The sequence below is a fragment of the Lactuca saligna genome, chromosome 7 (assembly GCF_052625555.1).
Source record: "Lactuca saligna cultivar CGN05327 chromosome 7, ASM5262555v1, whole genome shotgun sequence".
Taxonomy (NCBI): Eukaryota; Viridiplantae; Streptophyta; class Magnoliopsida; order Asterales; family Asteraceae; genus Lactuca; species Lactuca saligna.
This window is the reverse complement of record NC_136423.1, coordinates 60,319,711-60,391,799: the sequence shown is the minus strand read 5'-3', so window position 1 is coordinate 60,391,799 and position 72,089 is coordinate 60,319,711. Positions and strand designations below refer to the sequence as shown.

The 72,089-nt window shown below is 37.0% G+C and overlaps 1 protein-coding gene and 1 non-coding gene across 5 annotated transcripts; both read right to left on the bottom strand.

Moving 5' to 3' along the window:
• Positions 1–188: 188 nt before the first annotated feature.
• On the bottom strand, positions 189–295 carry LOC145007791 (small nucleolar RNA R71). Its single transcript, XR_013663156.1, has one exon. It is a non-coding gene; the product is annotated as a small nucleolar RNA R71 (small nucleolar RNA).
• A 17,700-nt stretch (positions 296–17,995) lies between these two features.
• On the bottom strand, positions 17,996–46,465 carry LOC145006185 (putative disease resistance protein At5g66910). Of its 4 annotated transcripts, none has more exons than XR_013662827.1 (3): positions 45,754–46,465; positions 18,475–18,863; positions 17,996–18,217 (listed from the first exon to the last, which is right to left on the bottom strand). XR_013662827.1 is itself a non-coding variant. In XM_078965283.1 (2 exons), the coding sequence occupies exons 1-2, from the start codon at positions 46,355–46,357 to the stop codon at positions 35,280–35,282; spliced, it is 612 nt and encodes a 203-aa protein (XP_078821409.1). In that variant the 5' UTR covers positions 46,358–46,465; the 3' UTR covers positions 35,198–35,279. The 4 variants fall into 4 exon arrangements, 2 of the variants coding, with proteins under 2 accessions (XP_078821409.1, XP_078821407.1); XR_013662828.1 differs by having other exon boundaries at positions 45,788–46,465; XM_078965283.1 differs by lacking the exons at positions 17,996–18,217; positions 18,475–18,863 and adding an exon at positions 35,198–35,287.
• Positions 46,466–72,089: the final 25,624 nt, after the last annotated feature.

The window sequence follows — 72,089 nt, the reverse complement described above, 5'->3', positions numbered from 1 at the left end:
ATGATGTAGCTGATTACTTTAATGTTCCAAATGTGCCTCGCGAGAGTCAGCTACTTCGCATGCTTCCAGTGACATTCAAAGGTGCTGCAAATGATTGGCTCAAGTCACTTCTCCCCGGATCAGTCACCACATGGGCCAAGATGAATGAAGAATTCATTGATCACTTTTTCCCGCCTTCCAAGATAGCCAAGTTGAAGAAGGTCATTGCTAACTTTGAACTACAAGTTGGAGAGTCGCTATATGAAGCTTGGGAGAGGTACAAGAGCTTGCTAGGAAACTGCCCACACCGTGACGTTAATAGCCAGCAAGAAGTCTCCATTTTCTATGATGGAGTCAATGTCACAACCAGGCAATTACTTGACTCGAAAGGCCCGCTCACAAAGAATCCTCCCCCGGTGATCAAGGAATTCATTGAAGAATTCTCTAAGCACTCTAGAGAATACCACAATCCAAGAAATGATGTTACTAGGGGATTCACATATGCAACTACTGAAAGCGGTCATGGCTATGCTAAAAACCATGGATAGGAGGATGGATAATATGGATCAAATGATCCATGCTATTTGGGTGGGTTGTGAAAATTGTAATGGACCTCATCTTACTAAAGACTACGACTTGGATGAAAATGGAAACAAAAAGGTGCAAGTATGTTACTCAAGTGGGGACCGATATGATGAAGACTGGCGAAAACCAAAGAAAGAGTAGCTCCCGTATGAAGAGTACAAGAAGGCTAAGGAGGAGAAGTACAAGCAGAAAGGAAGAGGTTTTTACCAAAAGGAGGTGTCGGCACAAGAAAGAAAACGAAGTTTGGAAGAGATGCTTACCAAATTTGTTGTTGCTTCAGAGAAGAGACATAGTGATCATGATGCTGCAATTCAAGAAACAAGAACTATCCTTAGAAACCAGCAAGCATCTATCCACAACATAGAAACGCAGCTAGGACAACTTGCTCAACAAATAAACCAAAGATCACCGGGCGAACTTCCTAGTAAAACCGAAAGTAACCCACGAGGCGCGCACATAAATATAGTTACAACAAGAAGTAGGAAAATAATCACTCCTCTGGCCCCTATTCAGAATGAAGCACCCAAAGAATCACAAAAGGAGGAAACAGGAAATCAAGAAAAAAAATCAAAATCTTCAAGATACAGAGCCTACTCGCCGAGTACAGAAGATGCACTCGGCGAGTCCACTACCAAATCCTAAGGATCAGACCCCTGAAAAGCTTTACCAGCCTCCATTGCCATACCCAGCCCGAGCTAAGAAAGAGAAGCAGGAAGAGGAGTACCAGAAGTTTCTAGATCATATCAAGGCTCTTCAAATCAACATACCCTTCATCGAAGCTATCGTACAAATGCCCAAATATGCAAAGTTCCTTAAGAAACTTCTCACTAATAGAAGGAAGATGGAGGAAGTGAAGAAGGTAGTCCTCAATGAAAACTGCTCAGCTGCTATCCTAAATAAGCTACCAAAGAAGAAGGGTAACCCGGGAGCTTAACTTTACATTGCCAATTTGGCAACTTGGCTACCATTCATGCTTTGGACGATTCGAGAGCAACTGTAAACCTCATGCCATATTCATTCTTCAAGAAGCTGGATCTCCCGGAACCAAGACCAATTCACATGGCGATTCACTTAGCAAACAAGACAATCACTTTTCCAAGAGGCATATGTGAAGACTTACTGGTCAAGGTGGACAAATTCGTATTTCCCACTTATTTCATAACTCTAGATATGGAGTCGGATCCTCAAGTCCCGATCATCCTCGGAAGACCCTTCCTCAACACTGCGAGTGTTATAGTAGACATGAGGGATTCGAAGCTTACTTTGCGGGTAGGTGATGATTTAGTAACTTTTGGGGTTGATCAAGCCATGAAGTATGCAAGGAACAGTGACGACACGGTATTCTCAATTGACATGGTTCATGAATTATTGGAGGAATGAATAAGTGAAGATTCCAGCAAGTCCACAATTTTTGATGAAGAATTTGATGCAGAAAAAGACTTCATGGAGATCGAGAAGCTGCTGGAGGAAGCTGGGTTTGAAGAATTAGTGAAGAAATTTGACAGCTCTACTCGCCGAGTAGGTCCGAGCTACTTGCCGAGTCCATCCTTAGAAAAATCAGAATTCATAAATGTAGCTACCAACTCGCCGAGTCCCTTACCTGCACTCGGTGAGTACAACAATCAAAACCCAAAAACTGAGCTCAAAAAGTTACCAGAACATTTGGAGTATGATTTCCTTGAAGATGGCAATCAAAAGCCAGTAATCAAAGCCTCTGACCTGTCCAAAATCTGAAAAGGAAGAGCTAGTGCAAGTTTTGAAGAAGCGAAAGCGGGTTATAGCATGGAGTATCACCGACATCAAAAGAATAATCCCTTCTTATTGTTCTCACAAGATTAATCTGCAAGAAGGAGCAAAGTCGGTTGTACAGCACCAAAGAAGATTAAACCCAAATATGCAAAAGGTGGTCAAGAAGGAAGTGGTCAAACTTTTAGATGCGGGGATTATATATTCCATTTCCGACAGTCCGTGGGTGAGCCCGGTCCAAGTGGTGCCCAAGAAAGGAGGGATGACGGTCATAACCAACAAAAAGAATGAGCTTATCCCGACACGAATGGTAACCACTTGGAGAGTGTGCATCGATTATCGAAAGCTAAACAATATCACTCGTAAAGACCATTTTCCCTTTCCTTTTATTAATGAAATGTTAGAAAGATTATCAGGCCATTGTTATTATTGCTTTCTAGATGGATTCTCGGGTTATTTCCAAATACCCATAGACCCAATGGACCAAGAAAAGACCACATTTACTTGCCCATGAAACAACCCAAAATACGACCCAAAAATTTTTGTTTAATAATTACTAAAAACACTATGATAATATCATAAAAAAAACTCGAACGTCAATATCTCAAAACAGCAGCAAAGTGTTATGAAGAAACTATATCAAAACTGTATCAAATCACATTTATGAAAAACTAAAAACATCTCCCAGGACAACTGAAGTTTTGGTGTATGCGATGCCATCAACCCGAGCTCTTCCCTTTTCTTGCGGAAGTAGCTGAAACCAAAACTGAAACTGTAAGCACGAAGCTTAGTGAGCTCCCCCAAACTACCACATACCATACAATACATATAAACACATACTGGGCCTTGCCTACTGCATCGGACCGAAGTCCGGAAACTGCATCGGACCGAAATCCGAAACTAACCAGGGCCTTGCCCTCTACATCGGACCTCCTGCATCGGACCGAAGTCCAGAACTACTTAGGCCTTGCCTCCTACATCGGACCGAAGTCCGGAACTAACTGCATCGGACCAAAGTCCGGAACTGCTGAACATAGCATAGCATAAATATATCAATTAGCATAAACACGTAAACTGCATACTGCATCGGGCTGTAACCCAGAACAGATAAGACATAAAATCCCGTCTGAGCCACGAAGGCATCAAACATACTAAAATCTGCATCGGACCAAAGTCCGGAAACTACTACTAGCTAAACGGGTCGGCATTGTGGCCTTAGACCCGTTCCTACTGGAAGGAAACTCACCTCGTGATCTGGCTGCTGAGTGTATGGCTCTGGAAGCTATCTGCTGCTGCTCCGGAATCTCCCTGGCTACAATTCCACAAATACACTCAATCAAATACTAATAACTGCATTGGGGTAAAATAACTCTTTTACCCCTGGCTAAAGTCAACTCTCCTGGTCAAAGTCAACTTACAGTTGACCTGACTCGCCGAGTTGGGCCGCCAACTCGCCGAGTCCCTACTCTCATTTCTCAACCCTACTCGCTGCTACTCGTCGAGTATGGCATAAACTCGACGAGTTCCAATTCGATTCTAAAACTCAGGCTATCTGCCTCCGACTCGCCGAGTTGTATGAGCAACTCGACGAGTTGTTCTTGAATCTAAGAAGATTGTCTTAGACTCGCCGAGTTGTATGAACAACTCGTCGAGTCCCTCCATTACTGAGTCTAACCTCCGACTCACTGAGTCCATTCTACTACTCACTGGTCCCCACTCACAATCACTCAAAGAGGAAAGATCGGGGACTCGCGACTCGACTCGATGAGTCTGAAGAACGACTCGCCGAGTCACATGCATGCAGTTACTAAAAACTCGATTCTGCTCAAAACCACTGCATACAATTTATAGATCTGAGTTTCTAAGGCTGGTTTACCATGTAAAGTTTCCAACTTTACGTGTACATATGCATGAAAAAGGATATAAAGGCTAAAAAGGCACTTAGAAGAGTAGATCTAGGGCTATCATGCAAAATGGCTCCATAAAGGTGATAGATCTACGTTTTTGGAACTGAAACATGGCTAGATCCGAAGGCTAATCAATCTAATGTAATCTCTCTACTATGAACAAGCTAAGGAATGGATAAAATGGGCTAAATATGCTTATAAAGGAGAATCAATCATAAAACAGAAGGAATCCGATTACTACCTCAATAAACTCTGAAATGGGTGCAAGACCTTGGATCTTCTTCTTCTCCTTTGGATCTAGCTTCCTTCTTCTCTTCAAAACTTCAATATTCACACAAGAAATGCTCAACTACTCAAGGGAATGGTTAGGGTTTGCTAAATGATGCTCTGAGGGTGAAGGAGACGAGTTTGGGGGCTCATAAGGTGGTTTAAATAGGGTGCAAACCCGGGGATTTAGGGTTTCTACCTGGCAGGCAGACTCGCTGAGTCCCGAACATGGACTCGTCGAGTCGTTGATCTAAGCGCTGCTCAAGATCCCGTCTCTACTCGACGAGTCGGGCAATAGACTCGTCGAGTCCCTCTACAAACTTCTAAATAAATAATATAAAATCAACATACCATAGACGGGTCGTTACAGCCCAAGTGGTACTTTTGCTTATCGACGCATGCCCTTTGGTCTATTCAATGCACCTGTGACTTTTCAAAGGTGTATGACAGCCATATTCCACGATATGGTGGAAAAATTCATGGAAGTTTTTATGGACGATGTTTCTGTTTTTGGATCTTCCTTCCATGATTGTCTCACAAATCTGGACTTAATGCTTCCTAGGTGTGAAAAAACCTACTTGGTCCTCAACTGGGAGAAATGTCACTTTATGGTCAAGGAGGGTATAGTGTTAGGCCACAAGGTTTCCAAAATGGGAATTGAAGTGGATCGGGCAAAGATTGACACCATTTCCAAATTAACCCCACCAACTAATGTGAAAGGCATTAGAAGTTTTCTAGGTCACGCGGGTTTTTACCGGCGTTTTATAAAAGATTTTTCTAAAATAACTAGACCTCTAACACAATTACTCTTAAAATATGCACCATTTAATTTTACTAAAGAGTGTTTAGAGGCATTTAAATTTTTTAAGGAAAAATTAACTAATGCCCCGATCATTATTGCACCAAATTAGAATTTACCATTTGAAATCATGTGTGATGCTAGTGACTTTGCATTAGGAGTTGTCCTTAGTCAAAGGGTCGATAAGCACTTTCGACCCATCTATTATGCTAGCAAGACTTTAAATCCAGCCCAAGAAAATTACACCACCACGGAAAAAGAATTATTAGCTGTGGTGTATGCTTTTGATAAATTCCATCCTTATTTAGTTTTATCTAAAACAACAGTTTTTATTGACCACTCTGCTATCAAGTATTTGTCTGCCAAACAGGGTGCCAAGCCAAGATTGATACGATGGGTGCTACTTCTTCAAGACTTTGACATAGAGATACGATACTAAAAGGGAATGGAGAATGTAGCAGCTGACCACTTGTCAAGACTTGAAAACCCGTGATTGCAAGAAGATAGAGTTGGAGATGATTTTTCGGACGAGTATATTATGGTGACCATGGGAGACAACCATGGTTTGCAAATATAGCTAATTACTTAGCTAGCAAATACATCCCAAAATATCTCACAAGTCAACAAAAGAAGAAATTCTTTTCCGAGATAAAATATTACTTTTGGGATGAACCATATCTTTTCCGAAGCTGCACGGATGGAATCATACGAAGATGCATGTTCGGGAATGAAAGTCGGAAAATATTGGAGCATTGTCATAGCGGGCCCACGGGTGGACATCATGGAGCACATTACACTGCTAAGAAGATCTTTGACATTGGGTTTCACTGTCCCATGATTTTTAAAGATGCAGCCCAATTTGTAAAAGAATGTGATGCTTGTCAAAGAGTGGGAAACATTTCATCTCGAAATGAAATGCCACAACATAGTATACAAGTGTGTGAAGTATTTGATGTGTGGGGGATCGATTTCATGGGACCATTTCCCATGTCTAAAGACAACAAATACATATTGGTGGCGGTGGATTATGTATCCAAGTGGGCAGAGGCACAAGCTTTGCCAACTAATGATGGTCGGGTGGTCGTGCGGTTTTTAAAGAGGTTATTTTCAAGATTTGGAGTCCCGAAAGCTCTTATAAGTGACAGAGACACTCATTTTGCCAATGATCAACTAGAGAAGGTGCTAAGGAAATATGGGGTAACCCATAAATTTTCTACATCCTACCATCCACAAACTAGTGGACAAACCAAAGTGAAAAATCGAGCTTTAAAGAGAATTTTGGAGAAATCGGTGGGGAGCAATCGAAAATAATGGTCGGATAAGCTAGACGATGCACTTTGGGCCTTCCGTACAGCTTGAAAAATGCCTATTGGTACTACACCATATAGGTTAGTTTATGGAAAGCAATGTCATTTGCCGGTGGAGATAGAGCATAAAGCTTTTTGGGCATTAAAGATGTGCAACTTCAACATGGAGGAGCTCAAGAGCAACCGGTTAATGCAAATGAATGCTCTTGAGGAACTTAGAAATGATGCATACACTAGTTCTTTGATCTATAAAGAAAAGACCAAGATGTGGCATGACAAGAGGATAAAAGAAAATAAAGAATTTCATGAAGGCCAAAAGGTGTTGCTCTTTAATTCAAGGCTAAAACTGTTCTCGGGAAAACTCAAGTCAAGATGGGATGGTCCTTTTTTGGTGAAGACGGTGTTTCCACATGGTGCTATAGTGCTATTGTAAAAAGATGGAACACCTTTCAAGGTCAATGGACATAAGGTCAAAAAGTATGAAGAAGGAGTCCCAAGGAATGAAGGCATGGAAGAGTTGATGTTGCTGGAAGGGATTGCAGCCACGTAGAAGGGGAGGAGTCCAGCTAATGACTCCTTAAAAAGAAGCGCTTCCGGGAGGCAACTCGTGTTTAGAGTTTGCATTTTCTTACCTTTACTTTTAATTATTTTAGGATATTTTTCATTCGTCTTCTTCTGAAAATATAATTGCTTGAGGGCAAGCAATGGCTAGAGTATGGGGTGGAGGGTTAAAAATGAGGAAATAAATCAATTTTTTTCAAACTGCAAGGTTTACTCGCCGAGTAGGTACGTGTACTCGGTGAGTACTTGCCAAAATAACCAGAAAACGCGTAAATGCAGTTCTACTCGGCGAGTAGCCAACTTACACAGACGGATTATAGTCTGTAAAATAAGGGTTTTCACCCATTTTACCCATACACTCGCCGTGCACAGCCTCCCTCAAGCGATTTTTGTGATTTCTGTGATTTTTGGCTCAATCTTCAACTTTCCAAGGAAAAGGTATGATTTTTACACTTAAAACTCATCAAAGGTTCAAGCTTTATCACTGATTTCCCCATATTTTGTCTAAATTTAAGATTTGGGGGTCCTCAAATTCTAGGGTTTTAATTTTACCATGAATTAGAATATGTTAGGAGAAATTTCTTTTGGATTAGTGGTTATTGGACTTAGTACAGCAAACCCATGTGCAAAATTGGGTGTTTTGGACAACCCATATGTGTTCGACAGGATTCTGGTCTCAATGTTCATCCTACTCGTCAAGTAGGACATGAACTCGGCAAGTAGGAGGCTATACAGATCCGATTTTAATTGTTGGGTGTTGCTTGTTTGTGCTTTCTTAATGTTGTTATGCAGGTACCATGTCCAGAAGAGGTCATTCTTCAAGAGGGGGAAGCCAAGGGGACATCCCGTGGCTCTCGTTCCACCAAATCAGATCCAAATCGTCTCAAGCTTGGGCCAAAAACAATTTGGAGGCTTTGAAACATAAAGAGATTCATTTACCCAATGCAGTGGACTGGGATTGGCTGGGGAAAGTTGGTTTGGAAGAAGAGCTGACACCATATTTGGTGAAGGAATGCAATTTGGGGGATTCAACCATCATATGTGATGGTTGGTTACAATTATTCAAAATACAGGAACCGGTCTATGTTGAATTATGTTGGGAGTTTTTTGCTACCATCTCATTCCGAGGTGGTAGTGAATACTATAATCCCAATGTAATTTACTTTTCTCTTGGTGGGGAGCTGCGACAATGCAGCATGGCTGAATTTTCATGGAGGTTTGGAATTTATGAGCAAAGCACTCTGTTGACTGAGGACTTTGAAGCTTTCTTGGATAATTGCCACAAAGATCTCCCTGAGGCAGTGGTTGCTTCTACCTAGTGGAATACTATTGCTAACCGGGTGTATATCCCGTCTACCACTCAAGAGGGTCACATTCGTTCGCCAATCCACCATCTCATTCATCGTTGCGTGGCTAGCACAATTAATATGCGGAAGGATTGGGACAAGGTTCCAACCCTTGACATCTTCTATCTTTGGAGTATTATTACTCCCGATGTTTTCTGCAATCTCCCCTACTGCATAGCCAAGTATCTGGCGGAAGGGGCGGTTAAGGAGAATGTGAACTCCAAGATTAATGGAGGGATGTTTGTGACAAGGCTTGCCAGGTCGTTTGGGATATTAGATTTGCAAGAGGCAAGGGTGCTGACGGTCATTTATCCCCCTCCGTTCAACACCGCATTATATAGGATGGCAAGGATCGTGGAGAAGTTTGGTGACTCTTTTTCTATTCCACATGCGGATGAGCCGGCAATCCCCGAGGAGCCGGGAAGGCGAGTAAGGCAACGAGGCGAGCGGGTACGAGAAGACCCACCAGTTATTCTGGTGGAGGAAGAGAATGATGGATGGAATAAATTGGAGTACCAAAGCTATTTGGATGATATTGGATGAAAGGTCAATTATAACAATCAATCATTTGAATACCTCTTCGAGGAAATGAACATCGCACCGAGACCCGGTCCGGGATATCCCTACATTATGAGTTGGGAGGAAAGAATGATGAGGGGTAATGAAGGAGGAGGAAGCGGAGCCGGAGGAGCTGACATGGAGGAAGAGGATTGAAGACTTTATGTTTTATGTTTTGTGTTTTTATTTATGGTGTTTTGATTTGAACAAATGTTAAACTTGGATGATTTGTTTTTTTTAGGACTTTTATTGCTTTCACTTTTGGTTGCTTAGTTTTAAGGAATGGAAGGTTAGGAAGCCTAATAAAGTGTTAAGGGTCAAGTAAGGAAGTGAGGGATGTTCAAGAAAGAGTGTGAAGTTTTGTCCTTAGGATTGAGTCTGTTAGAGTTGAGAGTAATGGAGGGTGTTGCTGCTGAAAGGTTTAGAGAAAGGGTCAGTGAAATATTCAAATTCAAAACCTGAGCCAAGAAGAACACAAGTTGGATCAGTTTTGGCAATACAGCGCCTACTCGTCAAGTGCAAAAATTCTACTCGGCAAGTACATGGGGCATTACACGTAATAATTGCAAGTTAAGAGCTACTCGTCGAGTACATGACACTACTCACCGAGTAGATTGACAATTTTCGAGTTCCAGATCTGTTTTGGGCACTTTCATTGCAGTACTTGTCCATTTTTCGTGAAGAGTTGTTACTGGAGATTTCTATGAAGTTTTTTCCTTGATATTTTCGAGTTGTCAACCACACGAGATGAATGACACCCAAGACATGGATGAGCTGTTCCCATGTCTAAAGTCAATTGAAGATGGAGCTGAGGAAAAGAGTTATCAACCTATCAACTGCTACCCCAGGGGAGTTTTTTCCAATTCTCTCTATAGTTTGCATTTTTATTTTTTGCATGATATGCAATGAGGGCATTGCATAAAAGAAGTGTGGGTTAGGGGGTTGGTCACATATTAGAAAATTTAGAATCTTAATTTAGGATAATTTTAAAAAATTGTTGCATACCAAAAATATTACTTAGGAATTAATTTAGAAAATTTTGGTAAAAGCAATTAGGGTTCCATGTTAGAATTGTGTTGATAATTGCATGAAAACCCAAATGTTTAGTTGAGCCTATATACGTTATAGTACATTTGTGGCTTCCTTATTCCAGTGAAATCATGGAACAAAAACACGACCTCGCTCAGCATGAGGGATGCAATATGTTTAGCATCATATACCAGATATGTATCCAGGAAAATTATTATCGTTAACCAATAAAGGTTGAAGTTGAGCGCCCCTGCTTAAGCATGTAGGGTTTTGAGTGGAAAAAGTGAGGTACATGTAAAAAAAAGAGAGAGAAAGTTACAAGAAAAGTTGAAGAATTTTTGGAGCATCGTCAAATATGAAATTAGAAGATCAAAAATTCCAAAGAAATTCAAAAAGTTGAAGATACCAAAAACCAAACAACAAGGTGGTGAATTCATAGAGATCAAAGATCAAATGTCAAAGAAATAAAGAATTCCAAAGAGATCCAATGCGGTATCATAAATTGTAATTACCTAGATTATGTATGCTTGCGTTGCTCAACCAAAAATACCTTGAGGTTAAGAGGTTTTCTGAGAATGGATTCGAAGGGATGCATAAAATGAGCATAGTTCGGGGTGAGTGGGAGAATGTTTATGAGGATTGTGAGTATTTAGAGTATGGGGGTATTTAGGATAATTTTAGACACATATGCATGTGTTTCGGTCTTGGCATAATGGTTGGGTTAGATTGGAGTTGTCATATGTGATTCTAATATGTTAAAATTCAGTTTTGCTTGGGGGCAAGCAAAAGTCAAGTGTGGGGTATTTTGATATGTGCATAATTAGTCAATTATTTAGCATACATTTTTATTCATTTTTAACTAATTATGTGTATAATGTGAACAAAAGGTACTTAATAATGCTTAAATTTTGTTTTCAGTCCAAAAGACATGCTTGGGAGTAAAAGGAAACAAGGGGAAGCAATTAGAGACCAAAGAATGAAGAATGAGCGACAAAAGCATAGCTACTCGGCGAGTTCTCAAGGCTACTCGGCGAGTAAGAAAGAATATTCCAGAAGATAAGTCAAGACTCATGGTATAAGACGGATAACAAGCATCTACTCGGCGAGTTGGGTCTCCTACTCGCCGAGTACACCCTGTTTTGTGATAATTCTAAATATCAAACCATTATCTGAATGGAAAGGACTTTTGGCAATTTGGAGAGTTGAACCTGCGAAAAAGAACCCTTTGAGGAGCTGAGGAACCCTAACCTTCAATCCTTTGAAGAATCAAGGCAATTAGGTTATTCATTGCACTTAGCTTTAGGAATTAAGTATGTTTAGCTTAGTTAAATTTGTTTTTGCTATGACTATGAACTAAATTCATTTTGTTTCAGTTGGGGAAGACCAATTTACTCCTATGGTTTAAAACATACTTTTTGATTGATTGTTATTTGGTGATTTTATTAAATTAAGTTTGTTAAAGAACCTTATGCATTAATGCCAACTATTTTCTGTTAATTGGAAGGTAATTAAGCTGCATGAACATCTCTTAATTATTAACCTCATATGTTATGTGAACACTTTATCATTTGCCAAGGAATAATGAATATGAAACTAGGATTAATTAGAGAATGGGTAAATTAATGTGTGAGCTTGTTTGAGAAACCAACAAACAAGAGGTTAATTGAAACACCAACTTGATTAACCAATTACAAATCTTATTTAATCCAAACAATTGAACTAGGGAATTAATTAGTTTAAACAATTGGCCACTAGTTGAATTGATTAATTGTCTAAGGGTTAGGAGTAATGAACATGAACCTAACCACTATAGTTGGTAACCAATAATAATTAATTTATCATTTAAATAACCATAGGAGTGAATTGGTTTAACCTAATCAGAAACCCTTTATTAAATATGGTGAATTCGTCATTTGCTTTAATTGTTTAGTTAGTTAAGTGTGTAAGTGCTTTGTTTAAGTTTCTAGTCTTGTAAAACTAGAGAAAAAACCCTTTTACTTTTATTACTTGCTTAGTTAAAATTAGTTATTAGATTAATTTCCATTCCCTGAGTTCGACACCCTATCCAACTATACCACTAAAAGACAGGTTCAGTGCCTTTGTGTGCTTAATTTATTAACTAAAAGTAGTATTAAAACTAGCTCGTTTCACACACATCATTCACAGACCATAAGAGCCTCCAACACATTCTGAATAAAAAAGAACTGAACATGAGACAACGACGATGGGTCGAGCTGCTAAACGACTATGAATTCAAGATCAAGTACCACCTATGCAAGGCTAATGTGGTAGCCGATTCCTTAATCCGAAAGGATTACTCGAGTCGCCGCACTGACAATGACCATCCATTCCCATCTGTCCTCACAAATCAAGGAGGCTCGGCAGGAAGCCTTGAAACTAGAAAATTTCGCAAATGAGGCATTGCGTGGAATGGAAAAGAATATGATCGTCAAAGAAGACAGTGCCTATTGTCTTATGGACCAGATCTGGACACCGAGGTTCGGAGGATTCCGGGACGTGATAAAGAATGAAGCTAATAAAACGAGGTACTGTGTCCATTCGAGTTCCAATAAGATGTACCAAGACAGAAAACAACATTATTGGTGGCCGAATATGAAAGCAGAGATTGCCACTTACATGGGTACGTGTCTTACTTGTTCCAAAGTTAAATTGGAATATCAGATGCCCCCAGGGTCTTCTACAACAACCCAAAATACCCGAGTGGAAATGGGAGAGAATAACAATGTATTTAATAACCAAATTACCTAAAAAGGCAGACGGTCTGGATGCTATATCTATCATGGAGTTTCCATATCTATCATTTCTAATCGAGATAGTAGATTCACCTCCTGCTTTTGGCAGTCGCTGTAGAAAGCTTTGGGAACCCAACTAGATATGAGCACTGCTTTTGGCAGTCACTCTAGAAGAAATGCTCCGGGCATGTGTAATAGATTTTGGCAATGCTTGGAATACCCACCTGCCCCTAATCGAATTCTCATATAACATAAGTTACCACATGTGCATAAGAGTCGCTCCCTTTGAGGCCTTGTACGACCGGAAGTGCAAATCACCCCTTTGCTGGACTGAGGTGGGAGACACCCAGATTGTAAAAGGGAAAACACCCAACAACACCCTCACTGGACTCGAGATTATTCAAGAAACAACAGAAAAGATAGTCCAAATCAGAGCACGACTCCAAGCATCGCGAGACCGAGAAATGAGCTATGCAGATAAAAGACGATAGCCTCTAGAGTTCCAAGTGAGAGATCAGGTGTTATTAAAAGTCTCCCCTTCGAAAGGGATGATACGATTTGGAAAGAGAGGGATGTTAAATCCTCGATACATCGGACCACTCAAGATCCTTGCCCGGATCGGTCCAGTAGCCTACAAAATACAACTACCCTCAGAACTTAGCAATTTACACCATGTATTCCATGTGTCAAACCTAAATAAGTGTCTATTGTATGAAACACTCACATTTCCACTAGACGAAATTAAAGTGAACGAGAACCTTCTATACGTTGAGCAGCCTATCGAGATTATGGATACAGAAGTTAAGCGCATGAAACAAAGTTGCATCCCCATTGTGAAGGTTAGATGGAATGCCAAGTGCAAATCTGAACTCATATGGGAACGCGAGGATCAGACGATGCAAAAATATCCTCACCTTTTCGCCGGTTCGTAATAATAGCTTCTAAAGAATTTCACGACAAAACTCCCTCTAACGGGGGCATGATGTCACAACTAGAAATTCTCTAATCTAAAAACCAAGTCAAAAGGGATCTTGTATATGTAAAGATTATATCTATATTTGTATTATGTTATGGTAAGGTAATAAGTGGGAATTATACTCTCTTAAACTCTCATGAGAAATACAAGAAAATATGATCTTGGATTTACATCAAAGTAATTAGGACACAAAAAATAACACCAACACATTAGAATTAATATACTTTAGACCATGAACACATTTCTAGGTACTGGTTTGGGTTTAAACACCTTAAGTAATCCAAAATTTTGACCATGAACACTTCCCTAGAAACCAATAAAACCGTGAACAACTTCCAAGGTCTCTTGTGGCCGTGAACTACCTCAAACCACCAAAGGTAGACCGTGAACACCTTTAAGGGGCAAAGTTTGGTCGTAAACTCAATAGTGGACCACCATTTAGACTGTAAACCACCTTTGGTGGATCTTCTTTGGTCGTAAACCTTAGTTTAAGGCCCATTTAGACCGTTAACCCCTTTCCAATTCAAGGGTGTTTACGGATTGTGAGTTGTAATAAGTAAGTTTCTAATGCAAATCTCAGTAATCTATGCATTAACCTCTAGTGATAAGGCTTTACCCATTAGTAATCCAAGTAAATATGCCATCAATTTCCTATTCCCATATGAGGAGCGTAAACTCCCTTTTTCATTTCACATTCTGAGAACCTTCGTAAACTCTCTCAAGAATTCAACCAAGAAATCCAGAAGTCATTTTCTTCACTATTCCTCCTGATTTCTTCTAAGTAATTGGTGACTAGCTTGATACTTCATACTTTAGTTGTTAAAACTCTTCTTAATCACACATAACTTAATGTGTTAACAACATTAGGATATCAAAAATCTCCAAGGGATTCATCCAACACTTCAAGTGTTCTAGACTCCAATTTCTCACATCATTTCTTCAACCACACCTTTCCTCTACCCAAGATGAGCTTCATACCTCTATTTTTAAGTTTTCATTATTTTGGGTAAGGATACAAGTTAAAAAGTCTTGTGAAATATTGATATAATTGCTTGTCTATACATGTATGTTATGTTGCATGTGTTTGAGGTTATACAACTCCATATGAGTAGTCTAAAAACTCGAGGTTTTGGTTAAGTCTCAAGAGTTTGTACTATATTTCACACATTGTGTTGTTAGAAACAAAAACTATCATTTATATGAAATATGATTCATAAAATCTCATGTCCAGAACCACAAGAATTTGCTTCAAGAAATTGTTTAAACAAAGTTGTTGGACATAATATTTTGAAGATGTTAAATTATGAAAATATTATTATTTTTGGACCATTTTCAGCCATATATATATATATATATATATATATATATATATATATATATATATATATATATATATATATATATATATATATATATATATATATATATAAGGTCATTTTGAAATATAGGATAAAATTGATTTATTAACGAATATTTCAATTAAAATGGACCAAAAATGGAATTATTTATAAAAGAAGTGCCACTTTTGCCAACATCAATAATATTGAGTCATTTTTGATAAATATGATTCAAGCTGGATTATTTTCAATAAACGCAACAAAACGAAGCGCCCAGTCAACTAGCACAACTAATGTTACGAAACAAAAACGAAATATCTATTCAACGAGTACAACTTTGTTAATTATCAAATACATAACGGAATTCAACCATTAGCGTAAATATATGTTAGGATTCTAGTGAGACGCATCTTCACCGTACCTATACAATAGTGTACCTCGAAAGTCTTGTAAGAATTATAACCAGAGTCTCCTAGAAGGAGAGTGAGAATATGTGTATAGGTCTATATGGGGTTAACACCCCGCACCTTCGATGTTTGCTATAGCTAGACCGGCCAGTTTAGGGTGACAAATGTCTTCAATAAAATGAACGCCTGAAGAACGTTAATACAGACACTCTGTCGTATTAGTATGGTTATAACGATTCACTTAGAATATAACAATATTATTTAGAAATTTACGCAAGTTACACCTTTTGATTATAAACAACTATTGTTTTGATACCTCAACGAAATTTTACCACACAAGTCTTAAGGTTTTAAGGCTACTACCTTGCACATCAGAAAATATAGGATTCTGGGGAAAACGATTTTAATTGATTTCGAAAATGATAAACTAAAACACGCATGTAACTATACTTGATTGGAAACAAGACTTAAAACTATTACAACAGAAAATATTAGATTTTCTGGGTTTTTAAACTATCTCAAATTTTTATATAAAAATGTGTATGAACTCACCAACATATTATATGTTGACGCTTTTCATATGACTTGTATTCTCAGGGATTCAGTAAGGAAGTTTGTGGATCGCGGATTCTAGATTTTTGGTTGTAGTTTGGAATTTACTTACTAATGTCTCTTTTGTGTAATTTGAGAACAAATACATGCTATAAAAACAATGTAAGTTTGTTATCTTAATTTATGATGTTTGGATTTGCTATGTTTCATTTATATTCAAATGTTATGATACTACACAATGACGTCACCCGCCTCCGCACGTTTCCACCGTCCTGGTCCGGGGGTGTGACAAATGTGTTTACTATGCTTATGCATTGTATAAAATATAATTTTTCAAAATTATTTTATTCACTTAGAATTTTTATTGATTTGAAAGCGATTTGGCATCCTATTTGTGCATTCACACAGAGCATGAGACATTGGGTGTCATTCACTACATCTACAATATTAGTAGAACATGAGACTTTGGGTGTCCTTCACTACATCTACAAGATTTGAATTTATTTGAAATTATTAGATTTCTAAATAATTATCACTACGCTTTCTAAATAATTATCACTATCCCTTGTGTAGTTCTTGATGATGGTTTACAAGTCACCTAGTTTGTGATTGAACGACAATAAAAGTGTATTGAGTAGAATGATTCTTCCATAGAGTAGAGTAATTCTACCACGTATAGAGTAATTATACCATGTTTGTGCATATCTAACCATCTTTGTGAGCTTTGGAATATGGGACTTGGCATTGGGATAGATTCATATTGCATTATTTATTATTTGTTAGATTGAGTGACATCATTTTCGAATATTGAACTATTAGAAACTGTTTGATCTTATTAAACTAACCTTTTCTTGGTTTATTGTTTTGTTGAAACTTTTACTTTGGATTATGGGTTTATATATTCTTTGACTTACAACATTCATCCATCCTCTTTTTCCAACAAAATCATTTCCCATACCATAATGCAAGAGTGCAAACACTTACCTCAATAGTCATTGATTTCTCCATGAAAAAAAAAAATAATAACCTTTACAAAAGTTTTTCTTTTTTATGTCATGTATAATTTTATTTTAAACAAGCAACTCCATTTTTTGTTTCTAATAGCAAAACCTTGGATTATGGTAATACTTCATAGTTCATAAAACTGAACATAAATCTAATTTCTTTTTCCCCTAAACTTTAATTTATCGTCTTAGTTTCCATTTATTTTCCTTCCAAGTTTGGCCATGCTGAACATCAAGGGCCCTTTAATTAATTTTTTTAATGACTCTTAATTTAAACCTAAACTAGACAAATGTCTAAGCGAAACTTTTACGCGCACTACAAATAATAGGAATTAGCAGCGATGCTTTTAGCGGCGACACATAATTTTCGCGTTATGTGTCGCCGCTAAAGGTGGATGTCACCGCTAACTGCGTCACCGCTAATTCCCATCGACCATGATCCGCGTCGAAATATGAGGTGAAACCTTAATCGTTGATTTTCTCCCTAATCCAATGATTGAAAATCGATAATGTACATACCAATAGCGGCGACAGCAATAGCAGCGAAGGTGTCGCCGCTAATACTCGAAAATTTTGACAGCCAAAGTTTCCCCCAAAGATGTCGCCGATAATACTCAAAAAATTTGACCATCAAAATTCTCCCCAAAGGTATCGCCGCTAATACTCTATATGTCGCTGCTAATACTCAACGTGTCGCGACCTTTAACGGCGACGCTTGTCTTCACTAATAGTCCTTTTTCTTGTAGTGGCGAGACTATATGCCTCTTGGTCTTTTTGATTTTAATAACTATATTTTTTTCATAATAAAACACACTCTTATTTCCATTTTATTTACTCAATCCAGTTTATAAGTACCACAAACATTTCTCCAGTTAGGCACCATTTACAAAAGTAACATGTATTAAAATAAATCCAAGTAAAAATTATTGACTAAATTTTTTTCTTCGAAGTTCAAACACATTTAAACTCCGTGCTCAATGACATTTGGGCACATCATGCAGAGTGCCTTTTCAACTCGTGAACCCATCTTTCCACGCCTTTGTTTACTAGAAAATGAGCAGCCACTCGAAGGGTCAGTGGATGTCCCTTGCAACGTGTCACCATCTACGGAAAGCTAATACTGATTAGTAAAAATTTCTTAAAACTTTAATAAAAAGGGGAAAAACGACTTATAATAGAAAAGAGACCAAGATTAGCAATAACAATCATGTATTAGCTTAAATTAATTTAGCACACCATAAATTCCAGTTAATGTGAATGCTATGCTGTAAATGGGTATTTAGTTGATGTTGACCTGTACTAATGTCACATAATTATCAATCCTACAAAGTTCAGTTATTTTAGAAGAAGTTTCATTCTACCTCTTCAACAAGAGCGTCAGGTATATTCGCAGTTTCACTTTCAAGTTCAGGAAATGCAAAGTGACAAAACAGATCGATAGCATCTTGGTGTTTCAGAAGTTGTAAATGATATGTACTGAATTGTTGAAAGGTTGTCCTAGATGTAACCACAATCTTGATTCCTGGGGACCTGAACCTGAAGACCTTAACAATGGAATCAGACCATACATCATCCAAAATTAACAGTATTCATCTTGAACGAACAATGCTCCGCCATTGTTTTATTGAATCTTCATCATTAATAAAATCAAACTTCTGACTGGGATGGCTCTGCTGAAGTAAACATTCTATGATGGACTTTAAGTTTTGTTCTGGATGAATATTAGCATAGTAGATGTTGTGAAATTGAGCTGTTCAAATGAGAGCACTATCATCAAGGGAAAAAATTTATAAAAAGATACATTAAAAACATTCACATCAAAATGTCAAACAGCTATTAAGTTAGGGAACAAAGTTTTGATAATCATAAATTTATATCTTAGACATAACTAAACCCTAAGTTGGACCAACCAATTTGATCTACGATTAGATCAAACATATTTTGTTTGCAAACTCAATCCATCATGCATAAGTAAAATATGATAAAATAAAGAAATCCGCCAAAAGTTGGAAAAATGTACTCTTTGACTTCTATCGTCAAATGAATTACTTCCTCCAATCCAAGTGTCGTCTATTTAAAGTTTAATACAATCATAACATGTAGTTTTTAATTATTACAAATGGAAAAATTATAGTTGTTAGTATTTGGTTGTTCATTTATAGAGTGATATATAGACTAAACAATTTTGTTTTGTTTAATGGAACATTTTTACTACTTTTTTTTCTGCTTCCATAGGGATAACCAAGTGCAATTTTATGGTGGCTATAAAGAGTCCACTCTATAATTGATGCTTGCCTCTTATTATTCTATGTGTGTGTGGTGTTTGCTAAGGAGATTCCTATTAAATGTATTAATGTCTAAGGCTTTTGTATTAGCCAAGACATCTCTAGACCTACCATCATGTTGGGGATGGTTGATGACGGAATGCAAGGTTTCGAGTCAAAGATACCCAATATCATTGACAGAACGACGTAAGGTTGCGAGTCAACTATTTGTTATGTTTGTAGGGTTGATGACAGAAGAACGACGTAAGGCTTCAAGTCAAAGATACCCAAGGCATTGACGGAACTATGCAAAGTTACGAATCAACTGTTTATGGCGAAACAATGCTAGGTTACGAGCCACTTTCTTGTTTGAATTGTATTTATATTGTCGTATGTGGTATTTTAGAGAACTCACTAAGTTTTGTTTTTATAGTTGTAGATTGAATGTTTTCAGGTAGTTCCTGTCAGGATAAAGATTCCATTGTAGATTGAATGTTTTTCAGGTAGTTCCTATTAGGAGAAATGTCCCAACTTGACTGTACCGCACATGCATCGTTGTTGATTTATGAATTTGACTTTTTTTGTTTCCATGATACTACTATGTTTTGGAATCTATATTTACAATGTTTGACAAATGAGTTTTCGTATTACCTTTGGGAATAAATGTTTACACTATAATCTATTCTGAAAATGAAAGTTTTGGTTTGAAAAATGGGATGTTACAAGTTGGTATCATAGCCCTGGTTTGAGGGATTTGGATGAACACTTGTGTGATTCCAAACTCAAACTAGGATCCGAAATATATTTACAAACCTTTTTAGAAAATAAAAGAATTTTATACAAACTGTTTTAGAAAATAATTTTATACAAAGGTTAAAATTAAGATGCAATGCGTACAATCATTCAGAGCTTGGAAAGGAAAGTGGTTCCCAAAATATCCATACTTGCTATATATTTGTTGATATGTGAATTAGTAGAAATGCATGCTAGTAAGCAGGCTAAGGATTTTCAGGAATTGCATTGTAGAATTGCTTGATATTTAAGATGCCTTCTAGTCTAGGAATTGTTTGTTATGTGCTAATTGAAGTTTGATTGGTTGACTACTAATTTATTTGTGCTACATGAAAATTATATTGATATTGGTTAACTGTTAGGCTAATACATTAGGATTGTATGCCCTGGAATTAGATTTTATGCCCTGGAATTAGATAGTCTCGGATTTCTTGGTTTAGCACTATTATAGGTCTTTTTTACTCTAACCGTTGTAGAGTATGATCTCTCAGTCAAAGGACCACTTAATTCTAGTTGAATGTAGTTAGTATTTGTAAGCCAGTTAATTGACATTGATAGAAGTTTCTTTCGTAATGGAATAGCATGGTGAGGTGGAGTTCCTAGTAACCTAGGAAAAGTGTCAAAATATGCTAGTGTGGGCATATGTGTAAGAAGAATTCTAGAAGAAGAGTCTAAGAAGATTGGTAGTGTATGCTTATGTGAGCACGTGTATACATGGTTAGAACATTTAGTAATGGAAGTCAGCAGTGACATGTGAAATTTAAGGTAATTCTTGGGACGAGTATGGATAGATGTGGAAGGTAGTACCAGCTTGTACTACCGGAAGCACATGATCCATACAGGGGATCAGGAAGGTTCGGAGAGGTTACTAAGACACTGGTAGATGGTAGATAGTGTCGTTTGACACTATGATTCATTTGTAGACTACTTCCATCTCTATCAATTTTATGGTTATGGTTGGTCTGGATAAGGATGATTTTGGTGATTGTTCGGGCCTAAGTGGCCATTGTGGTTTGGGTATGAATGGTGCAAACATGCAAGAGTTGGTTGACTAGAAGGTCTTGAGGGCCTTGTTCGAGGTAGTATCGGGTTGTGTCACGGGATTCAATAAGGAAGCGATTATGACGATCGACATGTGGATTGCCACCTTTGCCACGATGGTTAGTCGATGTATTGCGTTTTCGTTTGATAGAATTAGATTATATTCTTCCAAGTCTCTCGATTTCGAGGGAGAATAGATCGGATCCTTATATCGATAGATAGAAGAATCCTGGTAACTAATAATAGTCTAGTTCCTCACGAATCCCAATTTCTACATCAAGATCTATCAAGTAAGGATCAGCCAGGAAGGACAGTTGAGAGGCAGGATCAGTTCAACATATAGCTTTTCTGAAATTCAACAACCAAGCCAACGTGACCATTCTAGACACCTCTCCCGTAATTAGATTAATCATTTCGGCATATAGGTTTTCTCATAAATCTTATTTATAGGTTCATAATAACGGATTATAACTATATATATAAGTTACACCGAAACACTAGGTTGTAGCTTAACTTACAAATGTCCCTTTTGACCAAAAGTCCGGAAATCACACTTTTAAGGATCCTAGTTGATGTCTCCTACTTGGATGGATACCCCAACGGTTGCAAGGCTTCGTTGGAACACAAAAACTGGCCTAAAAGTGAAGAATACTCGAGAGGAAAGCTGTGTAGAGGTGAATGGTTATACGAAGCCGACTATTAATAGGCCAGAAAAGTTATACGCGCCGCTCATCTATGGGAATGTGCCGCACACTATATCCCTTATGGATAAAAATTGATTTATTAAAAATTCACTTTTTATGATACGTAGAGCATTGCCGGTTTAATTGTGAAATTTTGAAGAAGCATAACTTCTTCATACGAAGTCGGATTTCAGCAATCTTTGTATGTACACAATCCTTGTTACATATACTATGAATTTGTTTAATATTATTTATCTTAAATAATCTTCTCTTAAAAAGTCATTTTTAGCGCTTATTATCCTAAATAATTTTCTATTAATCACGAATCTACGGGCATTACAAGTATATTATAGAAGTTTGTCTCTAACTATCCGAAGGAATAGTGTGAGATTCAACACCTGTAATGGTGGCATGTATATTCCTCCATATTTTGGTATTTTGTTATGAATCTGTTGTTGCTCAGTTTTTGGTGATACAATTTGATTAACTCTGATCCAGTCTTAGTTTGTCGATTCATGTGAAAGTTGTGTGAATAGATTGTTTTTTGATTGGCAAGAGTTTCATGTTATGATGGGAGCATTGAATTATTTGAATCATTCAAGAGTTCTTTAAGTTGTTAGACGACCACAAAAACTGAGTTACATAGGCTTAGAATGTTTGGCTTAGCCCTATTGCATGTTCTTCTCTAATAGGGTTCTAGGGTGGAGCTAATTATTTGATTGACTATATGATTCTATATAAGGTAAACTCTTTAAGAATCAAGGATTATAACTTTTGGTTGAGCCAGTTTAAGACTTTGATTTTGTGGACAAGAACTGGTGGTAGTTAGAACAATAAGTAGGGGAGAACTAAGTATTCAGATTAGGGATTAGAATAACGGTATGGCTTTTGGTTTTAGTATTGTAGGTTAGAAGAGGCTATGGTTCAAGTATCCAAGGTTATTATGTTTAGTTTTATAGATATGGGAAAGGAGGGAAAGAATTATATCACGGGAATGCCATGGTTATAGGACTTGCCGATGTGCTTCTCAAGGAATTTTCGAACTTTTCTTCTAGGTGTCAAGTAAGATTTTAGATTTGACTAGATCTCGGGTGTGGCATGGGTTGCCAAGGTACTATCTACGTATTTTTCTCTTTCATGGATGCATGAGTTGTACTTGCAGCATAAGAGCTACTGAACAAAAAATTTGTCGGGTTTGGTGATTCGTCATATGGAGTGTCAAGTGGTTTTTTAAGAAGAAGAATGGACCAATCAGGGTCTGTATTAGTTTTAGAGGAGTTGGATTAACTCACTGTAAGGATGTAATTGTCCTATGCCATGGGATTTCCAACTGTATGTGCAAGTTTCAAGGGAAGCATGTTTTCTTCACATTATCTTTACGTATTATTGTCTGAATTATGTGTAAGTGGAATAAACGATGCTTATAAGATGGTTTTCAGGATGGACTATGTCAATTAAAAGATGTGGTAATGCCATTCAATATTTTCTAATGTATCAGCAACATACATTGGGTTAATGGATCGACTCATTGATCAATGTTTGATCAGTCAGTCATGATGTTGTCGCCAGCAGCTGAGGTTAGGTTACTTAGGGGTCTTTAGTATGAAGTATTAAAGGTTCAGAAAAAGAGTGACTTCTTGTTAAGATCTACATGAGTGGTTGTGGTAGTAGGAGATTCAACATTGGGGATGTCGTGTTAGTTAAAATGGTATTATGGTGATATCATCCAGGGTTCAACCTGCAGTGTAGTTATAGGATCGAAAGACTCCCTCTAGGATTAGGAACTTTAGTGGGACATCAGGATTTTTTAAGATATCCCTTCAAATTTTTTAAGGTTTTGGGTGTACTTATTTAAGTTAGGTTGGTTAACGACACATGGAATCGGAGGTGACTAGTGTATCTCTTCGAGGATTTTTTTTATCTATAACATCATCAATTGATCTTGTCTTAGGAGTACTAGAGAAGACTCAAGTCGATGTTGTGATCAGTTGTGTTTTGGTTTAGGGTCTCTTTTTTGGTACTTGTGTATTTGTGGGTTGACGTAAGATTATGGTTTCCCAATAGCATTCATATGTTGATGCTAGTCTAAGGTTTGTCTATAATTTGCATAGGTTAATGTAGGGTTATAGTTAGACTATAGCTACCATTGAGATATGGATCTTATGCCTCTTTTTATTTATAGTCTCAAGAGGCTAAGTGGTGGGTACATGTTGTGATTAGTAATTGTCAAGGGGGATGATGATTGTGTTCCTTTAGGTGGGTAGGATGACGGCTGTGTACCTATAAGCCTACAAAGTTGTTGGTTATGATTCTTCAAGCCCGATGAAGGATGATGAAAACAACGATGATACGACATAAGCCTATAGTCCTGGTAGTTGAATGGTGTCACAACATATAATGAACTAGCATGTGTATAGCTTTTCGATGTCACTATGTGTTTTGATGCATTTTGGATAGTTAGACCATTGTAAGAAGGTTGTTGCTGAACTAATGTTCGGCGAGATATGATCAGACATTTTGTGAAGTGATTAGATTGTTGTAAAGGTCATGGTTGTGATCCAGAAATTATATGTCAAGCTTTAGCACTCCTATTGATAAATAAGGAACTTTATCATGAGTTGGTTAGTAGTTTTGGGTATTAGATCTAGGGGTTTTGAACCAATGAGTTCGTTGTTGTACCCTTGGTTGATCGATCAGGTGGTTGGACATCTAAACTAGGAGAAGACACCAGATGCAATATGAGGTTGTAAATCATAGGGTTTTGTCTCAGAAAGGTGTTGCCTTGACTGGAAGTCAGGACGGTGTACTAGAATCCATTTTTGGCATGATCCGAAATATGGATTTTGTTGAGACGTTATGGGTGGATTATCCTAGGTAATCATTTCATAATGGGTTGGCAGATTTTCCTTGTTAAAAGAATTGATCAACATCTTATTTCAGGAAGTGATCGTTATTGTAAAGTACAAATTCTAGAAGTTTAGACCGATGAGTTCCCATGTTTGGGGGACTTTGCAATGAGTTTATTAGTATGTCTGAGGTGCAAAACAACGTATTACAGCTGAACAAGTATAGATGGGTAGAATTGATGTTGCTATTGAATTAGGTGTCTAAGTATATAACTGAATTAGTATATATCTTGAATTATTAGCAAAGTCCTTTTGAGTTGCCTCAAACCTAATAACTGAAAATGATGACTTTTAAAGAGAAAGAGAGACTGATTTATTGATTATTTATATGATTAATAAATAAAAATAAATTAATTTATTAATATGTTAAGAAAATAATATATTAGTTATAAATAGTAATATTTAATTAAGAATTAACCAGAAATTAAATTGAATTAATTTTGGGATTAATTGGATTAATTGAAAGTGCAATGATTAAAGTTTAATTGCTCAATAGTTGAACAAGAGAGGTTCCAGAACCTTCCTTGGAAGTGGTGGATGGTTTTTAGGCTATTGTAGGGCATCTGGAATATTCCATGCAGATAAATAGGAAGCTGGATAATAACCAGTTTGAATTAATATTATTTTATTCAAATTAGAGTTATCTAGGGTTTCCAAGTTACATTATATAAAGGACCCTTGGCCTTCGATTTTCAGCCACTCCACCTTTACAAGTGATAGCCGAAAATTTCATCATCCCCTCTCCTCTACCATAAGCCTCCTTATTGATAGGGTTAGGTGTTAACCATAAGAGGCGTGGGATTTATGGAGCTAGTTTCCAAGAAACTACAAGAAGGATTGCTTGATTGTTTACTACAAAAATCGAGAGGTATGTTTTCTTATATGATTTTCAAAATTACCTAGGGTTATAGGGTTCTTGTTGTTCAATAAAATGTTACTTCAATAGTGTTATGACTAGATCTAATAGGTTGCATGTACCCTTAAGTGTATAAGGATTTATACGTGTTATTGCATGTAAAACCCATCAGTGGTGGCACTAGCTAGGTTCTAATATGTCTCGGGAACCCAATAAGATGGTGTTTCAGCATTATCTTAAAGTGTGCTAGGAGTTAGATTTCGGAGACGAAATCCTTATAAGTGGGGGAGAGTTGTAATACCTCATTTTCACTTTTTGAGATAAAAAATATAAACCTTTGTTTATAAAAAAAATTGAAATTATATTACTTTTTAGCCAAAGTAATCTAAATGAAAGTTGTAGTAGACATCACTACGAACACATGGATATAAAAAAACATCTAAAATGGAGCACGTATGCGAGAGTTATGATTTCTACAAGTTTTGGCGGAGTTTATAAAATTTACGAAGCGGAGGATTAGCTGTAGTTTGATGCATTAAATGCACATGACTCCACCAACCGACATTACATGCAAGCAAGTATAATATCTATCCATGTGTGGATCGCAACGCGACTAATGTTTTACCACAGCATGGTGTTCAGATTTAACCCTATAAAGAAAGGGCTTCTGCCTCCTCTTTTCCTTTCCAATTCCTCTCCAATCTCTCTCTCTCTCTCTCTCTCTATATATATATATATATATATATATATATATATATATATATATATTGTAATGAATGGAATACCACACCAATAGGCATGGGAGTTATCATATATAAATACTAGAAAAATGATACAGTATACACCCCTCAAGTATACAATAAATCTAATAGTTTACATACATATAAGCTAGGCTAATATGCCCTCTCAAGCAAGAGGCGGTGACCCAAGGCGCAACATGCGACGAAACTGCTCAAACTGCGGTCGAGGAAGACTCTTGGTGAAGATCTCAGCGACTTGAAGCTTGGTAGGAACAAACATGGTGACCAGTTTTCCGGATGCAACTAGCTCGCGAAAAAAATGATAGTCAAGGTCAATGTGTTTAGCACGTTTGTGAGCGACTGGATTTTGAGAGGGAAATAATGCACTCTGATTATCACAAAGAAGTGTAGGACGACCGGTGGGCAAAGCATATAACTCTTGTAACATATGAGTAATCCAAATAATTTCAGCTGCTGTGTTCGCCATGGCTCAATATTCAGACTCACAACTGGAGCGGGAAACTGTGGGCTGTTTCTTAGCACTCCATGATATAAGATTACCCCCCAGGAATATCGAGTACCCATAAGTAGAGCGGCGAGTTTCAAGACACCGGGCCCAATCGACATCAGAATAACCAACAATCGCAACAGACCGAGGGCGTGTGAAGGTGAGGCCAAACGATAGAATATCCTTGACATAGCGAATAAGGCGTTTGACTGCCTGAAAATGAGCCTCGGTCGGAGCAGCAAGAAACTGGCTAAGTTGGTTAACCGCATAGGATATGTCGGGGCGAGTAATGGTCAAATATTGCAGAGCGCCAACTAACGAGCGGAAGAGGGTGGGATCGGCAAAGGCAGGACCGTCAAGAAACAAAACGGTATTGGCTGCAAGAGGAGTACGCACCGGTTTGGCATGAAGAAGACCGGCACATGAGACAATGTCATGAGCATACTTGGCCTGACACAAAAACAGGCCACTAGAATGATGCACAGCTTCGACGCCAAGAAAGTAATTTAGCCGCCCAAGATCTTTAATACGAAACTCAGCATGAAGACGAGAAATAAATGAGGATATGATAGCATCATCGGAGCCGGTGACAATCAAGTCATCAACATAGACCAACAAATAAATAATGCAGGAGTCTCGGCGAAACACATATAGAGACGGATCAGCACGGCTACAAGTAAAACCATGTTGAACTAAAAACGAACTTAGAAGATGAAACCATGCACACGATGCCTGTTTTAGACCATAAATAGCTTTATTAAGTTTGCACACATAGTCGGGATGGCGAGCATCCACAAAGCCCAGGGGTTGGTGCATGAACACCGTGTCATCCAAGGTGCCGTGAAGGAGGGCATTGTTCACATCGAGTTGGCGCAACCGCTAACCATTAGCAACGGCAAGAGTGATAACAACATGAATGATAGCCGCCTTGACCACCGGACTAAACGTATGAGTGAAATCAAGACCTGGAACTTGACTAAATCCTTACACAACAAGGCGAGCTTTGTGGAGCTCAACCGTCCCATCTGCACGATACTTGGTGCGAAACAACCACCGGCAACCGACAATATTGGCATGAGACTGACGAGGAACGAGAGTCCACGTCTTATTTTGATGAAGAGCTGCAACCTCAGCATGCATGGCATCACGCCAATGAGAAATACACAAGGCATCCGCACAAGACGAAGGCACCGGGGTAGAAAAAACTTGCGTAAACAAAGAGTGAGAATGTAAGTGTGCCAAATCAACCAGGTAACGCGGCTTGAAGATCCCAGATTTCGCCTGTGTGGTCATCGGATGAGAGGGAGGTGGCATACGAGGGGACGGAGGAGAATCCAACTCGAAATCAGGGCCCGATTCAGCACCAGTATCAGGATCGAAGTCAGACCCAGACGACGAAGCATTGGAGGCGGATGATGGATCAGAGGCGGCACCCTGCGATGAGTCGGAATCAAACGGGAAAGTTGCCCGCATCTGGGGCGGTACCGGATCAGTGCACACGGCGCAGGGGCGCGAAGTAGTCGTGCTGGAGAACTTGGGAGGAGGAGCAGGAACAACGGCAGGAGGAACCACGGGGTCGACGGGCTCGGAACCAGCAACAAAGGACTGCAGTGGAAGAGACCCAATGTGGGCGGTAGTATGTGTATCTCGAAACGGAAAACAGGATTCATGAAACCGGGCATGGCGGGTGACAAACACACGATTAGAAACCGGATCGAGACAAAGAAACCCCTTGGATTGCGAGTGATACCCAATAAAAACACACAGAATGCTCCGTGGCGATAGTTTATGATCCGCATAGTCCCGCAAATATGGATAAACCCGACAACCTAGAATACGAAAATTGGCATAAATAGGGGCACGATCAAATAAAACCTCAAATGGAGAGCGCATGGCCAACACCTTAGTGGGAAGACGATTAATTATGTGCACCGCAGTACTAAAAGCATGCGTCCAATAAGAGACCAGAAGATAGGCATGAAACATCATAGCAAGGCCTGTTTCCACAATATGGCGGTGTTTACGTTCGACCCGCCCATTTTGTTGAGGCGTGTAAGGGCAAGAGATACGGTGAAAAATTTCATGTTTTTGTAACAAAGCCTTTACTTTATTGTTTAAAAATTCCGTACCCCCATCAGTTTGAAAAGTCTTGATTTTTGTAGAAAATTGTGTCTCAACAAAGGCCATAAATGTCGCAAAAACTCCATAAAAATCAGATTTATTTTTAAGTGGATAGAACCACGTGAAACGCGAAAAGTCATCCACAAATGTAACATAATATTGATAGGAGGCAACCAAAACAACAGGAGATGGACCCCAAAGGTCACAATGAATTAAATCCAAGACCTTTGAGGCACGTTGGTCATTAATCTCAAAGGGCATACGATGAGACTTGGCAAGTTGACAAGGACAACATACAACGGGTTTTGGTAAAATAGAAGAAACCAGTACATGACCATCTTTATTCAATTTAGAAATAACATCAAAATTCACGTGCCCTAAACGGGAGTGCCATAATTCAAAAGATGCGGTGGGACATTTAGTAGCAAACAACGAACAAGCCACCGGTTTATTGGGGAGAAGATAGAGCCCGCGGTCATGCCTTCCTTGTGCTAGAATTTTCTTCGTGACCGGATCCTGAATAGAACATGAATTTTTCGAGAAAAGGACATCGACATCATTATCAGAAGTCAACTTGCTAACAGATAATAAATTTTTAGTAAGTTTTGGGACAACTAAAACATCTTGCAATTTAATACGATTTGTGAGAGTAGAAGTCCCAATAGAGGTAATTGGAAGAGTTGTACCATTACCAAAATGAACCGAACCGTCGCCATGAAAAGGCTCGGATTGAGTGACCGAGCCCGAGGAGGAGACCATATGGTCCAAGGCCCCGGAGTCAACATACCAATCCGGAGCGGGTGGAGTGACGCGACAATTCGCTAAAAACGCCTTCGTCAAGTCCCTTTCATTTGGAATAGAGTTAGATGCAAAAGTGGAAAGGCGAGGGCAAGCACTAGCAAAATGCCCATTTAGTCTACATAGATGGCAATGAGGAGGCCGACAACCGCGACCACAACCGCCACGAAAAGCACCACGACCACCGGAGCCACCACCGCGACCCCGGCCAACAGAAAACGCGGGAGCTGCCCCGCTAGGCACTAAAACAGCGGAAAAGGCGACAGCAGGGGTGGGCTGCCCATGGATCGATTTGATGAAAAATTCATGGCTTTTGGATTGCGCAAGGAGATCCCGGAATGAGTGAGTGATACGCGAGGTGCGAACCCCAATGGAAAAAGCTGCAAAACTGCCGTCGAGGCCACATAAAAACCAATGACATTTGTCGGATTCATCAACGGCTTGACTAATAGCCGCTAGTTGCTCACAAATGGCCTTGAACTTGCGACCATAATTAGAAACGGGAGAGTCACCCTTGGAGAGAAGCCGAAGTTGGTCACGTAGATTTTGAACCCATTCCATGGAGGAGTTTCCATAGGCTAATTCGAGAGCAGTGTAGATGGCACGGGCGGAGGAAAGACCCACGTTTTCAGAAAAAGCTTCCTCCGTGAGGGAGGCTTGGAGGAGAAGAACCATGCGTTGATCAGCGGCTTTCCATTCTGCAAAGGCTGGATTCTCAACTTGCTTGGCGTCCACGGTATGATGAGTGAGTGGAGCTTCCGAGGATCCATTGACATGTGCAAGAAGATGTTGATAATTTAGGAGGGGAACCATTTGATTTACCCACAAATTGGAAGAAGATAGACGAATGGTGATGAGATGAATGAGGGTGTTCATCGGGAGGGTGGAGTCATTAGAGGAGCCGGCCATGGTGAGATCGCCGGAAACAATGGAGGAGTCGGTTATGAGGAGGGAGAGGAAGGGAGGGGTTGAAGGGCTCTTGATACCATGTAATGAATGGAATACCACACCAATAGGCATGGGAGTTATCTTATATAAATACTAGAAAAAATGATACAGTATACGCCCCTCAAGTATACAATAAATCTAATAGTTTACATAAATATAAGCTAGGCTAATATATATATATATATATATATATATATATATATATATATATATATATATATATATGGAGATCTCGATCCCTTGTGATTCGATTTCTCATTCTGTAGTATTGTTGGTGAAGCGTTGGAAGTTTTGGAAGGATCATTAAGAGATGGATCAATCGTCGAAGTTATGCTCGACATTTTCCATGCTATTCGTCAATCAGGTAAGCTACACTTTCACTTAAGTATAACTTCATTTAGAGTATACCCATTGTTATTATTATAAACTTGTGTATTAGATTAATCATTCTTCCTAGTTATTGTATTGATTGATCTACTTAAAAGAGCGGTGTCTAGGATAGACATGTTGTCTTGGTTGTTGGATTTCAGAAAGGCTATATGTTGAAATGATCATGCATCCCCGACTATCTTGACTGGCTAATCCTTATTTGATAGTTATTTCATTGTTAATGGGATTGGTAACGATTTGTATATTAGTTACCTGATTTCCATAGTTAATAATCAATTATACCATTATAGGTAGTTTCGTGTTTGGCACGCCTACATGCCAGTCGGACCACTAATAATTATTCAAGTAAGTGTTCATGTAAGTTTTCTCACTATACCTTGTATAATATTAGATATCCTTGCATGATATGATATAGGACTTGTTAGTATATGCTTATACTGGTAGAATAGATTAGTCTTTTGTTTGTTTTTTGTTTGCTTGTTTAGATGGTGCTTTTAAGCATCATGTTTGGGAAGTTTGATGATGGAATGAACGCAAGGCTGCAAGTCAACTATTTGTTATGTTTTGAGGGTTCATGACAGATCTCGATCCCTCGTGATTCGATTTCTCATTCTGTAGTATTGTTGGTGAAGCGTTGGAAGTTTTGGAAGGATCATTAAGAGATGGATCAATCGTCGAAGTTATGCTCGACATTTTCCATGCTATTCGTCAATCAGGTAAGCTACACTTTCACTTAAGTATAACTTCATTTAGAGTATACCCATTGTTATTATTATAAACTTGTGTATTAGATTAATCATTCTTCCTAGTTATTGTATTGATTGATCTACTTAAAGGAGCGGTGTCTAGGATAGACATGTTGTCTTGGTTGTTGGATTTCAGAAAGGCTATATGTTGAAATGATCATGCATCCCCGACTATCTTGACTGGCTAATCCTTATTTGATAGTTATTTCATTGTTAATGGGATTGGTAACGATTTGTATATTAGTTACCTGATTTCCATAGTTAATAATCAATTATACCATTATAGGTAGTTTCGTGTTTGGCACGCCTACATGCCAGTCGGACCACTAATAATTATTCAAGTAAGTGTTCATGTAAGTTTTCTCACTATACTTTGTATAATATTAGATATCCTTGCATGATATGATATAGGACTTGTTAGTATATGCTTATACTGGTAGAATAGATTAGTCTTTTGTTTGTTTTTTGTTTGCTTGTTTAGATGGTGCTTTTAAGCATCATGTTTGGGAAGTTTGATGATGGAATGAACGCAAGGCTACAAGTCAACTATTTGTTATGTTTTGAGGGTTCATGACAGATCTCGATCCCTCGTGATTCGATTTCTCATTCTGTAGTATTGTTGGTGAAGCGTTGGAAGTTTTGGAAGGATCATTAAGAGATGGATCAATCGTCGAAGTTATGCTCGACATTTTCCATGCTATTCGTCAATCAGGTAAGCTACACTTTCACTTAAGTATAACTTCATTTAGAGTATACCCATTGTTATTATTATAAACTTGTGTATTAGATTAATCATTCTTCCTAGTTATTGTATTGATTGATCTACTTAAAGGAGCGGTGTCTAGGATAGACATGTTGTCTTGGTTGTTGGATTTCAGAAAGGCTATATGTTGAAATGATCATGCATCCCCGACTATCTTGACTGGCTAATCCTTATTTGATAGTTATTTCATTGTTAATGGGATTGGTAACGATTTGTATATTAGTTACCTGATTTCCATAGTTAATAATCAATTATACCATTATAGGTAGTTTCGTGTTTGGCACGCCTACATGCCAGTCGGACCACTAATAATTATTCAAGTAAGTGTTCATGTAAGTTTTCTCACTATACCTTGTATAATATTAGATATCCTTGCATGATATGATATAGGACTTGTTAGTATATGCTTATACTGGTAGAATAGATTAGTCTTTTGTTTGTTTTTTGTTTGCTTGTTTAGATGGTGCTTTTAAGCATCATGTTTGGGAAGTTTGATGATGGAATGAACGCAAGGCTGCAAGTCAACTATTTGTTATGTTTTGAGGGTTCATGACAGAACGATGCAAGGCTGCGAGTCAAGTGTTTATGGTAGAACGATGGTAGGTTGTGAGCCATTTGCTTGTATGCATTCTATGTGCATTCTCGTATGTGGTATTTTTGGTAACTCATTAAGTTTCGTGTTTATAGTTGTAGATTGAATGTTTTTCAAGTAGTTATGTTGCAAAAGGAAGGGCCCAACTTGCATGTATCGCATGCGCATCGTTGTTGATTTATAAATTTGACTTTTGTTGTTTCTATGATATTACTTTGTTTTGGAATCTATATTTTACAATGTTGGACAAATGAGTTTTTATATTACCTTTGGCAACAAATGTTGTTAGTATACTTTATTCTGAAAATGAAAATTTTGGTTTGAAAAATAGAACATTACAACTACATGTATCATAACTGTTAATATTTTAAATTCCCAAAAAGATTATATAGAAAAGAATATATGCAAGAATGATGGAAGGACAAAAGAAATATAAAAAAAAAAAAAAATTTAGGAAAAAATGTTAAACATGCTATATATAAGATTCTATGGTACGAGTGAAGTGATGTAAAAAGTTTAGTACTTTGTGTTGAATTCTATGAAATTGCAAAGTAGGTTAATATATTTGGAATAAATATCAATGTAAATTGCTAAAATGTATGAAATGTAATAAAGTGTAGCATTTTTACGAGACTTAATAAATTAATGTTGGGCACAAAACACATTAGAAAATATTGCTTAAGAATAGTGGAATAAGTGGAAAGAAGCATTGGACACCACTAGGAAAGTTGGGTTGTTAGATAAAGAAGTAATAATCATTTAACATCAGGGCATAGTTGAAATGTAAAAGGGAAAAGTGTTAAAATTAATCAACTCATTTGGAGTTGAAACAAAGAAGATATTGATAATTTAAAATTAGATCTCTAGTAAAAATGGAAGCTGACGAAAGTTTTATAATTTTCCAAGGGGTTACGTTTGAGGTCGAATAATAAAGATCTAGAACTTATGAGGAGAAACTTCTAAAATATAAGTCGTCGGATTTGTACAAAGATTCCTTAGAAAAATGATTCATGTCAATCCAAGTTAAAATGAAGTAGTTGAGGGCATTTGAAATTTGTTGTCAAAATTTGGAAATTACAAAAGAGTGTGAACTTCCATGTTTGTTGCCTGATATCTAGAAATCGGGAGCTCAAATGCAGAAACTTTCTTCAAGAGATTTGCAGTGCTCGTGACAAGATTTCCATCGATATAACTCATTAAAATTGGATTTCATATGAATAAGTTATATACTCGTGACAATTTAAAGTTAAGGACAAATGTAGGTAAAATGCTAAATTAATTTAGCTAAGGCATGGAAGTCACCTAAGATGGAGTGTAATCTGTTTAATTGACGTAGGAATTACCATCATGTCACGCGATTCATGTAAAGTGGTCTGGACACATTTTTAACTACGGGTTTGACTTTTTTACACCTCATTTACACAATAAACTTTCCATGGTTAGTGTGTCAAAAACAAGGGATGAAGAGTGTGTGTTTCTAATAAATTTTTAGTAAATCTAAGTGCAACATTGGAAAGGAGAATAATATTAATCATCTACGAGCTTGGATTAAGAGGTATCTCTTCTTAATATTTTAATTAGTTATAGATAATTGAGCTTGCATGTTACTTTCAACTATAGATTACGTGGAAACAAGTTTCAATCACTTATTGTTGTGATGTTAACACAATCCAAAATTGAATTAGCAATTTAAGGTTTTAAGGCTAAGAAACCTGATATGGAAAGTAGCTTATACTTAGAAATTGTATGATAATATTTAACAAATGGACTATATCATCGGTTACCCACATGTAATGTCAATAATTTACACCTTAATTATCCATGTTATGGTATGAAATGAGTTTTATAATGATTGAGTAAAATCTCAAAGGAAATGAGATTCCATGACTTACAAATTGTGAAAGGAAGGGATATTCACCATAAATGTAACATGAACTAAGAAATTTGATTATGAGGCAGAATGTCATCATGTCTTCATGTGGATAGTTGAATAATGAAATTTAAACTGGTAAGTTATGTTAGAATTCTGCAATTGGAAACATAATTTTCAAATTGAAAGGAATGTTATAAATGAAAATGTGGTGATATTTAATGGCTAAAACTATGTAGTATGTATGAAATATACACGGAAATTAATCAATAATTCCTTGGGACAATTTTAAAAGAATTGGAAGAGTGGTGGAAATGGTGCAAACCGAAAGCAAGGATAAGCATTGCAGTGACCTAACTACCTAAGGTGAGTATATATACCATTTACAAATGAAGTAAATGTCACAAATGTTTTATATTTCTATGAGTACTTTTATTAAGAAGATTATACATGCGAGTAAAAGTTGTCAAGAATAACTATGTCACACCCTAATGATTATTATAGGTATAGATATAAATGAAATGGTAGTTCGTATTAGAATTATATAATTATATTTGGTTGATAGATTGTATTAATTAATATGAGTTGTTATTTGAATTGTTGAATGCATAGTACGAGTTAAAATGAGTCATTAATTACTTGAGTTAAAGGAAATGTACACAGCTTAAGAAGAGCCATTGTTTGAATTGTTAAATGTGTAATATCACTTAATAGGATCCTTACATGAATTATCGATTTATTATCATGCTTTAATAAGCATTAATTTTTATTGATTGATTGTGTTATATGACTTAATATGAGTCGTTGTAGGAATTGATGAAAGTGAATATGATTTAATAAGAGTCATTGTCGGAATTATTCAAATATGGATGAAGTAACATAGTAATCATTATTTGACTATTGAAAGCATAATATGACTTAATAGGAGTCAACACTTGATTTATTAGAATAATGATGCCTAATGGGTCATTAGGCAAATAGAGGGAAGGGTAATAGCCGTTCTTGATGATCATCTCTAACTAGGAGATGTTGGCATAATGATGCCAAATGAGTCTTTGGGTTAGTAGACCATAAAGAGATGAATAAATAATAGCCATTCCTAATGGTTCTCTTACAAGGAGATGTTGTCATAATAGTACCTAATGAGTTTTTAGGGTTAGTAGATTACAAAGGCTTCTAGCCCAGCGGTTTCCGGTGTTGCCCTCCTTTCTTGAGGTCGAGGGTTCAAATCTCATAAGGGACATAGGTGGAGAATTAGGAGTAGTGTAGGAGTAGAATACATTTGCTGTTCCAAAAAAAAAAAAAAAAAAAAAAAAAAAAAAAAAAAAAAGTAGATTACAAATATGGAATTTGGCAATAGCCAATTCCAATGGAAATGGATTTATAAAACTGGAGTATTCAGAGTCGAAGCGACACCACATGAAACAGTCAGCTGGGCCCTCCCACTTGGATGTAAGCCTTCCTCCCTACCATTTAACTATCTTGGGGTACCTGTAGGAGCCAACATGAACTTCACTAGGAAATGGCAACCCGTAATTGACCGATTTCAAGCTAAACTCAACTCTTGGAAAGCAAAGCACTATCTTTTGGTGGAAGGGTTACACTAATTAAATCAGTGTTAAGGAATCTCCCAACTTACTTCTTTTCGATCTTTGTAGCATCGATCGGCACTCTAAACATCCTTGAAAGAATATGGAGTCAATTTCTGTGTGTGTGTGTGGGGGGGGGGGGGGACAAGTAATAAGAAGAATATCAACTGGGTATCCTGGGATAAGATTATATCTCCAAAATCAAAGAATGGTCTTGGAATTAGATCGTTATGCTCTTTTGATTACAAAATAGTGGTGGAGATATAGAAGTGAGCCTAACTGTATATGGAGTCGAATCATACATGGAATACACAATCTAAAATACAAGCCTGTTGATTGTATAGCTAAAAAATCGATATGTGGAGTTTGGAAAAGTATTGAAAGTATCAAGGGAGAACTGAAGAGACTGGAAAAACCGATGGATGATGTGATGAGAAAACTGGTCAATGATGGCAAAAGTACATTCTTCTGGTTAGATGACTGGAGTGGAAGAGGAAGCTTCAAAACAACACTTCCAGCTTTATACTCCGTAGAGAAGAAAAAAAAAGGTGTTTGGTTGCTGACAGGATTGGCAATGGTCGGCCACATCGGGATTGGAAATTAACTCCCAACTATGAAGAACAAGTCAGAGAATTAGCATTGATTACATTGTGGGTAGTTGATATCAGAATTAACAACAATCTGGATAAGTGGTTATGCATAATCTCATATGATGGCGAATTTCATGTTGATAGCATGAGATAATTTATTGACAAGCAACCAAATCCGAACTGTGTAGGATGTATTGAATGGATACCAGAAATTCCCATCAAGGTAGCTTGCTTTGTGTGGAGGGCAAATATGGAAAAAATTCCAACTGCAACTGGGTTAGCGAAAAGAGGGGTTCCTATTGACGATATTCATTGTGGGTATTGTTAGAAAATCATGGGACCATTCTATAAATGAACATATATATTGTTATCATTTAAATCCAAAATATTATGGTAAGTGTATAAGATTGTTGATGGACCGATATTCACTTACCATTTGTAGCTTGAGTTCCCGGTTTGACTCAAGATCCTCAAGATCCCTTCCATCTCTCACATTAGGGTTTATCTCCATCTATAAATATATGTGATGATGAGCAAATCATAGAGGACGAAATTAATTCACAAATTCGTTTTTCATGAGTGCAAAGGGTTCTTAGAGTTGTCTTGAGATCAACTGGAAAACCAAGTTTGTTCTTCAGATCCAAAAGTTTCAATGGAAGCAGCTATCTCCTTCTACTATTTTCTTTTATCCAGATTCGAGTATGAAGGTTCGACCTTGAAAATTTCCGCATACATATATAGATTAAGTTATTAAAATACTTACAATTGGTATCAGAGCCTTCTCGAATCTGATATTAGAATTTTTTTTGGTTTGAGATCTTCAAAACCTGTTTCTTCTTCCTTTCGTCTCTTATGCAGGGGTAGTTTGGGAATGGATACCAAAATGGTGTCGTGTCAATTTACCTTATGGGGACTCTGTTGGAGAAATCATTAGATTTGCAAGTTCATGGTGTCAATGTGCAAGGAAATGGAGGATAATGACACTTGTTTGTTATGGTATGTTATTGTGGCTGTGGAAAGCAAGATGCGAAAGAATCTTCCAGAAAATCAGGATCCCGACGATGATGGTGGTGGATAATATACAGTCCTTGGTGTTCGTTTGGTTGAAACACAGAAGCATGAATTATTCTATCAAATGGACGGATTGGAGCATATATCCCTTTTGGTGAAGGGATGAAAACCGACCAATAGTTAACACTGAAGGTTAGACAATTGTATTAATGTCTATTTTTCTTCTTTTTCTTTCTGTTGCATCTTCCTTCTCTATTCTACTTGACAAGATTATTACGTATTGTCTCATTTTCTCCTCTAACATCTTGCTGGTAGGTTTCTATTTGTAATGTATTTGTCCGTTTCAAAAAAAAAACAATTTAATGTAACATATTAATTGAAGAGAAAGGAAAAATGAGATAGAAACGTGGAATAATAGTTCCAAATTATATTGAAGATAGGGCATGATATTATCAAAATGAAATGAAGAATATAATTAATACCTTGAAATAATAGTTTCAATTAGTGATAATTATGGAGTGATATTTTGTTAAATTTTAAGGTAAAGCTTACGTATCTCACAATACGAAAGTCAAACGTGTTTTGTTTTATATGACATGTACTTCAGGTGCCTAAGAAAAGTAGTATGCTCTAATAGATCATCTAGTGCTTTTGAATACTACTAGAAGTGGGGACTTTTGAGATTAGAAGTGGAAATCTTCATTACGGGTATGTATGGGCGACGTGAATACGCGTTAATCCGACATGGAGGCAAAATAACCGCGTTATAACACGCGAAACACCGCGCCCCCTGGCATTATTAAGTGTTATGTTAACTTATGTTATGGTGGTGACGGGAGAAACGACTAATGCGATTGGCTGGAACGTTTAAAAATCCGACCATTTGCAAACAGTCACAAACATAAATAAAAAATATAACAAAAAAAAATCTCTATTAATATAAATACACCATATTTTTTATCTTCATTTTATTTTCCAAACGCAACAAATCCTTTCAACATATATAAGATCCTTTCAATTTCATTTTTTTTTTCTATTACACTATTAAAAATTTAATCTTTTGATCTGTTTCATCCATGCAATCATTATATCGATGAGGATGATATGTTTGTGGATATGATGTATCAATATGTTACCCACATGATACCATCAGAGCCAGCTCCACTACTGACCAAACGTGCGGCATTGAACAGAGATCGTGAAGAGGGACATAGATGTCTAGTACACGATTATTTTGCGGATAATTGTGTTCACCAACCAAACGATTTCAAAAGAATATTTCGTTTGCGGAAAAATGTATTTCAACGAATAGTCAATGCAATGGAAAGAAGGTAACATAATTACAATTATTTTCTGTTTTAATATATGTTGTTTAGATTATTAAATAATTTCTTTAAAAATTTATTATACATTCTTTAGATTATTAAAAAGTTGTTTGAAAATTTTATTATATGTTTAGGTATGAATATTTCCAACTGAGGTACGATGCGAGAGGTAAACTAAGTTTTACAGGGTTGGAAAAATGTGTTGATGCAATCAAGCTTATAGCTTTGGGGAAATCGTTCGATTCTATTGATGACTATATGAGAATGTCAAAGCGAACTGCATGAGAAAGTTTGTATAGATTGGCGAGAGGTAAACTAAGTTTTACAGGGTTGGAAAAATGTGTTGATGCAATCAAGTTTATAGCTTTGGGGGAATCGTCTGATTCTATTGATGACTATATGAGAATGTCAGAGCGAACTGCACGAGAAAGTTTGTATAGATTGGCGAGAGGTGTTATCAAAACCTTCGGTGATAAATACTTGCGCAAACCTTCATTGAATGACATACAACAACTATATGTGGCGCATGAAGAACGACATGGTTTTTCGGGAATGCTTAGAAGCATTGATTGCACAAAGTGGATATAGAGAAATTGTCCTGTGGCGTGGAAAGGTCAATACACAAGTGGTCATCTTGGATCGCATTCGTTAGTATTACAGGTTATTACATCACAATACGTATGGATTTGACATACTTTTTTTGAAGTAGCGGGTTCGAAAAATGACATAAATGTTCTTTATCAATTACAAATATTTCAGGACTTTTTGACAGGAATGGCACCTGATGCTCCTTTCACAGTAAATGGCCATGAGTATAAGTTCGGGTATTACCTCACGGATGGAATATATCCAGCATATTCCACGTTTGTGAAGGTATTTTGACACCCGATAGAACCAAGAGATAAATTTTTAAAGAGAAGACAAGAAGGAGCACGTAAGCACGTGGAACGTGTTTTCGGAGTTCTGAAAGCAAAATGACACATATTTAAACATGCAACACGAGCATATGAATTGAACAAACTACAAGATATTATGTATGCATGTATCATTATGCATAACATGGTGATTGAAGATAAAGGAATAAACATTGCAGAGTATTCACTTACGGAACCTGGGCACATTCAATTTCAACCAGTGACAGTAGAATACTTACATAGAGTCGTTGATATTCAAGACCAACGAAAACACAAACAATTTCGAGAAGACTTGCCAAATCATATCTATGATGACTTTGAAGTCGAGTAATTTAGATCGAAATGTGTTTTTCTAAATGTGTTTTTATCCTTAGTTGTAATTTTTTAATGTTGTTTTTAATTTAGGATTTATATTTTTATCGTTACTATTTAAATGTTATTTTTAATTAAGATTTAATTTATATTATAATTATAAATATTATGACATAAATAAAAAAAAAAAGGAAATTTAAAAATATAGAAACTAAAAACATCAAAAATAAATAAATAAATAGAAAATAATGGATATTATTATATATTATTGGGTGTTACCCATTTTTCACCATTGGTATTATAACACTCATTTATGACTAGGATTATGATGTGACATATTTTAGATGTGATAATATATAATAACATATTGCTTATACCCGGCAGCCTTACAAAATTCATAGATTTGTTTATGTTGTAAAATTTGTGATGCTTAATTTTTCGTTGAGTTATGTTGTTAACCCCAATAAAATATAAATGTTCAATATTTTAAGAAAAAGTTTTGTTGGGACTAATTTTTATGAAACATTAACTTATATTTTCCTTAAAAATAACATTTACTTGATTTAAAAAGGTGATGAAAATTTGATATGTTACATGACCAATTTCTAGGTTTTTGTATAAATGTTTATTTGCGAACATTTGCACAAAGCGTATATTTGATATTCATGTATGATGGTAACATTCATACCTCTTCAATAGTGACCATTTATAAATATGAACACTTTCTGAGCTTTTGTATCAATAACGTAATGACCATAACCGTTGATAATGCTAGTGCAAATGACAAAGCAATCGAAATTCTAATGAAAAAGCTACCAAACTTGTACGATGGAGGGAAACAATTACATGTAAGGTGTATGGCCCACATCCTTAACCTTATTGTTAGGGATAGGTTTGATCAACATCAATCTAGTATCAAGTGCATGCAAAAGGCCGTTAAATACATTAGGAATTCTACACAACGGATTCAAAGGTTCAAAGAATGCATGAAAGAGTTCAATGTGGAATCCAAAAAGTTTTTGTACAATGATAACCCACCTCGATGGAACTCCACATACGAGTTATTGAAGATTACGGTGGAGTTGGAGAAGGTTTTTGGCATGTTTGAAGTCAAAGGTAATTTCATATTCCATTCCATTGTTTTTTTTTTTTTTTTTTTTTTTTTTTTTTTTTTTTTTAATTTTATATTTCAACATTTTTACAAATTTTTAGCCAACTTTGAAGAGTCATAACGTGTTCGTTATTTGTCCGATTAGGTCGATTTTTTTCCAGCTTGTAGCTTACAATTTGAACTATAGTTTACACTATTTATATGCGTATTTTGGTTGTATATACATTGAGTTATAGGCCTCTAAACATTGGATATTAAATCTGAGTTTTTCTGTTTCAGCATTTTTACAAATTCTTAGCCAAATTTGAAGAGTCATAACATGTTCGTTATTTGTCCGATTAGCCCGATTTTTTTTCCAGCTTGTAGCTTACAATTTGAACTACAGTTTACACTATTTATACGCGTTATTTGGTTGTATATTCATTGAGTTATAGGGCTCGAAACATTGGATATTAAATCTGAGTTTTTCTGTTTCAGCATTTTTATAAATTATTAGCCAACTTTGAAGAGTCATAACGTGTTCGTTATTTGTCCGATTAGCCCGATTTTTTTTTCCAGCTTGTATTTTACAATTTGAACTACAGTTTACACTATTTATACGCGTTATTTGGTTGTATATTCATTGAGTTATAGGCGTCTAAACATTGGATATTAAATCTGAGTTTTTCTGTTTCAGCATTTTTACAAATTTTTAGCCAACTTTGAAGAGTCATAACATGTTCGTTATTTGTTTGATTAGCCCGATTTTTTTCCCAGATTGTAGTTTACAATTTGAACTACAGTTTACACTATTTATATGCGTTATTTGGTTGTATATTCAGCGAGTTATAGGCTCCTACACAAAGGGTATTAAAGCTGTTTTTGTTTTACAAAAATAAATACAAACATTTACTTTATTATAATAGATCCTACATTTGTTCGAGACGTTTTGACCCCCTCAAAAGAAGATTTCAACATTTGTAGAGCTATGGTTGGATTTCTTGAAAAATTCAAGGTGAAAACCGACATAGTATCGACGTCAACAAAACCGATGGCACATCGGTTTTTTAGAGAAATATGTGATGTGTACAAACACATTAAGGAATGGGCGGCTAGTCCCCAATTTCGTTTGATCGGGAAGGACATGATTGATAAATACGATAAGTATTGGGGCGATCTTGAAAAATTAAATGACTTTTTGTATTTTGCGGTCATATTAGATCCACGGTTAAAGTTTGATTTTCTTCAACAAGCTTTTGAGAAGCTGATTATGTTGAAGAATCCACAAAAAGATCCTATGCTCAACTCGGAAGTCGTTTTGAAGGCTAAGGTCTTAATACGGGGTCTTCAACAAAGATTTGAGAATTTTTTTTATTTCTACAAATCAAAGTTTGACAATACCGATTCTTCTCAAAATCAAACACATGGTCATGAAGATGTAGTTGTGATTGATGATGAGAATGACTTCATGGGTGATTTAATAGTACAAACTGATTACCCATCGACATCAATGGAAACGGAGTTGACACGATACCTAAACGAGCAGTCAGTTAAATACAATAAAGATTTTGATATTCTACTTTGGTGCAAACAAAATGCATCTCGTTACCCTATTGTATCCCGTATGGCGAAAGGTATAACTTTATTTTTTGTATACTTTTTTATATAATTATATTTTAACATTTTCTATGTTTATGTTGATAGATATTTTGGGACTGCAAATCTCTACCGTGGCGTCAGAGGCGGCGTTTAGTACAAGCGGGTGGATATTGGATCCATATAGAACAAATTTGTCTGCAAATATAGTAGAGGCTTTGGTTTGCACTCAAGATTTGGTAAGGAAATCAAGAAAGCAAATTGTGGACAACATTGCTGAAATTTTGAAAGATGATGAGGTCGCGAAAGCTTTAGAAGATGCGATAAAGAACGGAGATGGAAAGGGAAAACAACCAATTAATATTCTCGAATAATTAATTCGTGTTTGAAAAATGTTATTTTGGATATCGGATGAAAACTTAATATTCATATTTTTATTTGGGTTTTGAATGTTTAATGTTTAACATATATACTTATGGATAGATTTTTGGGTGTTTAATTTTTAGTGTTTAATTTGTTTCTTTAAAAGGTTTGTTATAAAATCATAAGTTATAAAAATCATAAAAAATACAATATTTATTCGGGTTATTCGGCTCTTTAATCATTTTGTACATGTTATTCGGGTTATATATTTATGAAATCATAAGATTCAAAAGTAATACAAAATATTTGGGTTATTCGGGTTACTCGGGCTATTAGGGTTATTCGGGTTATTCGACTACAAAATATTTGGGTTATTCGGGTTATTTGACTCCTTAATCATCTTGCACAGGTTATTTGGGTTATTCGAACCGGAACCGAACCGAACCGAATACTACCCGAACCGAACCGAACCCGTATTGCTTATTTGGTTCGGTTTTCGGTTTATACAATTAGCCTTATTCGGTTTTCGGTTTATTCGGTTCGGTTCGTTTCCGACCCGAATAACATCCCTACATAAGAGCATCCACATCCGTCCGGCAATTGGTCTTGCAAATGGGTTTTTATTGCCACCTAGGATGTTATCTTGCAACTTTAAAAAGGCTTGTAAGTATAGTACTTATTTTTTTTTTATTATATATTCATACTATTTTTAATGCCCTACACACAAATATATATTTTAAGATATATAAAACATTTTTTAGTTTTTAGTGGGATCATTTTAAAGAAAAATTAATATTATAATAATTACATTTATGTAAATTTATTATTGAAAAAGTGTTTATATATATAAAGTAATTGTTGATGTGGTAGTGGGTACTATTTTTGAAAGATGAGTATTATTACACTTATATAAATAGTCATCACAAAATTGATATGGTACAATTAAAATATGAGTGACATGATCTAATTAAATTACATATATTTAGTATTCATGTCATATCTAGTAGTGAACAACATAACCAACTTTTGAGGGTTTTTTTTTAAATGTTTATTGGTTAACATATGTTCATAATTGAATATTAATGTGTAATTTGGAATCTATTACTACTTTAGAATTTGATTTGTATCGATTGGCTAAGATTTTGATATTTTTGGATTCTAATTAATTAGTTTCAATGAATCCTAAATTTCGTATATTTTTGTTATTCCCTTTTCAAATAAATAATATTTCACATTTTACTAACATATCATTTATAAATAAATTTTGTTTATCTTTTTTGATAATATAATTTAGTTCTATGTTGAATTTACATCCTTTATTATAGACTAAGATAAGATAAGATATCTTAAGCTTTTTAGTTCATTGAATAGTGTTAACATAACAAGAAAAAAGTTTTAGTTAAAATTTTATCGTGTTGGCGACGATCTTAGATAAATATTTAGTGTGACTAGCATAGCTCCTGAAGTGAGTAATAAATAGTACAATTTATTATATATAATTAAACAAAATGTTTCATTCTCAATGAAAGTCATTATGCTAAATATGTTGCAACAATTACCAGTCGCCAAGGAGATGTTTTTGCAAAATAATAGTAATAATAATGATAACAATAAATTAAAAAAGGATGTTGTTGAAAAGAACTAAAGTCAACATATAACTAGTTAATTAGGATGTGTAAAATGTTAAAAAATAGATTTGCTATTTTTTTCAAAGGAATCTCAATTTTCTTGGAATATGTTCATAATCAAAATATGATCTAGATCATCGCAAAACTATATAGATTTTTTTTTTTTTTTTTTTTTTTTTTTAATGATGGAATGAGTTTGAATACCTTGAATATCGTGATCATCGATGAGCATTCTTACCAAAGTGGTTTTCCCACAACCCGCTGCAGCCGCAACAACTACGACTAATTCTTTGACGATCATCGCCTTCAAATCCTTAAGCTGATCTTTAAACACTGAATTCTTGAATGGAACCTGATGGTTTTCTTTCTTTCTGATTTGCACAAACACACTTTCAAACATATTCTTCAAATCCAACCGCAGATTCTTCAAATCCCACCGCAGATTCTTTAAATCCTCAACGATCATTATTTGAATATCGATCTGACAGAATGTCAGAAAGGATGCATTAAACTTATCCAACTCCCCTGAGTGAGTGTATTTCTTGTAGATATTCCATTTGATATGCTCACATTTCCGGACAAGATTCTCCCCGTCTCTTAGCTTAGAGATAAACGCCTCTTTTCCCCGTTTCGTTTGATCCAACTCGTCACTTAGTTTCTCGATTTCTTGGAAGCGCGGAGTGAACTTCGTTATGATATCTTGTATTTGAAAGAGTTTGGATTTAAAGTACCAGGTTTGTTTTGTTACGTGTATGATAGCATCTGATAACTTAGAAACCGCGTCTCCTACCAGCACTGCCTCAGCCATTAACGCTGACTTTCTACAGAGCAAAGTAAGTTTAAAACTGAATAATTATCACATAAATTGCCAGACCATGTTTATCAATATGATCAGTCAAGTTGAAAATGAAAGAAAACCGGAGAACCTTCGCTTGCTTTGACCATGTTTATGGACAAAGTAGGTGTACATATTATTTTTTGAATAAAAAAATTATTATAAAAATAACCTTTGTAACCACTTCATTTTTTTTTTCGGAATCTTAAATCAATCTTAAAAAATCATATCTTAAATACATACATGTCATCATTGTGATTTTTTTAGGTTAAATTATGCGAATATTTATATGGTTTGGAGTACTTGGTTGTCCCTAACAAAGTTTTTTAATTCGGATCATCTTTATATTTTGTGTTTATTACAGATTTAGTCCTTGAATAACTTAAATTAACAATTTTATCCTTAACAGTACTTATAATCAATTTTTAAATTTTTTTTATTACTTATATTATTATTTAGAAAAACATTCAATACTCACTCCCTCATTTCATAGGAGAAAAGCATCATTTTCGCCTTTTTCTTCGTCGCCATCGTCTCTTATCCCTCTCCTATTCCGACAGTCGATCGCCACAGTCATCGCTACCGCCCTAGATCCACCTTTACAACCATTCATCTCTTCAACCTCCTTCCACACCCTCTATGCCGTTCAATAACCACTAGAAACGACGCCACCCACCATCAGAAATGTGAGCGTATCAAATGGAATATCTACAAGAAATACACTCACTAGCAAAGGAATCTTGTCCGGAAATGTGAGCGTATCAAATGGAATCTTGTCCGGATTCCTTTGCTCAAATCAAATTAGCGGAAGGGATGGATGGTGGCAGGAGAAAGTCAGCGTTAATGGCTGAGGCAGTGCTGGTAGGAGACGCGGTTTCTAAGTAAGTTGAGCAAAGGAATCCGAGAAATATGAAAATCAAATTAGCGGATTATGAAAATCAAATTAGCAAAGGAATCCACAAACACACTTTCCTAAATCCATGATCAGCTTTAGAGAGAAGGAAGCTCCAACGGAAATCAAATTAGCGGATTGTGATTAAAAATTTGATTTTCATATTTCTCGGATTCCTTTGCTCAAATCAATTTCAAATTGCTCAAATTGATTCTCTTGTTATTACCTAATCATTATCACCCCAGCCTTCTCCTGCCACCATCCATCCCTTCCCCTTCTGTTGGACATCTCTGCCCCTTTGTGATTCCGATTAGTATATACCTAACAACACCAGGTTCTTAAACAAAATTGGATTTTAGGCTCTATTCTCAAATCTACAACTCAGATCTTGTTTTGGGAAACTGGATCTTCAAACCTGCAAATCCCACATCCTTGTTTCCCTATCACAGAACGTATACCACTACCCTCACACTAAATATGACACCTCTGGAAAATACAAACCACCACTAAAGGTGTGGCATCAATTATTCTTTTGTCTCTTACATCATGTCGAACATGAGATATCGATCGCCATCAGTAACGCCCGTAGATTCGAGCTAGTCAATTTAAATCCAATAATTGTTAAAAATGTCTTCTTAATAGAATATTATTTAAAATAAATAATCTTAACCAATTTATATTATATGTCACAAAGGTTTCGTACATATAATGAACTTTGAAATTCGAGTTATAACGAATAAGTTTTGACATGTCAAAGTTTTACGGTTAAACCGACACGGCACTGTGTAACGTAAAAATGATTTTTTGATAAACTACTTTGTAGCCTTAGAGATTTAAATGAAAGTTGTAGTATATATTAAACCGAGATTGTACATAAAAAGAACGCTCAAATCTGACTTCGTATGACGAATTTATGAATTTTCAAATATTTGGCATTGCAGTGTGCAGCCCGGAGTTCAAATGTTAGATCGATCGATTTTTGGCTGTCGCAGCCTAAAGAGAATTGAATATCTCATTAATAGGATCTCAACGATAAAAAGACAGACTAAAAAGGAGTATGTATGTAGAAATTATGAATTTTACACGGTCGTTAAACAGTGTAATTTTCTCATACTATTAAATTTAAAATCCATCGAGAATTAGTCGATGGAGTCAAAACAAGAGTTGTATATCTAGTCAATAACTATGTGTGGATAAAAAGAATGTTGAAAACAGAGCTCGTATGTAAAATTTACGGAGCTTAGAAGTCGAGAGTGTAGTGTTGCGAAGTGGGTGACGTGACACGATCTGAGCCATTGTTTTCTCCCCAAGCCTTGCCACTAGATGGTGACATGTGGCACCCAAATCGACGAGTTGGAGGTCGTAACTCGTCGAGTTGAGTTGTATTTTAGCCTATAAATATCTTGTGATGTTATCTTCATTTCTCACACAAAAAACCCACTTCTCTCTCTCTCTCTCTATGTGTGTGTGTGTGTCTCTCTCTCTCTCTAACTTCTCTCTAAACCTCCTAAAACCCTCCCAAAGCCCTAGTAACCTCAAGGTGCTAGAGGAAAGCCCCAGAGCATCCGAAGGCTCCGAGAAAAAGAGCTTTTCGGCTCATAAGCTCTACTACAGCAGATCCCAGTTTTTAGCAAAACTCGTTGTAAGTGAGATACGCATACTCTACTTTAAATATAGCTTGTATTTAAATATAATATCATTATTATGAACGTATAAATAAGATTTATCAGTGATTCAAAGTTGTTATACTGATTGAACTACTTACTAGAAAGGTGTCTAGAATGGTCACGTTGGGTTTGGTTGTTCGATTTCAAAAAAACTATATGTCGAAATGTTCCTGCCTCCTAACTGTCCTGCGTGACTGATCCTTACTTGATATATCATGAAGTAGACTTTGAGTTAATGATGAATCTAGACTAATAATTATTCGTAATAAATATTAGACTAAAATCTAGTAGTAATAATACTAGGTTTCGTCGAATGAAATCATATTGTTACGAAGCAAAGCGCTACTCGAATTTTGAGTCATCACTTTGACAAGTGAGTGCATCATTACCTTCATATTACACATAGATATGAAATATTTTATATAAATTACGTGATATGTGTGCATATTATTTGTATATCTTGATATCTATGTTGGATGAAAGATTTTAATTTCTTTTTTTTTTTTCAGATCTAAATTGTATATGTATTTTATATCTACAAATATGTTGGGTAAAACATGGATAGATAAATGATGAGAGATGAAAGATGATATTGATGAATATTAGTAGCTGGGCCACAACCTATAGATGTTTTTGAACTACAATGTACTCTAAACATCCTACCAGATGCGCAAAAAGGGTAATATCGGCAGCTGCACCTAATAGAGAACTTCATAATTCTGGCAGATGCGCCTAAATCATAATATCGATAGTTGTGTCTAATAGAGAACGTCATAATCCTGGCTGTTGTGCCCAGATGATAATAATGGCAGATGTGCCTAATAGATAACATTGGCAGTTCTGACATAGGTAAGGATGGACTTCGTGCCTATTCCGTAGAAGAATCCACAGGAATGAAAAAACGAATCATAGATGATTCTTAAGTTAGATACTTAAGAAATAAAGAAGATAATAGAGATGGATAATTGGCTTAATTGTGAGATGATTAAACAGAATAACTTTATTATGGGTTGAAAACCATATGTACTCACCAGGTTTTCCAACCTGTCTCACTGAGTTTATATTTATCACAGTTGTCAATACGAAGCTATATTACACTGAGAGATTAAAGGACATGAAAATCATTAGTTTAAATACATGTAAGGTCTTTTTATGTTTATGTTTCTGTATTGACAATGACATCCCAAAGATTTAATATAAACAAAATGCATTTTTTTAAAATGCTTTGATAATATCATTATCATGTTTTCTGGGAACAAATTCGGTAACACTTTTCTTTAAAAAGTTATTCTGGTTTTATTATAAAGCATAAACAAAATCGATCTTTTATGGCCATGAAATTGAGGATGTCACAGTTGGTATCAGAGCATTAGTTTAAGAGAACTAGGAATAAGGATTTATTTTTAAACTTAAACTTAGAATGATAAATGATCATCGTGAGGAGTGTGTCTAATATATTTTAGGTCGTATACCTGAATAAACACGAGCACCGACTTATTTAGGGAAGATGCCTAAATTGATTATATGTGCTAAATGATTTATGTTATAAGATGCCTTATAAGCTTTCTGATGTTATTGTTTGATCAGATCTGTGGTCTCTTGCCGAATGGATCTGGAAACTTTATGTATTTAGATTTCTAAACATTTAATTACGTTACTAGAATTGGCTTGTAACTTTTAGAAAGCATAAAAAAATTTATATACCCATCGTAAATAAATCTTTCCTATCTAATTCTCATCAATGCACACCGAACGTCTTAGTTGGTGTATAGATCGACATGGCAAGAACCTGAAGCGGATTCGGAAACGCTAATGGAAATGTTAATCAACGGCCTGTGATTGAGCGTGCACCAGAAGTAGTAGCGACACATGAGCCAATCACGATGGTAGGAGTGCAAGCGATGATCCAAATGATGTTAGATCATCACATGGAGGAAACAATGTGTTTACTCCGATTGAATAGGGATGAGCCTACTATGCCTGTTGAACAACCCAAGCTGAACATTAAGCAATCTGATGAAGGGAACTATAGTCAGACTATCAGTCAAGCTGAACCATGAGTGGGTTAGAGAAACCACCCAGACGAAGGAAATGATGGATGTGAATGCAAGTACAAGGATTTCATGGAATCCATATCACTAAGTCTTTTTTGGAAGCCCAACGCCGGTGGAAGTCATGGATTGGATCTCCGAGATGGAGATGATGTTTGAAAGTTGTGGCTGCAGCAACCAACAGAAGACCGCTCTCGAGGTTACACTGTGAAAGTTAGAAGTATTGAGCTGGTGGAAGCTACTAGTTGATACCATGCCCAAGGGAGAAGCTAGCAAGATGTCTTGGGAAGACTTTTTGGTGCAACAACGTAAGTCCCCAGATTGCTTGTGTATCAATCAGATCTAATTGATGGTGAGGAATCCCAATCAATTGGATGATGTCAGATCAAATAGAAGAGAAGAAGAAGAAGAATTAAGATGAATCTAATGATGTATTCAATAATATGAATGATGATCCATATACATAGATTATCTCCCACACACAGTTCTTCTCTCTAGAACATGCTCTTCTCTTTTCTCTCTCTTCTAGCCATGCACTCACATGACTCCTCACCCTATATATATGAGACATGGGCCACCAGCAGCACACGGGTGTAAAGCTACAAACATGTGTGCGGCCATACACAGGGTGTGCGGTCGCATACACATGTGCAACCGTACACAGCCACAAAATTACAAAAAAAAATATTTTTTCTTAGAAAAGCAAAGTATAAAACATATTTTTAACCCAACAATCTCCCCCTTGGTTTATAGCTTTCTTTTCTAATTGACCCAACAAACCCCCCCTAAAAAGTAGCTAGCTTTTCTTGTTAATATTCATTGGGAGCTTGGCTTCAGCTTTAATCTTTGATTTCTTCACAGCTTTAAGATGAATATATGAATCTTCTATGAATGACTTCATCTTGAGCGGTTGGGCATTTCTTCAAGATTTGACTCCGAACGCACATTGGGTGAGGAGGCTTGATGTACTGATTTTTGAAAGATAGTGCTTTCTGCTTGACAATCTTCAGAGAGAACAACATAGAGAAATAATCTAGTGGATCACTTCAACAGGTTTAAGATAGCAGCAGACTGATTGAGGAGGTTTCAATGCACTCTGTTACATAATCTTAAAGAACAGTTTCACCTTGCTTCTGGGGTTGAAGGATTGAATGTTTAAAGAATAATCTTCATTTCTTGCTCCTTCGAATGAAAATTCTTCGATGCTCATGGATGAAGCTTTGGCTCAAAAATCTCGATACAGTCTCCACAAGTCTCATCTACGCCTGAAATCACTTTTCAAGACAAAACAAAACTAAAAGAATAATTAGCACACAAAAAATATTTTTGGATTTTTGATATTTTTTTGAAAAAATTAAACAGAAATAATACTAATTTTTTTATTTTTAATTTTCTATTTTTTGTTTGATTTTTTAATTTTTTTTATTTTTGTTTGATTTTTTTTTTTTAATTCCCCCCCCTAAATTTGTGCATAAAGGAAAACTATGAACAAATTTAACAAAAACAAAAATATTTGGGATCAAAGTTGTTAGACAGTCTTAATCCGTTTGTCTGTACCTTCCCCTTCATGAATAAATCTGGTCGATCGTCGGTATTGTGGTCCACTTAAGCACGAAAAATTGTGACAAATTTTGGACATGTTATAAGTGACAAGACAAGTAGATCCTATGTTCATAGATAAAACTTCTTAAGGACCATTCATCTGACAACGACCAAGGATATTGTTGTCCACCAAAATTGAGCAGCGAGATCTATAGACAACCTATTAACTGTTCAATTTTAGTTGTACTAGAACGTGTTTCCCGCTTCCTGATATACCCCAATAATCAAGAACTTTCGAGATACTCCTTACTTTAGGTGCGCAGACTATTATTCATAGAGAGGATAGATTTAGATTGTGATTAATTATAGTTTTAGAGGGATTAAGAAGTAGAAGGTTGCATATGTTGTGTACCAGGTCGGATTGTTAATCACACAAAGGAAACAGCATATGGCTAACAGATAAAAAGAATTTCATAGATATAAGATGCAGATAAATAGATTTGCATATGTTGCAGTCCAGGTCGAATCTCTTCCAATCACGTAGAGGAGGCAACATATGACTAACAGTAAGAAAGAATGAAAATAATTTTCTACAAACCTACTTTATCAGAATTCCCCAGTCGCTCCGTCAATACCGGAATTAAGGACAAAATTCGTACATCGAGGAAAAGTTAAACCACAGTTCTAGATACGGGTTCCTTTAATGTGACTAGTGGATTCTCATGTATATCTCCCTACTCAACCTATCCATGTGTCGTATTGTCAGGCTAAACGGATCTATCTAGGTCAAGATTTGTCCAATCATTTGATTTCTTAAGTTCATCTTTGCCTAGTCAAGCCCATTGTCTGTTATCACTTGTTGATATCACTTCCCAATAATAACTACTAACAGAAAAATATTAAGTTAATGAAGAATTGTCTTTAAAACGAATCAGAGTAAGATAAACTCAGGAGTATAGAGAAGAAAACTCAAACTGTAAGTCACCGATTGAATTTGCATCCAGAAAGTCTGAGAACAGCACACTTAATCTCAGAACATATCCGAAAATTCTTCACGTCGTTAAGCACAATCCCCATGAGTGACCACTTCCTTTCTTCCCTTCCCTCAAAGGACACACACTCACAAATAAAGTTCCGAGTGTTATACAGTTGAGACATGCCTCCTATCACGTGCCTGGAACAGCCACTATCAACAAACCAAAGTCTGATCATATGCCTCCATAGCTGCTCCGACACAGAGCATGATCAGTTGGTCTTTGGAACCTAGTCTATTTTTAAAGTGGGTCGACCTTTGTCATCCTTGCAAGGTACTCTCTCCCACAACATATCCTGCTTATCATAAACAGAAGATGTAGAAATATTAGAAGCATTAGGAGATTTGGGAGATCGAACCTTTGGTACCTATTTGTAGTTGGTTTTAACCCATTTCTTTTTCGATCCGATGGGTGCCTCGGCACTTGATTTTGAACTTGAAGCCGATTGTCGAGATGACTTTGACCTAACCGGTCTTGGCATCACTGGAGCATCTCTTGGATTGGACTTATTGGCCGGCATTCCCTTCTTGACCTTTGGATTTGATTTCTTGGCCTTAGGAATTGAACTCTTGGCATTGTGGGTTTGATTGTTAGCTTTCTGTGCTTACCAATCACCATTGCGTGATTATGACCTCGAATGATTTCTTTTGTAGAGTCTCCAACTTTGCGAGTTTTGCTAGCCTTGTGCATAGTAAGGAATGTTTGCTCAATTAGGAAAATATATGGCAATGTGTCCAAGTGTTCCATAGTGAAAACAAGTCTATTTCTTCACTGGGAAATCATTTCTTCCTGCCCCTGGTGGCGTGCCCTTACCTTGTCTCTGGTTCTTCCCACATGCACAATTGCAACAAGCACTTTGTTTCGCTTGAATTGGTGGCCTGTATTTACCAACATCAGGTTAATCAGAAGTAAATGAGTTAGAAGCAACAGATTCAGAGTTCAAAGAGACATTGGTTTGTTCAATAGTGTTCTCCTTGTTCTCATCTTCCGCTACTTTGCTTGCACAGGAAGTAGAAGCATTAGTATATTTCGTCTCAACAACTTCAGTTGGCCCTGATTGTTCAGTCTTAACTGAATCTGGAGCAGGGGTTTGCCCATACTGAGCAGGCATTTCTTCCTCATTGGTCTCAAGGGGTGGGTTATAGTTGTGATTAAAAGGAGGGGGCACACTGTGATACCTTAAACCCTTGGTTTGATTATCTTTAAAACTCAATTGTTTTTCAACTAAGGACTCGACTGTCTCACTTGACGCAGTGTAATTTTTGAAACTAACATCTGTTTTTTCCACACTTAATTTTCAAAGTGTCAAGTTCTTCAGTTACAACAACAAGTTTTTTCTTAATGTTATCGTAATTTTCACACTTGTTGTTTTAGTCTTCTTGTAATTTCCTAAAGTCCTTAGTCTTGGCCTCTAATTGTGCTTTTAAGGGTTTTTGACATTTCCTTAGAGTATATCATTCGTATTTGAGGTCCTCGTTTTCTCTTTTTAATAAATCGATTTGATCTCGGAGAAATTTAATAGTAGTTTCACAAGATGGAGTACATGAAACTTCATTTACTAGAATTGATGCGGAAGCCATTTTTTTAATTGCCCTTTGACTTAAAAACCGAGAAAGTCAACCTTCAAATTCAAATTTAAAAAATCAAACTTAAAAAGCCAAACTTGAAAAGTCAAACTTAAAAGTCAAACTTAAAGGCTAAATTTGAAAATCTAAAAATTAAATGAAAAATTCAAGGTTTAAAGTCAAATGTCAAACTAGAAAAGTCAAAGTCAAAATTTAAGTAAAAAGACAAAATTAAAAGTCAAAAATTAAAAACTAAAATTTTTGTGTGAAAAAGGAATTTAAAAATAAAAGAAATTGATTTTTGGGTTTAAAGTGTCAAAAATGCGAAAATAAGATCAAAGATATAATATTTGAGTTAAATCACGAAGTCTAGTAATGTGTATTAATCTATATCAACTAGAAAGCGCGTTGGTTGAAATTTGAATAGAGAAGAGTGCCGAGTTCGAATCCTTGCAGCTCCAAACCCCCCCTTTTATTATTTGCTGCTGGTTTGCGAAGACAATATAATCTAAAAACGTTGAATGCTGAACGATGATGAGCCGCACACCCGTGTGCACACACTCCGAGCCGCACACCCTAACCGGCCGCACACTCCGAGCCGCACACCTTCAACAGATTCACGAAAAAACGACATTTTTCACCCTTTTTGCTCCAAAACTCGATCAAAAAATCGCTTTTATGAAAAATGCAAAGAAGAAACCCTCTTTTATTTTGCCCCGATCTATCTAAAAACGTAAAAATCTTTTCAAAATAAGTTCAAATAAGCTCCAGATCTGACAAAATTGATTGATACAACCTTGCTCTGATACCAATTGTAAGTCCCCAAATTGCTTGTGTATCAATCAGATCCAATTGATGGTGCGGAATCCCAATCAATTGGATGATGTCAGATCAAATAGAAGAGAAGAAGAAGAAGAAGAATAATAATTAAGATGAATCTAATGATGTATTCAATAATATGAATGATGCTCCATATACATAGATTATCTCACACACACAAATCTTCTCTCTAGAACATGCTCCTCTCTTTTCTCTCTCTTCTAGCCATGCACTCACATGACTCCTCACCCTATATATATATATATATATATATATATATATATATATATATATATATATATATATATATATATATATATATATATATATATATGAGACATGGGCAAGCACCAGCACACAGGTGTACAGCTGCACACGCGTGTGCGGCCGTACACAGGCTATGCGGCCGCACACACATGTGCAGCCGTACACAGCCACAAAATTACAGAAAAATATATTTTCTTAGAAAAGCAAAGTATAAACCATATTTTTGAACCAACAAAAAAAATATTGTACTGCTCTGAGCAGGATCTTCTAGAGATCAACAACGATTTTCGAAACCTAAAGAAGGGAAGAATGATTGTCACCGAGTATGCTGCAAGTTTTACGGAGAAGATGAAGCTTGTTCCTTACCTACTTTTGACTGAACTCTCCAACGTCAACAAATGTGCTAATTGGTTGCCAGTGGAATTTGGTCTAATGGTGAAACAAGCAACCACTTTGAAAGCCACCATCTAGGCAGCTAAGAATCTTGAAATCTAGATAAGAAAAGCATCTAAAGAGAGCTGAGGTTGGCGAGAAAAGGAAGTTTGACAGATCTTTAAGGTCCAATAAAAAGAGCAAATTCCTGAAGACTGGAGGAGGAGGAGGTGAAGTGAGATGATGCGATAAGTGCAAGAGGAAACACTTTGGAAAATGTGGCGAAGTGGTGACACGTTTCAAGTGTGGAAAGTCTGGGTATTGCTCAAATGAGTGCACGTTCAACAAGAAGGTGTGTTATGGATTTAATGAAGAAGGGCATATTTCTAGGGACTGCCTGAAGAAAAGTGAAGTAGCAAGGTCAAATGCACCGCCAAAGCCAAAGGCAAGAGCATTCCAGATGATCCTCGACGAAGCATGTAACAATACAAGGGATCAGGAGTAAGGGACTTTATATATGAGGATCAAGATATAAAGTAGCCATATGGATAGTATCATGTGGTGTAGCTTATTAGAGTCATAGTATAGGTTGAACATGAATACCTATGTAATCGTTTCAAGAAATAATATAAACCTTGGTTATGTTATCCAATTTGTTAAAAGACTATGTGAGATTCTTGTATGGTGACTTGGAGAACTATGAGAAAATACTTGGGACAAGTATGAGTAGGTGTGAATGGTAGTAGAGGCCTAAACTAACGGAAGCATAGGACTCGCACTTGGATCAGGGAAAGTCACATGGTTACCAAGAAGCTAGTAATTGATTCCCTTTTGTTCAAGTATGTCGTTACCATCATTTCGGTAATGACTAAGAAGCTGATTGTTATTCCGACCCTAGTGATCATATCATATCGAGTCCAACAAAGATGAGTATGTTACGTTGTTCAGGGAACCAAGATCAATGTAGCATCTGACTTAAGTCAGAAGATTAAAGTGAAAGATAATCAAATCGATCAATAGAAGTAACGTGATCACTGTTAAAGTAAGAAGCTTGTAGCTAGAAGTGCTACATGCTAGAATATGATTATATCACATTAGAACATGAAGGGTTGTATATTTCATTTGACTCTAAGAGACATGAGTCTGAGTGTTGCATCATACGATAAAAGGTCATTAGAATATGAGTCATTAGTCTATTGTGGTAATCAAAGAACATATCTTAAGTTGTACAGAAGAAGAAGAAGTCTTCAATAAGGATCGAGATTGTGACTTAAAGGTCATGATCGAAAGTCTAACATGAGATATAGAGGGGGTGCAAGATCGAGCACCGCCTGCAGTCAAGAATACCAAAAGTTAGATACTCATTCGAAGGAACATATAAGTTGCAATTATTACCTAGGATGAAGAGATAACGTTTGGATTCATGATACAAGCCCTGCTTCGTTGATGATTATGGGACGTAATCATCCTAAGGAGTAGACAATTACAACACCCGCAGATTCAGGCTAGTCAATTTAAAGCCAGTAAGTGTTAAAAATGAATTTTTAATAGAAGATTATTTAGGATAAATAATCTTAACTAAGTTATATTATATGTCACAAGGGTTCCGTATATATAAATAACATTGAAGTCCGAGTTGTCACAAAGAAGTTATGACCCATCGAAGTTTTATGGCTAAACCAGAACAACACCGCGTAACAAAAAAGTTAATTTTTGATAAGCTAATTTTTAGCCTTAGAGATCTAAATGAAAGTTGTATTATACATTATACCAAGAGTATGCATAAAAAGAACTCCCAAATCTGACTTCGTATGAGGAAGTTATGAATTTTCTAAGAATTTGGATAGTAGTATGCAACCCGGTATTCGAATTTTAGATCGATCGATTTTTGGCCGATGCAAACTAAAAGAGAATTTAATATATTATTATAGGAGCTCAACTATAAAAATACAGACAAAAACGGAGTCCATATGTAGAAGTTATGAATTTCAAACAGTCATTAAACAGTGTAATCTTCTTATACTGTTAAATTTAAAATAGTTCGAGAATTAGCCAATGGAGTCAAAAGAAGAGTTGTAGATCTTGTCAATACCTACGTGTGGATATAAAGAACATCAAAACGGATTAGGTATGAAAATGTTACAGAGCTTAGAAGCCGGGAGTGTGTTGCTGCAAAGTGGGTGACGCAGCACGATCTGAGCCATTGCTTTCTCCCCAAGCCTTGCCACCAGATGGTGACATGTGGCACCCAACTCGACAAGTTGGAGGTCCTAAATTGACGAGTTGATCTGTATTTTAGCCTATAAATACCTTATGATGTTACCTTCATTTCTCACACCAAAATTGACTTATCTCTCTCTCTCTCTCTCTCTCTCTCTCTCTCTCTTTCTTTCTCTTTCTCTCTTTCTAACTTCTCTCTAAACCTCCCAAAACCCTCACAAAGCCCTAGTAACCTTAAGGTTCTAGAGGAAAGCCCTGGAGCACCCAAAATATCCTGAGAAAAAGAGTTTTTTTTTTTTTTTTCAGATCAATTTGTATATGCATTTTTTATCTACAAATACGTTGGGTACAACATGGGTAGATAAATGATGAGGGATGAAAGATGATATAGATGAACATTGGAAGTTGCGATACAACCTGTAGATGTTTTTGAACTCCGATGTACTCTAAAAATCCTAGTACTTGCGCAAAAAAGGATAATATATGTAGATACGCTTAATAGAGAATATTATAAGTCTGGCAGTTGTGCCTAAATGATAATATCGGAAAATGCGCCCAATATAGAACGTCATAATCCTGGAAGGTGCTCCTAAATGATAATAGTAGCAACTATGCCTAATAGATAACATTGGCAGTTGTGCCATAGGCAAGGATGGACTTCGTGCCTATTCCTTTGGAGAATCCTTAGGAATAAAAAATTGAATAATAGATGATTCTTATGGTAGATCCTTAAGAAATAAAGAAGATAATAGGGATGAGTAATTGGGTTAATTGTGTGATGATGAAACATAATAAATTTATTATTGTAGGTTGAAACCCCTATGTACTCACCAGATTTTCCAACTTGACCCACTCAGTTTATTTGTATCACAGGTGTCGATACGAAGCTGAATTACGCTGAGAGATTAAAGGAGATGAAAATCATTAGTTTGAATACATGTAAGGTCTGTTTATGCGTATGTTTATGTATCGATGAAGACATCCCAAAGTTTTAATACAAACAAAATGCATTCTTCGGAAATGTGTTGATAATATCATTATCATGTTTTTCTTGGAACAAATTTCGCAACACTTTTCTTAAAAAAGTTACTCTAATTTTATTATTAAGCATAAACAAAATCGGTCTTTCCTGGCCATGAATTTGGGGATGTCACACCAACAATCGTATTTATTGTTCAACTTTTAGCAAAGCCTTAGATGTTTGACTCTTAACTAATAAAAGGGACAAATCCCATCTTGACTACATACGTCCATCAATGTAGTTAATGTCTTACCCAACGATGGCCCTTATGATTGCTTTTTATGGAACAATATTAAACCATGTCAAAGCACAAAAATTCCTACACTTCAACTCCCAAAGATGTATCTTAAGTCTAAGAATACAAAGATATAACCTTGATCAAAACATCACTCTTGACTACAATCCATAAAGTGATTTTGATGCGGTTCAAGTCCAATACTTATTCTCCTAATCAAGTACCTATGAAGTTGGTAGCATATCTTGCTATTTTCATATCCATGAAAATAAACGAATCCACTCATATCAGTCTTACCTCATAGATGCTCCCACAACTATGGACATTTAGAATAACCTAATTATTCAAAGATTTAAACATTCTAATATAGAACACAACAATCATTTAATGAAAGACTTATATCCAATTCATCAACTCAATACAATATATGTTGCTTTTATTGTTCTAATATCCAAATACTAAATTTCAGTCAAATACATCTGTTTTATATCAACAAGGTCCTATAGCACCAGCTTGAATTCCATGCTTTAACTAAAGAACGATCTTTGTTAAGTAGATTTGACAAACTTGATTTGTATTACCTTTACGAATACAAATATTTTCACATACATACATATATATATATATATATATATATATATATATATATATATATAACTCTTATATAAAGAAAACTAGTGAGAATGTATTAGATTCATAAATATGACTTAGATACGAATACTTGTGTAATGGGATTACTCATAGCCATAATGAACTATACATTAAGCGTCTTTTTATGTGGTTCTCCAAAACAAAATGTACTCTAACTCTTATTTGTAACAGTAATTAAAATCTATATGGAACCACTATCCATGTAACTTTCTCATCATTCATAACGATGACATGCCAATTGTGATTAAGAATCATCTCAATCTATTTGGAAGTTTGAACATGTGTAACAACCTTAAACATAGCTATCTTTCAAATACTATGAAATTTAGGAATATTTCTATAGTTCTCTCAAGTACTTTAGAATGCTCTTATATGTCACACAATGACTTGTTCTAGTATAATACTTGTATCAGTCGACATCCTCTAAGCAGACAACTTTTTTGGCCTTTATGCATAAACATGTCATATATGATTAATCCAATTGTAGCAGCGTATGGAATACAATCATATTGTCTAGTTCAAATCGTTTTCACTAGGATTTTGCTCAAAATTATGTCATGTGGTACTTGATAAGGTACACTCTCTTAGAGTCATTTATCTTAAGCTCTTTAAGATCCTTGACAATTAATTCAATTTTCCTTAATCCTTTAAGTTTCCATCATTTATCTATATAGATCTTTATTCCATGAATTAGTATGTCGACTACATATAAGGCTAGGAATATTATTGCGCTCCCACTAGCTTCACAGAAACACAAGAGTCAACCTGATTCATAATTAAATCACACTATGTAATTATCTTACAAAAATGAAGATTCTTATTTTGAGATGTTAGCTTAAATCCATGGTTGAACTGAAGCCTGTCCCTCTTCCCTTGTCAGGATCTCAATCCCAATCACCAATATCCGCATGGCATACTGAAGCTCGGAGAGTCAATTGTAACGTTGGGTAGACATAAACTGTCGAATCTCAGTCTTGAGCATGATCATGTATCGTGACATCTAGAACAAAGCTGAAGCAAAATACTCAAGACAGGAAAGACCTCTTTCAATAAAGATCTTAGTGATCTCAGTCACTGACTCAATTGTCTGCCTCAATGCTAGATACTCTTCGGCCAACCTCTCTTTCTCTACCAGGGGAACATACTCCATGTGAAACATCTCTAGAAACTGCCCCCAAGTAACACCAACCCTCTGCTCTGCAATATAAAACTAGTCACCAGGTTCCACCGCTCCTACGCGCCAAGCCGAAGAAGGTTCAGGGCGTACCTGACCTTCCAATCCGATGGACAGGAACAAATAACGAATCAGCCTTACACATCAGAAATCCATCTCATAGCCATGATCATGTCCTTGACCCCATCAAAATTTGGGGTCTTCGTGTTGTTGAAGTCCTAGTACTGGAATGTCCCTTTCCCCTGTCTGCAATAGTGGTGGTAGCTATAGCAAAAAAAAAACCTCAGACATAGTGGCATACCGCTCATTGAATAGATTAACCATAGTTGTCTTACTATACATAAAAAGTCCAGGATAGCACTCCGAATAGCCGAAGCCACCTCAGTGGCGATCAACTTGCGCATATCATCATCTGTCAAGCTTGGTCTCTCCAAGCTACCTAACTCCTAATACAAAATCTCTTCTATACACCATACTAAAAATGAACGAAACATGCATCAGACATGCCACAATTCATACTATTACAATCATTACAGAGACACTAGGCCCTCGAGGTTCATGACTGTCACACCCCAAAACCGAGAATGGTGGAAACGTTCTGGGGCGAGGGACGTCATGTAAAGTATCACAACACAGTAAAAGTAAACAAACAAACAACATCATCCATTGCATTAAATATATAATTTTAATACAAGCGTGTTCTTTACAGTTATAGACACAAAAAATAATGTAAATCAAAATAATAAGATGAGTCTTGGATGCGCACCATCTTCTCAAAAGCTGGCCTCGGTACCTGTCTACTGATGACCTGAGAATACAAGTTATTTTGAAAGAATTTATCAGCATAAAGCTGGTGAGTTCATAAGTATTTTACTGTGTTAGGTGGCAAACGGAGACTTTTTCACACGCACAAGCCAAGTTATCATATAATGAGCATATATATAACTAATTAGCCAACTAATAACTAATGAAATAAGTTGGGACACTCTAGAACATGTAAACACTTTGTATAAGTGTTATAAGTCCTAATGGTTGCATCTAAGTTGTTGTGGGACAAGGCTAAAGGGGTTTAAAGTTCCAAAGGGCCTTGCATATGTGTTTACTCCTCAATAAACTCCACACAAGGATTTTACGGTCATAAACCCTTGAGTTTACGGCCGTGAACTCCCAACTTGATGGCATTTGGTGTTTTGAAGTGCTATTTGATTTCTAGAGTAAGTTCTACTTGGTGGTTTAGTTCTTTGGGTAGTTTAGGACATAGAAATACTCCTTTGAGGAGTTTATGGCCCCAAGGCCAATTCCCTTAGAGTTTACGGTCGTAAACTCTCATGGGATGGGTGTTTTTATGTTTTCAAGTCTCATGCACAAGTGGTATAGGTTCTAGGCTTTTATTCCAAGCATATGAAGACCCTTGACACACTTTGGTGCCCCTTTAATGAGTTTACGGCCCATGGACCATGTCATGGTCGTAGACTCACTTTGCAAGGTCATTCTTATGTGTTTAAGTCCCTTGATTTATTGGGAACAAGTCTAGGTGAAAGTCTAAGGCCTTAGGTGCCTTAAAAGCACCATTTTGAGCATCATTATGGAGTTTACGGCCTAAGATATTCTTGGGCCGTGAACTCCCAAAATTGGGTGGTTCTTGCTTGATTTAATGTCCCTAACACACTCCTATACAAGTCTAAGGCACTAGTATATCATGGGGGACAGTCTAGGCTTCCTTTCGGGAGTTTACCGCCCAAGAACACCTTGGGGAGTAAACTCCTAAATCTAGTGATTTAGCCACCTAAATCATGTTATAACTACATAATAAGCATTATAAGACAACTACAGAAGTGTACTCACGATTTGGGATGAAAACCCGAAGATCCGTGAGAGAGAAAATGGCTTTTTGTTTGTTGGAAATGTGAATAATGAATGAATTTGGTTCAGAAATCTATTTTTAGTCCTGAGATATTTTCGACAGAAAATACTTTTATTCTTGAAATGATTTCTAATATAACAGAGTGTTGGAATAACAGTGTTGCATAAAACCGTAGTGTGTCCTCTCTCCTGATATTTACTGAAGTGTAAACCCTGAATTACTCCAACTTATACGAAAAAGTCTGAAAATTGACTATGAATGTTATAACTTCTATTGAAGTGATATTGTTTGTACGAAATGGAAATTTTGGGTTGTCACATCATCCCCCCGTTAGAAGGAATTTCATCCCGAAATTAGAATTTAAGCAAATAAGAAGTTACAAATAACTAAGCGAAAAGATGAGGGTATTTCAGTTTCATCTGATCCTCGCGTTCCCAAGTGAATTCCGGTCCTCGCTTGGCGTTCCAGCGAACCTTCACGATCGGGATACGGCTTTGCTTCGTCTGCTTGATCTCACAGTCCATGATATCTACCGATTCTTCCGCGAAGTTGAGGCTCTCGTTGATCTTGATCTCGTCGAGTGGGATTACAAGAGTCTCATCGGACAGACACTTTTTCAAGTTAGATACGTGGAATGTAGAATGTACGTTACGAAGTGCGTCGGGTTGGTCGAGTTTGTAAGCTACGGGGCTAACTCTTGCGAGAATCTTGAAAGGCCCTATGTACCTCGGATTAAGCTTCCCACGCTTACCAAAGCGTATCAAACCTTTCCAGGGTGAGACTTTGAGAAGGACTCGGTCTCCCACATGAAATTCCAAAGGTTTTCTTCGCTTATCAGCGTAGCTCTTCTGTCGGTCTTTAAAGGCTTTCAATCGTTCACGTATCTAAACGATTTTCTCTTTCATTTCCGAATGATCTCCGGACCGGTGAGAGTAGTGTCAGAAGCCTGCCCCCTGGCTAATTGGGTATCACCCACCTCAGCCCAGCACAGAGGAGATCTGCACTTTCGGCCGTAAAGGGCTTCAAATGGAGTAGCCTTGATGCTCGTGTGATAACTGTTATTATAAGAAAACTTGACAAGGGGTAAATGAGTATCCCATGCCTTTCCAAAGTCAATCACGCAGGCTCTCAACATATCTTCCAGTGTTTGGATGGTCCTCTCACTTTGTCAGTCGGTCTGTGGATGGTAGGCTGTGCTCATGTCCAGCCTTCTTCCCAGGGAATGTTGTAGTGATTGCCAGAATCTTGAGGTGAACCTAGTATCTCTATTGGAGATAATGGACATAGGTACACCATGTAGCCATACGATTTCCCTAATGTATGTTCTCGTAAGTTTCTCCATCTTGTCGGTTTCTTTGATAGGCAGGAAGTGTGCAGACTTGGTCAATCTATCGACGATGACCGATATGGTATCAAGTCCACCCGTTGTCTTGGGCAACTTGGTTATGAAATCCATAGTGATCCGCTCCCACTTCCATTCTGGAATCTCTGGTTGTTGCAGTAATCTGGAGGGCTTCTAGTACTCGACCTTAACCTTTGCGCAAGTAAGGCATTTACTTATGAAGGTAGCAATCTCTGCTTTCATATTAGGCCACCAGTATAGCTTTTTAAGATCCAGATACATCTTATCTGAACATGGGTGGACGAAATACCGAGTGTTGTGCGCCTCGGTCATGACCAAGTCTCGGAAACCACCGTGTTTCGGTGTCCAGATCTGGTTCATGAAATATAAGGCTCCGTCACCCTTGGCTTCTAAATTCTTGTCCATTCCTCTAAGGGATTCACTCGTCACATTTTCAGGTTTCATGGTTTCAAGTTGGGCCGCCTGAATTTGTTTAGACAAGTGTGAATGCATGGTTATTGACAATGACTTGACCCTACGACCAGAATATTCCTTCCGACTTAGGGTGTCTTCTAATACGTTGGCGTTACCCGGATGATAACGAATATCGCATTCGTAGTCACCTAGTAGCTCGACCCACCGTCGTTGTCTCATGTTGAGCTCCTTCTGATCGAATATGTGTTGTAAAATCTTGTGGTCGGTAAAAATAGTGCCTTTCGTCCCGTACAAATAATGTCTCCAGATTTTCTGAGCAAACATCACTGCTCCTAGTTCAAGATTGTGGGTCGTGTAGTTAACTTCGTGTGTCTTCAACTGTCTGGAGGCGTAGGCGATGACCTTACCTCGCTGCATCAGAACACACCTGAGCCCTTGGTTCGATGCATCGCAATAGACTACGAAGTATTCTATCCCTTCGGGGAGAGATAGTATTGGTGCGATGCACAAGGCTCGCTTGAGCGTTTGGAATGCTCTTTCTTGTTTCTCTTCCCAGTCAAAGGCCACGCCTTTCTGGGTCAGGGTTATAAGAGGTTTTGCTATCCGGGAGAAGTTCTGTATGAACTTGCGGTAGTAGCCCGCGAGGCCTAGAAATTGACGAATTTATGTAGGCTTCGTCGGTGCTGACCAGTTCTTAATGGCCTTAATTTTGGATGGGTCCACGTGGATTCCCTCTTTTCTTACCACGTGTCACAAGAATTTGACTCTTTTTGGATCCAAAATTCGCAATTAGAGAACTTTGTATAGAGCTTCTCCGTTCGTAAAGTCCTTAGGACTTGTTGCAGGTGATCACCATGCTCTTCCATACTTCGGGAGTAGTTCAGGATGTCGTCAATGAAAACGATGACGAACTGATCTAAATAAGGTCAGCATACTCTATTCATCAGATCCATGAAAACTGTGGGCGCATTGGTCAATCCGAATGGCATCACCACGAACTCGTAGTGTCCGTAACGAGTTCGGAAGGCTGTCTTCGGAACATCCTCCTCTAGCACACGTAACTGGTGATATCCGGATCTCAGATCAATTTTGGAGAAGTAACTCGCCCATTGCAGTTGGTCAAATAGATCGTCTATGCGAGGCAGAGGGTATCGATTCTTGACCGTCAATTTGTTGAGTTCCCTGTAGTAGATACACATACGGAATGATTTGTCTTTCTTCTTAACAAACAAGACCGGTGCTCCCCAAGGTGAGAAGCTTGGTCTTATGAAGCCCTTGCTGAGCAGTTCGTTAAGTTGACCAGATAGTTCCTGCATCTCTGCTGGTGCTAATCGGTAGGGCGACTTGGCTACTCGGGTGGCTCCTGGAACTAAGTCGATTATGAACTCGACCTGTCATTGCGGAGGTAATCCTGGTAGCTCTTCTGGGAAAATGTTGGGGAATTCGCTCAGTACTGGAATGTTCTTTAGTTCTTTCGTTTCGAGGTTCGTATCGACGATGTGAGCAAGGAATGCATGGTATTCTTTACGTAGATACTTATGTGCTTGAATACTTTATATAATACGAAGACTCGCACCGGGTTTGTCCCCATAGACGATGAGAATTTTATTAGACGGGAGGTTTAGACGGACTGCTTTCTCGTAGCACATGATGTCGGCGCGATGAAGACTCAACCAATCCATGCCGATGATAATGTCGAAGCTTTTAATTGAGACCGGCATAAGGTCAATTGGGAATGAATGGTTATCTAGAGTTAGGGTACAGCCTAAGTATATGCTATTGGTGTTTTCTATTTTTCCATTAGCCATTTCTACTATGAATTGTTCTTTAACTGCGTGTGGTTGTTGTTTAAGCATGTGAGCAAATTTATGGTTCACGAAGTTTCGCTCCGCTCCATTATCGAACAAAATGCATGCATAGGAGTTATCGAGGAGGAACGTACCAGTTACCACCGTCGGGTCAGCAACTACTTCCCCATGGCCTATTGCCAGTACCCTCCCTGCTCCGCCAACATTCTTCGCTTTGGGGCAGTCCCTCTTATAGTGGCCTGCTTCACCACATCCGTAGCAAGTCGGCCTCGCGCCAGAGCCGGGGACTTGGGTGAGCGGCCTCGCCAGGGATTTACAGAAACGAACGGTGTGTCCTTTCCTGTTGCAGTTAGAGCACTGCATTTCACAGCAGGGGCCGTTGTGGTGGAAGTTACATTTGTTGCACTTAGGCAAACTTCCAGCATACTGCCTTACCGGAGTAGTATCAGCAGCAGGGGTTATCGTGGCATGAACAACGACAAATTGATGCTTTTTAGCAGCTCGCTCTTTCTTCTTGTCTTCTCAGAACTTCCGCTTAGTGTCAGAGGGTTAGGAGGGTCCCGGGATGGCTAGGGTTGTTGTTGCAGGGGTTTTGACTCCATGGTCAATGAGTCACTGTGCCAATCGCTTGACACTGTCGAAGGTAGAGGGGTTTGATGATAGGACATTCCCCTGATATGGAGACACTAGCCCCCATATGTACCTTTCGATCTTTTTCCCTTCAGTGGGAACCATATTGGGGCAGAGGGCCACCAGTTCGCTGAATCTGCCGGTATAAGCGACCAATTTGGTGCCCTTCATGGTCAGGCTCCAAAGCTCCTGCTCTAATTTCTGGATTTCACCCCTTGGGAAGTATTCCTCAATCATGAGGTCTTTCATCGTTTCCCAGCCCATGTCGTTGGCTACAACGAGGGTTAGAGCTTTAATGTGCCCGTTCCACCACGTCAGGGCCTTTCCTTCAAAGGTGCATGCGGCATATTTGACTTTGCTCGTAGTAGGGCATGAACAGATTTGGAAGACTGATTTAGTCTTCTTGAACCATTGCGAGAGGGCAATGACTCCGCCGGTGCCATGGAAAGACTTCGGCTTGCAGTTGGTGAAATCCTTGTAAGAGCACTCTCTCGAGCGCACAGGGGTTTCAACCGGAATTGATTCAATAGGGGTTCCACCTCTACTGGCATCAGAAGAGTTATATTGAGCCATGGCAGTTGCCACTGCTGCAGCTACGGCAGTATTCAGGGCTGCAGTATCGATGACCAGAGGCGGAGGAGGCGGTGGAGGTAAAGGGTTATTCCGGGGAGATTTGCGAGGAGGCATCTTTTAGCTATAAGTTTATAAAGATAAGCAAAGTGGTAAGAATCAATTTATAAGTAAGGTGAGAGTGACACATGGACTAACTAACCATAGCCCCACAGTTTGTATGAGTGTTTGAGATCACAACAAAGAATATTAGTAGGAAAACACAAGTCTAGAGATTTTTCCCACAGATTAGATAGACGTCAATAATACTGGTATTACCGATGTAATAAGTTCAGGGAAAATCGACCTAACAGTAGGTCTTACATCATACCATACGGAAAAATTTGACAGTTCTTAGAATCCTAATTAGAGTACTAAAAGTTAGGAATATTTTACAAACAAGTGCTACTTAGAGCACAGATATTAAAGGCTATTCCTTAACCAAAAGAAAGAGATGTACTAGACATCTTCTAACGGCGATGAGTATTCCTTGGGAGAACCCTGAGGTCTCTCATTTGATGGATCACCTCTTGAAGGTGTCGTTCATGAGCCCTTTGACGAGCTCGAAGTTCCATGACTTCGGCTTGAGAGGCAACCAGATGTTGCTGCAGGGTCTCATTGGTTCTCCTGGTCCTTTCCATTTCTTCTTCGAGAAGGTGGATGCGTATTGTGTTGACACCAGAGTTGGCATCAATCACCATGACCCCGGTTGATGGGTGCTCGACCTTGCTCAACATTACGAGCTATTCTACGGATAATGATGGGCAGAACTCGGTCAGCAGAACCACCTTCGCTGACGTTGTAAAAGCTTCGGTCCCCAAAGTATGGTAAGGGTTGACCCTGTTCGTCACTCCAGCTATTCAAGTTGTTTGCCCACAAAGGTGTAGGACTTGGAAAAGCTGGTCGGGGGTTGTTGTTCGGGGCTTGACCTACTAGCGGTAGGTTGTTAACTTCAGGCTCGGAGTCGGATCCATCAGAAAAGCCTTCTGTGAGGTGATCATCCAAAGGGATTGGATGCTCATCTTCGGGCTCCTCTTCGATCCACCCGGCATTGCCTTCATTTGGAAAGTACGGGTCTCCGTGATGGAATCCAGCCATTTAAATCTACGCGAGAAGGGAGGTATAAGGATATAGTATATATGTAGCTAGTAGTACAAAATACACCTATAGTATTTTAAGTTTAGATTCTACTGATCTTCTTGTGGTATTGTTGGTAAGTTTTTAGACCTGTTAACATATCACAACCATTCTAGGGCATATGCTAATCACTCCTCGGAACAACATAGTTGATCCGGCTATGCCATTCCCAGGACTGACCATACATCCCCGAGCTCACTTGTGATATTTAACAATCGTATTACTTTTGTTCATGTCATTGTGACACTGATTTTAGTATGAATGTAGACTAGTATACTTAATTAAATATGTTAATATTTAAAGTATCGACTCTTGGTCAGAGTGCTTTAATCCCTAATGGGTTTATAGTTTAGTATATCTTTTATGGGTTGATATACTTGATTCACTATAAACAAAGCTCTGATACCAATCTGTCACACCCCAAAATCGAGAATGGCGGAAACGTTCTGGGGCGGAGGACGTCATGTAAAGTATCACAACACAGTAAAAGTAAACAAGCAAACAACATCATCCATTGCATTAAATATATAATTTTAATACAAGCGTGTTCTTTACAGTTATAGACACCAAAAATAATGGAAATCAAAATAATAAGATGAGTCTTGGATGCGCTCCATCTTCTCAAAACCTGGCCTCGGTACCTGTCTACTGATGACCTGAGAATACAAGTTATTTTGAAAGAGTTTATCAGCATAAAGTTGGTGAGTTCATAAGTATTTTAGTGTCGGTGTTTGTTATCAAAACGTTTGAACATGTCTCAAGTGTAAGTTTGTAAAATGTATGTAAATGTTTGTAAATGTCTGTAAAAGTTTGAATCTCTCAGAAAAACCTATATTTTCTATTAAAGTAGCCTTCTACCAAGGCTTAACTGTTTTGTATGATCGTTTGTTGTAAATGTGTGTAATTTCCCCAAGTGTAACTATCATTAACAAAATATAGTTTGTACATTAATGCTTAAGTGAAATAATCACTAAGTATATGTAATGGGTAAATTATTGTAGTACTGTAGTGTTGTATTATAGGAACTATTGTTGTACTAACTACCTTAAACCGGATTTATATTAAGGTATCTTGTGATTAATTGCACCATACTATTGACTGGTAACAACGACATACGAATGGTCGTAAAATGGAATGACGTTTGGCACCCCGCGGACCTGCAGGTCCGGCTGTAGCTAGCAGCAAGGTGTACGATAGTCAATCTAATATAGATCTATACGCAAACTCACGCTCTCACTCCAAGAGAATTCTGGCTACAACTCGGGCCATGACATTTAAAGCATGCTCCGATATAGTGGATCACAATTGCTAACGTATTCATGTATATGTAATGAAATGTTACTTGTACTAGTATCGTTGTATATGTTCTCTTCCTATTATTGTTGTATATGTTCTTCTCTAGTATAGTTGTATACGTTCTTCTCTAGTATAATTGTATATGTTCTCACAGTAGTAAGTATTGACTCATGAATGAACTGACTCATTGATCTAGAAAGTGTAGTAGTATGATCCTGTGTTACCCCGATGGTAACTTACTAATGATGTAACTAATACGCATGAATATGGAAGTACTTTTATGTCTATATATGTACACTTGATATATAATTAATATTGAAACGACCTTCAGACGGCTACCCGAAATCCCACCAGACCACATCTCAATCGCGAAAAGGAAATAGGGTGGATGGCCTTCCTATGCCCTTTAAACATTTCTTATATATTTATACATATATGGGCATGTAATTTATAAGAAGTATAACAAAGTTTAAATAAAAGTATTTGGTAAGAAAAGAGTTTGTAAAACATTTTGAAGTAAAGAAGTTTGATAAACAGTTTGAACAGTGATAAAATCATTGGTTTTATAGTTATTAATCACATGTGATTGATGTAATAACTATAAGTATTTAACTTGTATTCCCCCCCCCCCCCCCATAAAAGTATTTAAAACATTTAAAAGTATTTCAAAGGTTAATTAACAGGGGTATGAACTCACTTGTGGTGAGTGGATTGGATTGAAGTGTCGGATACTGTGCTAGGTGGCAAACGGAGACTTGTTCACACACACGAGCCTAGTTATCATATAATAAGCATATATATAACTAATTATCCAAATAATAACTAATGAAATAATTTGGGATAATCTAGAACATGTAAACACTTTGTATAAGTGTTATAAGTCCTAATGGTTGCATCTAAGTTGTTGTGGGACAAGGCTAAAGGGGTTTAAAGTTCCAAAGGGCCTTGTATATGTGTTTAATCCTCAATAAACTCCACACAAAGAGTTGACAGTCGTAAACCCTTGAGTTTACGGCCGTGAACTTCCAAATTGATGGCATTTGGTGTTTTGAAGTGCTATTTGATTTCTAGAGT

Coding starts and splice junctions, on each gene's coding strand:
- LOC145006185 (XM_078965281.1), bottom strand. CDS start 46,357: ATGGCTGAGGCAGTGCTGGTAGGAGACGCGGTTTCTAAGTTATCAGAT. Junction 40,610..45,753: donor CGATGATCACGATATTCAAG/GTATTCAAACTC, acceptor TTTTGCTTTCAG/AACTCCGAAAACACGTTCCA.